Source organism: Mytilus trossulus, chromosome 3 (genome assembly GCF_036588685.1).
Source record: "Mytilus trossulus isolate FHL-02 chromosome 3, PNRI_Mtr1.1.1.hap1, whole genome shotgun sequence".
NCBI lineage: Eukaryota > Metazoa > Mollusca > Bivalvia > Mytilida > Mytilidae > Mytilus > Mytilus trossulus.
The window spans coordinates 14224372-14285319 of NC_086375.1; the positions used below are offsets into that span (position 1 = coordinate 14224372).

The 60948-nt window shown below is 33.2% G+C and overlaps 5 protein-coding genes across 8 annotated transcripts; 1 reads left to right on the top strand and 4 right to left on the bottom strand.

The window, feature by feature from the left end:
* Positions 1 to 7676: 7676 nt before the first annotated feature.
* LOC134710209 (ATP-binding cassette sub-family C member 10-like) lies at positions 7677 to 29085 on the bottom strand. Of its 2 annotated transcripts, none has more exons than XM_063570448.1 (19): positions 28977 to 29085; positions 27763 to 27825; positions 25259 to 26832; positions 24400 to 24627; positions 23378 to 23540; positions 22858 to 22976; positions 22320 to 22568; positions 21540 to 21638; positions 20861 to 21050; positions 19901 to 20125; positions 18697 to 18790; positions 16899 to 17085; positions 15953 to 16168; positions 14704 to 14831; positions 12903 to 13078; positions 11384 to 11544; positions 10630 to 10883; positions 9867 to 10110; positions 7677 to 7932 (listed from the first exon to the last, which is right to left on the bottom strand). In XM_063570448.1, exons 3-19 carry the CDS (start codon positions 26765 to 26767, stop codon positions 7693 to 7695), a joined length of 4482 nt encoding a protein of 1493 aa, XP_063426518.1. In that variant the 5' UTR covers positions 26768 to 26832; positions 27763 to 27825; positions 28977 to 29085; the 3' UTR covers positions 7677 to 7692. The 2 variants fall into 2 exon arrangements, with proteins under 2 accessions (XP_063426518.1, XP_063426519.1); XM_063570449.1 differs by lacking the exon at positions 28977 to 29085 and adding an exon at positions 28539 to 28557.
* Positions 29086 to 35120: 6035 nt separating this feature from the next.
* On the bottom strand, positions 35121 to 36979 carry LOC134710210 (uncharacterized). The gene is made up of 2 exons (XM_063570450.1): positions 36235 to 36979; positions 35121 to 35239 (listed from the first exon to the last, which is right to left on the bottom strand). Exons 1-2 carry the CDS (start codon positions 36869 to 36871, stop codon positions 35208 to 35210), a joined length of 669 nt encoding a protein of 222 aa, XP_063426520.1. The 5' UTR covers positions 36872 to 36979; the 3' UTR covers positions 35121 to 35207.
* A 4354-nt stretch (positions 36980 to 41333) lies between these two features.
* LOC134710211 (post-GPI attachment to proteins factor 4-like) lies at positions 41334 to 46728 on the bottom strand. 2 transcript variants are annotated; one of them, XM_063570453.1, is made up of 2 exons: positions 46344 to 46522; positions 41334 to 42691 (listed from the first exon to the last, which is right to left on the bottom strand). In XM_063570453.1, exon 2 carries the CDS (start codon positions 42607 to 42609, stop codon positions 41401 to 41403), a length of 1209 nt encoding a protein of 402 aa, XP_063426523.1. In that variant the 5' UTR covers positions 42610 to 42691; positions 46344 to 46522; the 3' UTR covers positions 41334 to 41400. The 2 variants fall into 2 exon arrangements, with proteins under 2 accessions (XP_063426523.1, XP_063426522.1); XM_063570452.1 differs by lacking the exon at positions 46344 to 46522 and adding an exon at positions 46648 to 46728 and having other exon boundaries at positions 41336 to 42691.
* Positions 46729 to 47391: 663 nt separating this feature from the next.
* LOC134710212 (serine/threonine-protein phosphatase 6 regulatory ankyrin repeat subunit A-like) lies at positions 47392 to 53868 on the bottom strand. 2 transcript variants are annotated; one of them, XM_063570454.1, is made up of 3 exons: positions 52513 to 52598; positions 50332 to 50577; positions 47392 to 49711 (listed from the first exon to the last, which is right to left on the bottom strand). In XM_063570454.1, the coding sequence occupies exons 1-3, from the start codon at positions 52583 to 52585 to the stop codon at positions 48240 to 48242; spliced, it is 1791 nt and encodes a 596-aa protein (XP_063426524.1). In that variant the 5' UTR covers positions 52586 to 52598; the 3' UTR covers positions 47392 to 48239. The 2 variants fall into 2 exon arrangements, with proteins under 2 accessions (XP_063426524.1, XP_063426525.1); XM_063570455.1 differs by lacking the exon at positions 52513 to 52598 and adding an exon at positions 53756 to 53868 and having other exon boundaries at positions 47397 to 49711.
* Positions 53869 to 54776: 908 nt separating this feature from the next.
* On the top strand, positions 54777 to 57351 carry LOC134709247 (uncharacterized). The gene is made up of 3 exons (XM_063569416.1): positions 54777 to 54889; positions 55547 to 55653; positions 56362 to 57351. Coding segments are annotated over exons 1-3 (543 nt in total). The 5' UTR covers positions 54777 to 54887; the 3' UTR covers positions 56796 to 57351.
* Positions 57352 to 60948: the final 3597 nt, after the last annotated feature.

The window sequence follows — 60948 nt, forward strand, 5'->3', positions numbered from 1 at the left end:
TACAGTATAGCAATTCTTCAAGATCATTTGCAGAAAACATGAGCTCTCAAAAGATAGGCAAGTGATTGTCAAACTGTCAGCAATAACGTCCAATACCTCTATCACGATGATCTGAAACGATTTAAACTCAATACTGTTAACAAAACACAAACATTATCTATAAATCATGTATAAATCATCTTAAACAAACATAAGATATCAGGATGAATGTGTGTTATCAAATCTTGTACATCATAACATTACAAATCTGGATTGATAAACATAAATCGTCAAAGGATAAAAGTAGCCTTGAAAAATGTGGTAAAATTCGGTCAAGATAAAGTAAAGCACATGTACGTTATAAGACTAGTTCCGATGTATCTAATATTTAACGATAAAGTTAAGTAACTTTGGAATCATCATGACAAATCTAAAAATTGTCAAAATAAAATGAAACGATTGTCAAAAGACCCAAACATCCCTTGTTTTATTTTCTTATACTGAACCAATCTGACTGCGAAAAACGTATTCTAGTTCACTATATCACTTTCTTTAATGACTGAACAAACAAAAAAGTCATTCTTTTCCCGTAGCTTATGCCCCTTTAAGTTTAAGGACAATATCTTACATATCTACTAGAATAATGCATGTTTTTGACAAAACCTTTTGTATCAAAATATACAGAAATGTGTATCATTTGTCAAAATATCCTTATCTAAACAATCTATTCGTAAATTGGTGAACCTGGACAACCAAAGACCAATAAAGAATTGAATAAATTACATTTGAAAATTAAAACAATCGTTCATGTTTTCACAGAACCTCGTGTCTCAACAAGAACTAAAAGACAATGATAAAAAAAAATAATCTCAAGATGCTATTTCGTCAAGTCTCATTTCGTCAGCATGAACATATGAGCAAGCTTCTGTCATAATTGTGTTTTTTTATTCAACACAAAACTCTTCTTATTCTAGAAGTTGTCTCTCATGATAAAAATTGTAATATTAAAAGTCATCAAATTTAAGGAATATTTGACCGCTGTTATCTGTGCCTAAACAATTTAGTACAAACTTTATCTTGATATTAATCTTTGATCCCAAATAGTTGACATGTGATTTACATGTGCACATTTCTTCCTGTCAAAATGTCGAAGTTAAGAAAGAAAGTAATAATGAAAAATAAAATCACAAAAATACTGAACTCAGACGAAAATCTAATCGGAAAGTCCACAATCACATGACAAAATCAAATGACAAAACACATCAAAAACGAATGTTCAAGAACTGTCATATTCCTGACTTGGTACAGGCATTTTCAAATGTATAAAATGGTGGATTAAACCTGGTTTTAAAGCGCCCAACCTCTCACTTTGATGACAGTCATGATTTTTTTTATATTTACAATGATGCGTGAACTAAACAGACAAAATAAATCAAATAGTCAGAATATGGGTACAGCAGTCATCATCGTGTAATAATTTTAAAAGGAACAATTTAACAGAACACAAAAACATCTTTCTACAAACACATTCATTGATTCGCGTGTCTGACGTCAGAAAATGTATACGTCACGTATATTTGCTGTTCATTGTATATACAAACAATTTGAAAATTTCACATGGGCAATCTTAGCATACAGGGTTAAAAAAAAATCCATTAATTAGATAACTGATGGAGTTAATTTTTTTAAATCCAACTTGCTTAATGGTACGATTTTAGGCATTAAATGCATCGAATAAAATTCTTAATTTTTCAAAAAAAGTAAAACACAGTAAGGTTCATAGTGGTTGAATATATCGGCTCTTGGACGTGTATTTTTTTTCATATATGTTATACCTGTATTTGATATTCATGAAAGAGAACAAAAAACTTATGGGCTAAACGGAATTATGTATTTGGACTGAGATTGCTGATGTGAGTGTCTAATGTGGAATTGTTAAAATGAGTCTATTTCTTAGTGAAATACAGAGTTTCCAAATATCAACAAAATTTTTATTTAGATGCTATTTCATGGACTAAGTTTCATAACAATAATGAACATTTACAAATTCATCATTTCAAAATCATTTTAATCCTAGAATTCTATAAAAATTTAAGACTTCAACCTCATACTCTATTTTCTTGTTAACTGTAAAAAAAAAAATCATTCAAAACACTTTTGAAAAAAAGCAGAATTATATAAATGTTCATGATAGATGCGTTCGATACAAGTTCAAATTCAAATTCCAGAATATAAGGTATTAGGCTCCATGTAGTAAAAATCATTTTAAATATTTGAATAACTAGAATGCCATTGATTGAGATTTACAATACAAGATCAATATTGGACACAGTAAACATCAAATTCACGTTATTTATATTTGTATTAAGTGCCAGTTACAACAGCTCTAAAACCGAAACATAAAAGTTATTAGGCTGCATGTTGTACAAATCATGTTAACTATTTTAATGTTTTAAAAATATAGAAGATGCGACGACAGCAACATTTATTTGGGCATTGTGTTCATTGTTTATGCTTCGTATTCTTTATATTACTGTATTTGTATTCTGTGTCCTTTATCGTTCAACTCTTTGTTCCATAACTTAGTTTTATCCTGTACCGATATATATTATATGGTATTATATTTGTTCTGTTAACCGGTTACTGTCGAGATAAGTATTTGAAAGGCTGAAATCTCAAAACACATGATAATAAATTTACTTTAAAGAGGGACGAAAGATACCAAAGGGACAGTCAAACTCGTAAATCTAAAACAAACTGACAACGCCATGGCTAAAAATGAAAAAGACAAACAGAAAAACCATAGTACACATGACACAACATAGAAAACTAAAGAATAAACAACACCAAAACCACCAAAAACCAGGGGTGATCTCAGGTGCTCCGGAAGGGTAAGCAGATCCTGCTCCACATGCGGCACCCGTCGTGTTGCTCATGTGATTACAAATCCGCTAAATAGTCTAATTCGGTAGGTCAAATTCATGAAAGGGAAGGGGATTGTAGTTACGACGTAAGGAACATATCCGATATCATTTGTGAAACGGTTATTCCATAACGGTCAACCAACTCGTGATGGCGTCCGTAAAATTTACGAAGGGATGATTTCAACTTCACCATTTGGAAACTCTTGGTTTAATAGCTTCTTTGTGAGCAGTAACCCTCTATCAAGAAATTCATGATAGGAAATGCAAGCAAGGGAATATCGTATCTATTGGGAGATATATACCCCGTATGCAGGTGCTGCTGGAATATTGCTACTTAGAAATGGAAAATTCACAATTGGAAAGCTGAAATCATCTCTTTTGTCGTAAAGTTTTGTCTTCAACCGACCCTCATTGTCAATTTCTTGATGTAAGTCAAGATATGAAGCCGACTTAACTGTATCTGTAGTATCCTTTATCTCCAATTCGACGGGATAGATGCGATCCACATAGTCACCAAATTTGGAATTGTTTACTGAAAGAACGTCATCTATATAGCGAAAAGTAGAGTTAAAGGATATTGCTAACTTCTTATCTTTCTTCCTAAGAAGTTCCTGCATGAAGTCAGCCTCATAATAATAAAGAAACAAGTCAGCAAGTAGAGGGGCACAGTTTGTTCCCATTGGGATGCCGACAGTCTGTTGAAAAACACGCCCTCCGAACGTAACAAATATGTTGTCAATCAAGAAATCAAGCATCTTGATAATATCGGTTTCAGGGAATTTTTAGTTTGAATCAGAATGATTCTTTACAAAGTAGGATTAATCCCTCCCTAAGACAAGATACTTGTATCTACGTTGGCCATTCTTTTTTATGAAGCAAAGTAATACCAACGCTTTTAATTTGTCTTTTAGTTTGGAATGTGGAATACTTGTGTAAAGAGTAGAAAAGTCAAATGTTTTTATACTGTTACAAGATGAAAGAGATATACCATTTAAGGATAATATTTTTCGGTTTTAGAGCTGTTGTAGCTGGTACTTAATTAATAATTAATACAAATATAATAAAGGTGAATTTGATGTTTACTGACTTCAATATTGATCGTATATTGTAAATCTCAATCAATGGTATATTCAATATACTAAAAAAAGGAATTTGAAATAAATCCATATGAACCTAAAAAAACAAGGCTTATTATTTTATCGTTCCTAACATTGCAATATTTTAGAGATGGAGTATTCCAATTAAGTGACGACAATTTCAGCCATTTACTACAGGTCCAGCACGTTTGAATGGCGTCACCGGAGCAGCAATTATGTACAATTTGCCTTGATGGTGGAATCACCAACTCAGCAGTCACGTGGTGCACAGAATGTGAAGTTTTCTTTTGCGGAGAATGCGAAAAACTTCACAGCAAGTCCAGACTTTTTACCAAACACAAAACCATGTCAGCTGAAAATTATCAAAATTTGCCTTCATTTATTCAAGAAATAAGTAGTCAATGCAAAGACCACAAGAAGACGTTTGAACTTTATTGCTCTTTCCATGCCTGTCCATGCTGTGCCCAGTGCACAACTGATAAACATCAGAAATGTCAAGAAATGAAACCACTATCAGATATCCTCAAAAAAGTTAAATCATCTGCCTCGGTCCAACTTCTCGAAAAAGATTTGAAAAATGTAAAAGAAAATTTAGATAAAACAATAACATACTTGAAAACAAGGATCAGTACAAACAACATTCAGAAAGCAAACGCCGTTGAGGAAATCCGACATATGAGAAAGTCAATTGATGACTTTTTAACCAAGTTAGAGCAAATTATTCTCGATGACTTAGAGTCTAAACATTCAAAGCTGAATTTAAACATGACCAGTCACGTACAACAAATTGAACAGCAAGCCAGTAAGATAAACCAAATGCAGAGCGAGTATACCAAAATGACGCAATGTGCAACTGAGCTACAAATGTATGTTGGCATGAGAGAAATCGAGAAAACGACATCCCAAGCAACAAAATATATAGACGATTTGGAACGAGACGACCACTTCATAGAAAAGACATTGAAAGTTAATATATCATCTGAACTTCAATCAATTTTACAAGTTGTCAAATCATTTGGAGATATCTATATCAATACCAGCCCTTCGACTCTCCAAATAAAGGCCGGAAGAACAGATCAAGCCCAGCACTTGATTAAAAACAATCCTGAATTTGAACATATCAAGCCATCATTTTTTGGAACTCTGACATTTCCAAAAGATTGGATCGCGACTGTGGAAGTTATAGCGTGTGTAGCATTACCAAATGGTCAAGTTATTATACTTGGTAGCAAATATAATGAACCACTGTTACCTAATTTACCAATTACGATATTTAATTACCAAAAAAGTCTGCTGCTGTTTGGTAATGATGGCATCTTTATTAGAAATGTAGTTTCGTTCTATGCGTTTCCAGGAGATACTTGTTTCGTCAGAAATTGTACATTGGCTGTTACATTCGGAGATAAAAATCAGACAGCGCTGGTAGATGTAGAAAAGAATGATGTATTTGAAAACATCAGATTTTCTCATTGTTGTGAAGGAGTAGCAAGTAATGGTCAAATGTTGATAGTCAGCTGTGATGAAAAAAGTACCATAGTGGATCTGAATGATATGTCTCATACAATCCTCAAAGGGGTGAAGGCAAATCGTGTTGCATTATTTCAAGGAAATATCTATGGTTCTATTTACAATGACAATAAAGTCATCTGCTACAACAGTACCGGAGAACTTCTCTGGACATTTATGCACGAAGACAAGAATTTTCCACGAGCACTTACATTAGACAAGAATGGGTTTATTTATTTAGTGTATGACGAAAACGACAGTATAGTAGTAGTATCACCAGATGCCAAAACCAGTAAGACAATACTGTCAAATGCTGATGGAATCAGTTGTCCTAGTGTGATAGACATTAACAGAGAAACAGGAATGATGATAGTGTCAAGTTTAAGTAGTGTAATAGATACTTTTAATCAGCTGTTGGTGTTTATATATAAAATCTAAAATATATACAATGAAATTAAAAAAGTAATTATAACGTAGAAATTGATTACAGAATGTTTTCATAATATGTTAACCTTTTTCTTTATTTTGTTTATAACGATTTAAAACAATCGATTTGAACAAAATTCGTGTGATTTTCATGTGAAATTCACGCGAGTTTCATATGAAATTCATGTACAACTCAAATAAACTGATTTCATGTGAGTTTCAAATATAAGCTTATTTGAGGTGAAATTAACTTGAATTTTATGCGAGATTGAAATGAATTCAAATTCACAGGAAATTGATGTAATTGAAATTTGCTTGTGTAGTAGAACCAAAAAACAAAGTTATTTCCTCATTAATCTCAACATTGTATAGAGCTGCAGAAAAGAGTAAAATATATGGCAAGAGGTTTTGTTATTTCTTCAAACTTCAAGTTTTATAAGATATCTTACTTAATCTGGTTTTTATAAGATAACAAATATACTTTATAATGTGTACTATTGTTTTTCTGTTTGTCTTTTTCATTTTTATCCATGGCGTTGTCAGTTTGTTTTAAATTTATGAGTTTGATTGTCCCTTTGGTATCTTTTGTCCCTCTTTTATAAGATATCTTATATATCTTATAAAATTTTAATTTTGAAATAATTATCAAAATAAAATTATATATCAAAAAGAGATCATTTTAGGACAATAATATACTAAGTGATTCGGACAATTTAGCCATGATGACTAGCTTGAAGATGTTATTTTGCTGATTTTTTTGATTTTTTAAAGTGTCTCTATCCACTTTAGTTCTTACCAAAGATGAATAAATGGGTAAAAAGTAATTCCTACATGGAGTAGGTTGACAATATGGCCATCCAGACTTATTTTTAAATCTTATTGTGTCAAACTTTCTTTCTTTTTAATGTTTATCTTTTTATCTATTCATTATATTTTGTGCAAAATGCCAGCTGCATTTCTTTCTAACCAAAATTTTGTAAACGATGTGTTGCCTTTGTTGTTGTTTTCTAAACGCCACAAAAGGAGAAACAAATACATCGTTTAATAAGTCCTGACAGACCCTGTTTGAACTTTCAATAATGCATGCACATGTTGTTGGTAAACAGAATTTTTACAAACATAGAAACAAATACTTTGTTTAATTAGGTTGAAGTTAGAAACAAGTGTAGCTTTTGTACTAACAAACGACAAACAACAAACTGCAGATGTATTTCTAGCATGTGCATAGTTTGTCAAAGTTTATGCAAACTTTGCAAATGTATGTTTGAAAGAAATTATCAAAACATGTGCATGCTTAGCCGTTTGCATCATTTGTGTTAGAAAGAAATGCACTCATAGTGAATGAATACTGAAAGTACAATGCAGAAATTGGGATATATTCCGTAGAAACATATGTACGTGACAAATCAAAACATAAGCTTTTACTGCATTACATGTAACACTACCAGTCTATACCAATTTTAAACAAATTAAGTTGTCTCGCAGGTCTCCAGATTTTTTGAAAATTTAGTGTTCACCCCAATAACCAGTTTGGACACAACATAATAATTTCAAGTTTATTTACAATTTTCACAGTGTGTATATGTTAAGTATGTTAAATATAATTATGTTCATATAATTTGGGACTTTAATATTTGTTATAGGTTGAAAAATAGGGGCAAAGTTTAGATGTTTATGAAGTGTCCTATATTTTGACTTTAGTGGAACCTTGATGAATGGCATTCATAAATACATAATAACTAAATGGAAAGAGACATAATTTATTTATGGACTAGTTTGAAGAAAAGAGATTCAGTTTTTTGTAATAAAATATTTGGCTGGTCAAACTCGGCCACACTGCCTTCACTCATCACTAACACACGATCACTGTTCAGTATAGTGTCGATTCTATGTGCTATAGTCAGCACTGTACTGTCATGGAATTCTTGTTTTATTGTTTCTTGAATAAGTTGATCAGTTTCAAAATCAATACTGGCAGTGGCTTCATCTATACACAAAACCTGAAATTATAACAATACTATCTATAGATTTTTTTTTTTTATCACATTGGTTGCAATGAATTATTTGATTTCCCAGTAAAATAAAAACCGATAATTTCACATAACATGGTTATTTCACTCTCAGACATCATACAACATTAGGCATTGTCAAGACGTCAATAACGTTGGATCAAAACATGCGTAGGAAAAACATATGATTCCTTACATTTTCTACATTAGTTTCATAAATAAAGGCAACAGTAGTATACCGCTGTTCATAAAAAAAAAAGGGCCATTTGCCAATGTAATAAAAAGAATAACTAATCAAAGAATTCAAATATCTAAAAATATTCAACTTGTGCCCAAACACCAATGATTATTAACTCTGGTGCTACGCGCATTTGAGAATAAATGTGTTGTTCAGTCACTCGTTCAATATCTTTCGATATTTGAATTCTTTGACTGATCATGATTGACTTTTATGTTGAAAGACCTTAAGATATAAGTTTAACTACAAGTATAACATAAAGCTAACTTTATCAATGATCCATGTAATTGATATCAAGGTCAGTTGCCTGCTGTAAGATGAAATGTACACCTCACAATTATTCCATACACCAAAAATAGTTAACCTCTTAATCATTGTATCTGATTTAACCAGAACAACCTAACATTGAACAAAGAACTATGAAAAACGAGGTCAAGGTCAGATGAACCCTGTTACACATATATATATACACTTTAACAATCATTCCATACAACAAATATCATTGGATTTTACTAATAGTATCTAATAAGAGACCAAACAAGGAAATCTGAACATGAACTTGACCAATGAACAGAAATTGAGGTTTAGGTCAGATGAGATCTGCCAGTGGAATTTGTACATCTTACAATCCTTGAAAACATCAAGTACAGTTGACCTATTTCTTAAGGTTACTGACAAATAGAGTTTGACCTTGATTAAGCTGAGGTTAGTTGAAAGCTGCCTGACAGACCCTGTAGACCTCTTTATGATCCATTGTACCAAAAAAAAATATCATATAACTCATAATAAGGGAAAAATTCACATGACAAAAAACCCAGTTTTTCCTAGGATCACATCCCTTCTTTTTTATAAAAAGAATGATTGCCAATGAGACAACTCTCCACATGAGACCAAAATGACACAGAAATTAACACCTATAGGTAACCGTACGGCCTTCAACAATGAGCAAAGTCCATACAGCATAGTCAGCCATAAAAGGCCCGAAAATGACAATGTAAAACAATTCAAACGAGAAAACTAACAGCCTTAACTGTTTAAGATACAGCCTAGAACCTGGGTATTGAACAGCATCTATTTTATATGGTCTAGAACAGGATCATTCCATGTGCACATTTTCTCTAAACATGTCTAGAACAGGGTATGTTTTTTAATATTGGTATGTTTTTTATTGTTTTCTGGTTAGACAAAGGGTATGATTTGGCAAGTGCTGTCAGCACAGTTATACCCAATAAAATAGTCAGTAACCCCCACCCCACCCATGTAGCATCCAGATATAATGCTTTCTGAAATTTAAAGATTACGAATAATTTATGCCACCATGGGATGAGCATATACTTATGTCAACCTTTCTGCAAATTTGGTTGCAAGCCAGACAACAAAAACCTGCTACTAATAGTGCTTCAGAGGGACAGCAATACCTGCTCAACTCTTCTATTCCAAAACAAAAAAAAGAAGAACACTTTAGGTGTCTCCTCACAGAAAAACCTAGCCAGTATACACAATATATATTGCCCAAGATTTAGTTAACATAGTAAAAGGCCAACTGCCTTTGCTCTACAAAGAACTGTCATATCTGACTGAATATAAACATGTACCATTGCTTTGGTTAACAATGCCTTAGTTAAACAGGCAAGGTAAGTTTGTCCTACAGAGAAATGTCATCCAAAATTATTTTTTTACTACTAACCTTTGCCCGAGTTAATAATGCCCTAGCTAGACAAACAAGTTGCCTTTGTCCTAGAGAGAAGTTTCTGCCCCGTTCTCCTACATCAGCCTCTAGGCCACCCAGTCTATCTACAGGTGCCTTCAGATGACATCTTTCTAATACATTATTCAGATCTGAATCTATATGGGATGACGTAGGATCAAGATTTTCTCTCACAGTTCCACTGAACAAAAATGGGTCTTGTGGAATAATGGCTAACCTTGACCTGAAAAAGTAGGTTTTTTTTTTTAACTTTAACCCTTAGTTAAATCATGAAAACATTTTCTTCTTTATTTTCAGTATAAGTTTCAATGGCTTATCAGCAAGAGGTGAAGGATCTGAAATTGGGTCATGTTGGAAGCACATTTTACACTTTATTGAATTCAATTTTTGTAAAACATGTAAAAGGACTTCAAAGTGTTGTTATTCCAGAATAATTTTAGGCTAGCACAAAATTTCATCATATTTGAATTATCACAGAAAATAAAATATTGTTTGTCCTAAGTGCTTTTCAGAATTTACCTTCATGAGTTCAGAAGGCCCAAGCCTAAACAATGCAGGTCACAAAAGTATAAATTTGCAAGAGTATTTCAATTAAACTGTAAGAGAATCTACAAACATCATATCTTTAACAAATGGTGGATATTCATAATCGATTGCTACTTCAAAGTCAGATCACAAAATTAGTCAACACAGACGGTCTGTTTTATCGATAAATTCAAAGTTATGAATATTTTTTTCCTACCTAATATCTTTGAGATCTATGTGCTGTAGATTTGTATTATCCAGAGTAATACTTCCTTTTTGTATTTCTACAATTCTAAACAGTACTAAAAATAGACTGGATTTTCCAGATCCAGTCCTTCCCACAATGCCGATCTTCTCCCCTGGATGTGTCTGGAATGTGACATCATGCAAAGCATCTTGTAATCCTTCACGGTACCTCATGAACACATTTTTAAAGAAGATTATTCCCGCTGTTGGCCAAACTGGTGATACCTAGTAAATACCAAAAATATTGTCATTTCTTAAAACAGCTCTCATAAAAAAAAAACAATTGTAAATTTTAAGCATCCTAAGCACTTTTCTTAGAGATACCTTCATCAAGAATGCCTCAAACCAAATATTTGAAAACCAAGGATGTAAAAGTACTGAAACAAGTGAAGAGTGAAAAGACAAATCTATCTATTAGTCTTAGCATAAAATTCTTCTTCATTGAAATTCTTTGATATTTTCTCTTAATTTAATCACATCTGTCCCAACTTTGGATAATGTGGAGATTGATTCCTTATTTTACTGAGATCTGTATTTAGACCAATGTTCTTTTTTTTCTAACAGCCAAATAATCCTTGGTGCAGTCAGGGTCTGGATGGGGTTGTTCTTTTCTGAGTTTTCTCTATTTTTTATTATTTTTCAACCCTTATTCTGCACATTTTGCCTTTTATTCTCTACTCTGTAAACCTCATCTACAGATAGTATATCTCCAAAGTTTGACTTACAATTAAAGACCCCTCCATATGCTCTGCAGGAATGTTGTCTATATAATGTTGTGTTCTTTCTATGCTGACCATCTGTTTTTCTGTCTCAGTGAAAAAGTTCACACCTCCACACAAAAGATTGGTTACAGATAAGGAGTAAGATAGAGCCAGACCTACCAGTCCTGAAAAAATAAGAAACAATTTCAGCATATAACAAGTAAATGTGTGAGCTACTGCTCAATAATGATACCCCACCCACAAACAATATAAGGTTAACAGGAAGTTATTGAGTGATGAATCTTGAACATTTCCCTTACACAGTATAGCTGAATAATATAAACCCTGAAATCAAATCTTAAAAATCCTTGTAATGTAGTTTCCAAGAAGGATGCATCAAAAGATATTCATTGGACAGACCGACTGACTAACAGATTCAAGGACAGACGAAGTAACAAAGGTATAACAGTATACCCCTATTTTTTTAAATAAATATTATTGTTCTAAAATTTCCTTTGATATTTCTGTATGATAATATTATATTGTCAAGTTATTCGACTTAAACAAATTCTGAGAGAACATGATGGTTCATAAGTCAACATTGAACTCATGTTGACATCGCCTACAAAGTGGAGATTATCAATGGTTTTATAACTTGAGAAAGTTTTGCCACTACATCTTATCTGAAAACTATTACCCTTTCAATAAGTTTAGAGCTATGAAACCCCCTTGACTTTACGAAACCATAAATAATCTATAAATTTCTACAGTTAACAATTTTTTTATCAATCACAACTATTGATATCAACTTTGAATAAACAAGAATGTGTCCCCAGTACACGAATGCCCCACTCGTACTATCATTTTCCATGTTCAGTGGACCGTGAAATTGGGGTAAAAAAATTAGCATTGAAATTAGAAAGATCATATCATAAGGACTTTGTGTACCAAGTTTGAAGTCGATTGGACTTCAACTTCATCAAAAACTACCTTGACCAAAAACTTTAACCTGAAGCAGGACAGACGGACGGACAGACGAACAGATGAACTGACAAACAGACGAACATAATGCCCCCTTCTATCGTAGGTGAGGCATAAAAATGAAACTGGAAGATGAGAACAATACTTGATTATCTAAATAAATGGGGAATGTGTCCAGATGCATGGACACAGATTATGACCAATTTGATAAAGGGCAAATACAGTAAAAGAAAGGAAATGAAAAATTCAGCAATTTTTCCATTTTTAAAGGGAAATAACTCTAGAGTAGTGAAAGTGATACAACCTAAATTCAAACTTGATCTGTGTTTTGTGCTAATAAGCATTGTGTATAAGTTAAATAACATTTGGTTAGGCAAAAAAAAAAATTAGTGAACGGAAACAAATTTAGGGGACGTACAGACAGATGGACATACAGATGAACAAGGATAAAACTAAATGTACCCTCAGCTACAACGTGGCATAAAATCATTCTACTCTATTGAATAAGAGCAACCAACCATAACAGAATTTACTCAAGCCACAATGATAAACAGCAGTGTACCTGGTGAGACAGTACTAGTATCTAGATGGTGTTGTATCACAGCTATGAATGCTATCCCTCCAACCATAATTACTCCAACCATTTGTAAATGAAAGTTTAACCAACTAGAAGCAGCTTGACCAGCAAACTGGGCTCTCTGGTTAATGTCTAGTCGTATTAAATTCTCTTTTCTAAATCTGTAATATAATTAATGCAATGGTTACACCATATGAGGCAACAGGTTATAAAAATTATTGTATAAAATTATGTTTGGTAGAATTATCTCCCTTTGATCTTTGATATCAAATTCTGATTACTGTGAATTCCTAAACATAATTATTTGTAGAATACCAATTTATTCAATGAAATGTCTTTGTAGGTATAGTTAAACCGCAATTTTAAATATCCAACGATGTACATATTTGCTCTCAAGGCTTGAGTATAGACAAAACAGTCATATTAGTACCAGTTTTTCTCAATCCATGAAAAATTGGAATCTACAAAATATAAATGAATCCAAAGTAGATATCTGTGAGTGATTGCTGTGAAATTTTATTTGCGTACCCTCTTTGGCCATTTACAAGGTTTATAATATATTGAAATCTTAACAAGAGAATATATACTGAGTACCAATGAAAACGCAACACTTGGTTTTTCAAAAATAAAATTTATATAAGAAATGATAATCTTTCAAAATAAATTGTTCTTGAAAATTGACAATTCTAACAATAGATCGATATCCAACAAAAATGTCTCATTGTCATCTTTAAGGCGCTATAGGTAAACGAAACATCTAATGTCGAATCATCAACTTGCAGTCCTAACAAAACATGTTACAACCCTGTTGTGCAGCGCAGTCTCGACAGCGCCGTAGAACTAATCATTACGGACGTTTAATGTGATCTCGATGAATGTTGTTCCACTTGTCCCGCATATCAAACTCAAGCAGACTTTACGATATTGGTGGTTGTTTTCATCGTCTAAACCATGTCCAATCTGATGCAAAATTTTCTCGATCGGACCAAAATCGGGCGAAACACATGACTTTTGCCCAAGATGGGTGCCAAATGTCTATGTAACCACCACTGACGTTTTTTGATGCACAATGAATGATTTTTGGTCTACAGAATTCGATATTTACGCCTAACGGCTGTTTAGATCTCACGGAAAGAATTTGGTGCTCTTTAACAATTTCTGCGCAAATGGTGCTTTACTGAAATTGCTCTAAAGGATGTACCGTGACCACCATTGAACTCTCGTGACCTTTGTACACCCATCACAGTCAATATCGAATATGTTTTTGACCAAATGTATCGGTCTGGCTGAGCGTTTCTTGCATTTTGTACCCCGGGATGTCGCTTATCATTAAATGATCCATTTTGGTTGAATTTGTTGATGCTTTGGGTTATTGTAGAGACTACAACTTCAGTCTTCTCGTAATTGTATGCAGTGAAAGGCTTCATTGGATCATGCCCAAAACTGCTTGTCGATGGTTGTCAGAAAGTCCTGGCATTTACTCAGATGTTTATTGCAGTTTCCTTACAATAAGGGCGGGAAAATTCATGACATTAGCCAAGCTTTAAATGACCAAATCGTGAAAATCGTGCGTAGGTTGAAAAGCGGTGAACTCAGTTTATGTCTGTTCAAAATAACCCTTACTTCGCATTTGTTCCGAAAATTACTCAACAGTAAAGTTGTCGTCAATTAGATTAAAAGTCATTTTACACCAACTATACAAAGTTCTAATATAAATAAAATAAAAGTTATAAGATTTTTTTGAAAAACAAAGGTGTTGCGTTTTCATTGGCACTCAGTATATTACCTTTCTGTGGCTCTAAAAGCTCTGATTGTAACTAAGCCTGTGATAGTTTCTGAGAAGTGAGCATATATAGGCGACAAAGTGACACTGGCAATTCTCTTCAGCTCTCGGGATGTATGCCTGTAATATTGCTGAAGAATATAAATAAGAAAGATTCAAATTAAACTTGAAATGAAATATTTCCTGTCAATAACTAAGTTATAAATAACCTACTACAATTTTTTTATTGTGTGAATTACATTCAATCTGGCAATTCTTTTCAGCTCTGAAAATATGCATGAAACTTCAGTCTTTATAATATATTAGTTTATCCTTCAGTTCAGCAAATTTTGTTCAAGTTCTTGAGTTTCATAACTTTAATGAAAATAGATATTAGAGTAGACATTTATCCTAACACTGAGACCCAACCCATTTGGGTTTTTTGCCCATTTATTTATCAAATTTTTAAACTTATATTTCCATACATCTTCTACATAACAAAATACATAAGACCCCTTTTTAGATAAAACGGTATACATAAAATATTGCAGAATTCACATGACTCATATTTATAGATTATCGTTGATCATCTCAACGAGATTGATTTTCTCAATTGACCTGGTACAGTGAAAGTGAGAAAAGTATTAAAGTTGAGATGAACAATGATAATCTGTTTATCGCTATATTACCTATGACGATGTTGTCAATTTCATTGACTTTCATATCTCTCGACTATATTGAATAAGAAAATTATCAGTCAGCATGATCAAAGGAAAATTTCGTAAAATAGCAATAAAACATGATATAAAAAATAAATCCTCCCACTTAGTCAATAATTTTTTACAAGTGAATGAAAATCAAATGCAACAAAATTAATTTGAAAAATATCCAGCATTTAAATGAATATTATGATTATACCAGTTCCCTGAAAAAGGTGATGTTTTTTTTTTATTTCTTATGTTTTATTTATTATTGTCACCCATCACCCATTACATTGGCTTTTTGCTTTCATCTTTTCTTTTTCCGACATAACTGTTCATATGATTTAATGTGGATTCATTTGTTATTGCGGGTACCAATTTTTGGGGATTAAGGAAAACTTGCTTTTTCACAATTGTTTTTTTTTTATGGCTTTGCCAAAGTCTGCAGATAGCCTCAAAGAAAATTTGTAATTTATTGAACATTTAAATTGTGGTTTCCCTGCACCTACCATATCTATGAAAATAGGTACCCAATCAATAATAATGAATCCACAGTAGTCCTCTATACTTACCTGAAGTTTTAGATAGATGAGTCCCAACGGAACCAGTAGAATAGCAAACCATGGTAACCCATAACACTGGACAGCAATGGTTCCCACAATTCCATAGACATTTGCCAGGAATATGTTCAGTATGAATGGTAGGGAATCATCAATGCTGTATAAATCTGATGAAAATCTGTTTATAATTCGTCCAATCGGTGTTGTTTGGAAGAAAGAAATCGGAGCCTGCAATAAATGTATAAGTGTATACTGGCATGTTAAAGAAAATCATTATTTACGATGGAAAAAAAGACAAATTCATTAACAATTCATGACTTTAAAATCACTACGCTCACAAGAAAAAGAATCCAAAAGCAAAATAACAGCACTTTTCTATTGTTCATCATCCTTAACTCGCAGTTGGGGCTTCAACATGGAGTATACACTCTCATCGTACTGAAGGTTCAAGACAACCTCTTACATGTTTATGAGCAGATTTGTGAGCTAAATGTTGATCAAGCTACAACTGGGCATTGAAAAAAACCGATGTGTTGTAATTTTCACAAAATTATCAGCAAAGAAATCTTATAAATACTGTCCTAAACTTGCACAAAAATTTCACTGTAAAAAAGGCATAAGTTTTCTTGTTTGAACAGTTTTTCATTTGTCATTTCGGGGCATAATATAACTGACTATGCAATATCGGTTTTGCTCATTGTTAGGAGTCATACATTGATATATAGTGGTTAATTTCTGGGTCATTTGGTCTCTTGTAGAGAGTTGTTTCATTGACAATTGTACCACACCTTTTTATTTTTACATTGCAATTTATGGGTACATAAAATAAAACTGAAGTATTATTGCTTCAGTCAGAATTTTTTTAAATAGTCAGACTTTAACTGATAAATATTAAAATAGTTTTCCATTATTTTTTCTTGAAAAAATAACTTAATAAAGTCAAGATAAAATAAATTACCTTTAAAATTGAATCGAGTATTTTTGTATGCATGATTCTAGCTGCACAAATCCCACCATAGGCAAACAAAAATGCCCTCATCAATGTAAACAAAGAATTGCCAGCAGCCAGACATCCATATACAGTCAGATAGAAATGCAAGTTATCTTCTGCTTGTGTTAAATTCTTCATTCCATCATGCAGAGATCTAAAATGTAATTTTCTTAGACTGAATATGTTACTGTAAATTCAGAAATTATTGTGTGCATTTATTATTGATATTTTGTTAATTTAGACTAAAATGCAATTTTAATTTTTGCGATATTGAGAAAAATCCTGTTTAATTTATATAAAATATTTCAAAATGTGAGTTTAAATTATTGCGATTATAACCCTGTCACATTTTTCGCAATAATTAAAACATTACAATAATTTACAGTAATATGTAAATATATAAATATGTTTATATATTAATACAAAAACTATTAAGAGGTATTTATGGAAACATTGCATCTGTTATTTGTACTATTGATAAAAAATGCCAGTTTGATATTCAAAATATATTGCAAAATATTTCCTAGTGTGGCTTAATAACAGTTAGACTTTCCTGATCTTTCAAAGTTATATATTTTCAGGTGAAAGTTCTTCATGTCCTTGTTGCATGCATGTTCATCATCTTCGCTAGCCAAGGGTTACGATCCACTCCCGCTCTCTTCACCCTTGGCGGATTGAGATAAAATTTCGGAGACACAAGGTAAGGATTTTTATTGGTTGCAGTCAAAACTCGCTGCATCCAATCAAAATGCGCCTGTAACATGATCACGTGTAAATGTAGAAAGTGTTTGTAAACAATTGCCACGTGTTTTTTGTGCAACAAGCCTTTACATCCCTAAACATACGACTATATTTAGTGAAAACTTGAATGTTTTTAATCAACAAATGGAAGTTCCTGTGTATGTTTCATGCACAAATGCATGAATGTTGACGTATGCTTTCATTTCCGGCTTTACCAAGTGTGTAGCATCTAGACGCTACCGTGTTTTTACCTCCAAGCTGAAGAGTTCAAGTGCTACCATTGGTCAAGGTTAATGTATTCGGAATTGGCGTGGTTTTTATCTTCCGATAGATGGCGCATCATTGTTATCACAAATGTTGGCTCAATCCGCCAAGGGTGAAGAGAGCGGGAGTGGATCGTAACCCTTGGCTAGCGAAGATGCATGTTCATATGATGAAATCATAATCTTTTAGTCAGTTTAACTGAAGTCTGGAGCTTGCATGTCAGTTAACTGCTAGAAGTCTGTTGTTATTTATGTATTATTGTCATTTTGTTTATTTTCTTTGGTTACATCTTCTGACATCAGACTCGGACTTCTCTTGAACTGAATTTTAATGTGCGTATTGTTATGCCTTAACTTTTCTACATTGGTTAGAGGTATAGGGGGAGGGTTGAGATCTCACAAACATGTTTAACCCCGCCGCATTTTTGCGCCTGTCCCAAGTCAGGAGCCTCTGGCCTTTGTTAGTCTTGTATTATTTTAATTTTAGTTTCTTGTGTACAATTTGGAAATTAGTATGGCGTTCATTATCAGTGAACTAGGATATATTTGTTTAGGGGCCAGCTGAAGGACACCTCCGGGTGCTGGAATTTCTCACTACATTGAAGACCTGTTGGTGACCTTCTGCTGTTGTTTTTTTTATTTGGTCGGGTTGTTGTCTCTTTGACACATTCCCCATTTCCATTCTCAATTTTATAAAATATGATGTAAATATGACATTGCAACTATTTCTTGACAATTGACCAAACATTTACAATACCTACCCAAATCCACTGAATACTTCTTCCACAGGACTATCCTGACTATGTGAATGTGTCACCCAATAGGACAACCACCAATCATTTATATTTCTGGATGCTGAAATAAAACGGAAATGTTTTAAATACTGTGGCAATATAATAATTGTTTAACAGAGACCAATACACCTTGTCGCTATTTGTCCGCCATTGCTGGATATCCCACAGGTTCCCGTAAAATGTTGACGTCATAAAACAAAATATCTGACGCCACAATGGAAAAGTGATTGTTGTTAACGTCAAAAGTTCAAGCGGCCGGGTCAGCTGGGATTAGTGATAAGGTGTATACAAACTTCTGAAGATATATTTTATATTTGTCTTCTATCACAGAACAACAAGTACTCATAATAGTTTTACATCATCAAGCTAAACAACATCATTTAGATGTTTTGTTAGCTTTTGCTTTCTAGTTATACTGTTCAACCACATATATATTAAAATTAACATATATCTGTTCACAAGATGTTTAGCAACTAACAATCAATCAACAATTGATACCACCAGTTTATGCATAATAGAAAACAGGAAACAAAACTTTGAAGGGTCTAAAAACATGTCACATGTTATGGCATAAACAGATGAAAATGTGTGCTATATATAAAGTCATTATTATTTTTATTGTTTTTGAAAAATCTATGCTAAATATTTCTAAACATGCATAACATTAAAAATGTTGGTCTTAAGCAATTTTAATGAACCTAAATTGTTCATAAGGTTTTTTGGGATATATCCATATATGAACCAGATGAAGAAAGGTCTCAACGGTTGACCAAAATCATAAACTATGAAACAAAAACTTCTACCAGTTTAATACAATGCATGATGTCTATATTTTGTAGATGCTTAGAAAAATGTTTTGAAAATGCTCTTTAGAGCCTGGGTATGATAAATGTAAGAGTATATGTTTGCACCAAAGTGCAAAAGTGGCTGTTGTATTCAGTTAAAATCTCAGACTAAAGGTCATTGAACCCTTTTGTGTAAATGTTAATTGATTTTCTTGAAGAGATCAAATATATTAGAAATTCTGCTGAAGTGTGAAACTAGACTGGGCAAAAGCATGATTCACCTCCGTTTAGCCTTTAAACTAAAACACAAAAACATTTCTCATGCCTGATAATGTACGATGTAGATGTAAACATGGTGATTTTTATTGATAATTTTACCACCATACCTTGCATAAGAAATAATGATATCAATACTAAAGGAGCTAGGCAAGTACCAACAGCAAACCAGTAGGATTTGTATACCAGTAATCTGACCACACCCTGTTCCTGTTCTTCTTCTTGGACCAAACCAGCGTCCTCTATCTCAGTTTCCTCTACCTCCTGGTTCTCTGTCTCTGTGGTTTCCTCTTCATCCTGAAGCTCAACAGTACCAAGAACCTCAGATGGAGTTCCTGAAAACAATCAGAAGTACATTTTTTGGGGATAGCAGTGTCAATTTTTTTTAACTTTTTTTATTTTTTTCAATTATTCTCAAATATTTACTCCATTGCCATTTTATGATATCATTCAATTTATAAATGTATTATTTAACAAGATTCAATCAAAGGTTTCAACCTCTTTATGAAAATTTGTTCTGCATCATTGTTTGTTCTGTTATATGACCATTTTAAGTACGATGCTTTTAAATGTTTTATAGATTTTGCTTTCAAAATTATCATTCTATTGCATAAGTAATTATAGATTATTGTTGGTCATCTCAATGAGATAATTTTCTCACTTAAGCTGGTATGGTGAAAGGGAGAAAAAGCAATCGATTGAGATAACCAATGATAATCTGTTAAATCATATGACATTGTTATTAATTTCAGTGACAAAAGCATGTGCACCCTTAGTTCCAAGCAATAACTTTTCATATCACTGTACTGTGCTGAGAAAGATAATTATCAGTCAGTAAGATCAACATTAATCAGAGGAAAATTTTGTAAAATAGCAATAACAGTGGTTATTTCAGAATTATCTGTTGAGTGCATTGTTATCCCACAATTATAAATTTCTTGTGTATACTTATACAAAATATCTTCTAAAAAGAGAGATACTCAAAAGCTCAACGTTGAATCTAGAAAACTCTAGGTATTTCAAAATATAGGATATAATTTCTCAACAAAAATCCTCTTTCTGTAGCTTACCAATTTGGACTATAGTACCATCCTTGATCTCCATGACAACATCTGCATTGCTGAGGTATTTGGTATGATGAGTACAAAGGATTCTGGTCTTATTCTTTAACAATCCCATAATGCATTTTGTATATAAATGCTTAGCAACATGAGCATCAACTGCAGCTAGTGGGTCATCCAGTAAGTAAACAGATTTGTCCTATAAAATAAGTGGAAATAAATGTTTCTATCCCTGTCTTGAGGCTCAATAAATTAAAAAGTCTGCTTCTAAAATGCAATTGCTTCTTGTGTAATAGATATTTCATTATAATAATATAAAGGCAGTTGCTAACCTGAGAGAATTTCAATTGACCTTGAATTCAAAGTTTTTAAAAAAAATAACAGATTCATGAATAAAACAAGACATAGGCTGTGCCCCAAAAGACAGCTCAGCTCCCAAACAAAAAAACAGGAATAAGGGCCAAGGTAATGATCCTTTGCTGCTTGTGCTCACTTGATAAATAGCCAAAGCCAATGAGTGTGTTTCTGTCCTCACCTAATATTAAGGTTTAGCCAATGAAAAATCTTTTTCTATCTTTTTGTCCTCACCTGATACAAAGCTCTGGCCAATGAAAGTCTTGCTTTCTTTTTGTCCTCACCTGATACAAAGCTCTGGCCAATGAAAGTCTTGCTTTCTTTTTGTCCTCACCTGATACAAAGCTCTGGCCAATGAAAGTCTTGCTTTCTGTCCACCACTTAAAGTAACTCCATTCTCCCCTACTTCTGTCCTATCTGCCGCTGGTAATATCTATAGAAAAAAACATGTATCCATATTAGCCTGTATGTCCCTTTTCAGTAAGAAGCTGTGCATCCTTCTACTTAATTTGCAGATTTATGAGCCATCTATATACGAAATATGAAAAACGAAATATTTTATTAAAGAAAGCTCAATTATGAACATAATCATTAATAGCAATGATACAAAAAAAATAACATTTAAACAATCTTAACTAAAATTAATACTACACAAGTATCAAAGTATATGTGTTCCAAGGGGAGTAACTCTAGTGTAAAAAGTAAAAAGTAATCATTTTACATATATAGAATTTTAATAAGCTAGTTCACAAGATTGTTGTTCACTCTATCAGACAAATATCTCTCACATACCTGCCAACTGTTGCTATTTACAGGGGACTTCTCCAATGGAGGCTCCCAAATTGAAATTTTGAAAGAGCAATTTTGTCCATAATTTTAAACATAACAATTAACTTACAATGACTTAAGCATGTTAAGGCGTGATAAAGTATGAAGAAGCCAAAAAAACCAACATCAAAATGTATTTGAAGGCCCCTTGAATGTTTTTCAAGACTATGACTGCCATCTTGCATGCAAAACCCCCATGGGCATTTTAAAAAGTTGGCAGGTTACATGATGCTCTGATTTGACTTAAGATCGATTCTACTCAAATTGATCCATAGACCAATCTTACCTTGAGGTCGTCTTGTAAAGCTACAGCATCAATAACAGCTTCATACTTTTGGTGATCAAACTCCAGGCCGAATAATATGTTATCCCTTATAGTAGCATGTTGTATCCATGGTTCCTGTGTTACTAAGGCAATATTGTCTAAATTTTCTACATGAATGTATCCACTGACATGTGACATCTCAGCTAGGATTGCACTAAATATTGAACTTTTACCAGATCCAACTTTACCCACAATTCCTACAAACTGTTCCTGAAAATAATGAAAAGAAAGTATTTTCTTAATTTTCTTTTCTTTAGTAAGACTTACTTTGTGTATTTCTTGTTAAAAAAACATAGAAATAAATTCATAATGTGATTATCGCCTACATTTTAAATAGGAATGGAACTTAATTTGATAGAAAAGCTTTAAACCTCCTCCCTTTCTGTAAGTACAATTAACTGATATGTCACTAAATTGATATAAAATTATCTCTGTATGAATTTAACAAAACAGGAGTACTATTTTTACAAAACAAGCACTTATCTATAAATAAAATTACCTCTTCAATAATGAAGTTAAGATTTCTCAGCATCAGTGTTCCAGGGTTTTCATTTGATGATTCAGTCCATGAAAAAACTCCATCCCTGACCTTGACTACTTCCTCTGGATTGTATATATCTATGAAAAACAAACAAAAAGAAAAAAAAACTTCTTAAAAGACAAAATTTTCATAATAAAACATGGAAACATAATGGATATCATATTGTTTTTATTTGGAATCAACAATTCTATGGTTAATCCTTATTCATTTAAAGAAAGAAAGAAAAATTTATGAGGTATCACCCACTTCTATAATTTTGTTAATGAAGTGAATTTTTTTAACTGATGATTTGTCCAATTTTAACATTTATCAATATAAATCCCAAAGCTGACTTTGCCTTTTGCTCCTGGAGAATTGTTTGCAGTTTAAAGTTGCACCTATAAAACAGTTTTCTTTCACACTTAAATCCAAATGACACAATCTTAATATAAACTTTATAATTTTTAACTATATTTATCATGTATATAGAAACAATTACTTGTATCGTTACTATAGTAACTGTCTAAGTTGAGATCTTTCACAGAAACAAAAGCCTGAACTCTCTTCAGTGATACCCACGATTCTACCAGACCATTTATTACCCAGGGAAAGGCATTCAACGGACTTATCAGCATTAAAAACAAAGACAAACTGGTGAAAACCTGTAAAAACAATAAAAAATAGAGTTACTTCCCATGTTACACTGTGATACAGATTTGTAGAAAGAATAGACATGAAGGGGCCAACTGAAGGACGCCTCCAGGTGCCGGAATTTCTCGCTACATTGAAGACCTGTTGGTGACCTTCTGCTGGTTTTTTTTTTTTATTTATTTGGTCGGGTTGTTGTCGCTTTTACACATTCCCCATTTCCATTCTCAATTTTATTTTTTATGATAGATGTATTTACATTTGAATTCAAATTTTTCCACATTTACTTAAATTAAAAAAAAGTTCCTGCAAAAATTTTTCAAATTTGACATCATAATCAAAATTGGTTGTTGTTTGCCATCAGAAGTTATTTGGAGACAAATTTAAGGCCATTCAGAGACAAAATTCAGTTAAATAGCAAAAGAATAAACAGGTATTCAATGTCAAGTCATTCAAGTTTTTTTGATATAAAAGTAAAATTTTACTAATGATTATCAAATTGTTATCAAACTGAATCACCTTATAAGTACTATGATTGATGTTTCTGTTGTTTGTGTTTGCAATAAATGGCAAGACCTACCACCTTACTGTTAATAGTAGTTGTCGTTTGTTTGTGTAATTTATACATGTTTCTTGTTTCTTGTTTTTTTTTATATAGATTAGACCGTTGGTTTTCCCGTTTGGATGGTTTTACACTTGTAACTTTGGGGCCCTTTATAGCTTGTTGTTCGGTTTGAACCAAGGCTCCATGTTGAAGGCCGTACATTGACCTATAATGGTTTACTTTTTTTTTAATTGTTATTTGAATGGAGAGTTGTCTCATTGGCACTCACACCACGTCTTTTTTTATCTATTAGGGTGTTATTTCCCTACCTTTGCTGCTGTTAGTTCATGTCCAAGTAGAGAGTATGTAGTAAATGTTATGATTGATATCAGCACAGGAGTTGTGGCCCAGAAATAAACACAAAGAGCATCTAAATATTTTCTTCCTTTCAAACTTTTCAATTCAGCATGTCTCAGCTCTTCTATCTTTGTTTTGAAATGGTCCTCCCAGGCATAAAACTTCACAACTTTTATTCCATAAAGTATTTCGTTCATCATCTGTTGAATATACAAATATTATGTTATGGTATGAATTTATAGTAAATTCAGATATTTTTGAATGCATTTAGTATTGCTATTGTTAAACAGTGGAATAAGAATTAGATATCAACTATTTCAATTTCGGAAAATGCTTTATCACTTACTGTCCTTGTTTCATTGGGTATTAAAATTATTATTCTTCTTGTTCATGTACATAAGACAATAATCCTGTAGAATAATTGGAATTTATCAATAAATTTAAAGAATATAGATTTATTTCTGTTGTTCATTCTGACAATTTTAAAAAAAATCTTTACCGGAAACCAGAATCTTTAGATCTCAGACTTTGCAGTAAGATAAAGCATGATAGGGGAAACTCACAAATTATATTTCTAGATGGACTCTACCTGGTACTTAACTTTACTCAACCCTGCCATAAGAATGGACAGTTCCTGTGACAAGTTTCACAAAAACTACAACTTTAAAATAAGATGAACATAGGTATACTGAGTTTTTTCATAACTTTGCGATCAACTTGAGTTGTAAGTTTTTGGTGAAACTTATCACAGGACACAGGTACATAACTTAAATTTTGACCGTGACCCTGTTGTCTGGCCTCAATATTGCCAGTATCTGGTACTTAACTTACCTTGACCCTGTTGTCTTTTTGTGCCATCATGTCTGTACTAAGCTCTCCAATCTTGTTAGCTATCCATCTATTTATAGGAATAAGTATCAGGGCAAATCCAAGTCCGGCTAGAAAAGCCAACCCCACTTGTTGATATAATAGAAACAATGATACACCAATCTGGAATGGTAAGCTCCATACCGCATGAAAACTTGGACAGAAATTGATTATCCGGTCACTGTCTGTACTCATGAAGTTTACGATTTCTCCAGAACTGAAGTTTGATGCCGATACACTGCTAACCGTCAGAGATTTTCGATAAATAGTGGTTATTATGGCAGTCCTGATTTTAAAGGCAACAACCTTAACATTATAATCAAACTGTGTTGATAAGAATGATCCAATTAGAGTTGCTATTAATAAACAAGATGCATAAATATATCCATAATATTGTGGGTCTTTTTTCTCCTCGATGAATGTGACCAGAAAATTTAGTAGTATAGGGCCAGCAAATCCTGCCCCATCAGCCAGCAGCTTAAGAATTCCTAATGAGTAATACTCAACACCAAATGCTTGATGCAAAGCTCTCACTAATGTCCGATTCTGTTTTGGCGAGTAAATCTGGACTTCTGGAACGTCTGATGAACTGCTTGATGAATTAACGGTCTCTTTTGATTTAAGACAAATATCAAATAAAGCATTCACTTTTACAGTATTTAACCTCCCTGGCAGTAAAAATATATCATCCGCTGACCTTATTTGTTGCTTTGAACCTTTCAACATTAATTTTCTAACCCAATAAAATGTAAGTCTAGATAAACATGAGGCCCCTCTCTCTGCTTGAGTAATCTCCCTTTCTTCAACTTGTATGGAACCATATGAATGATAATTCTGAGCAAAATTCATAGTTTCTGATGGTGAAACATTAATGGTACCATGTAATAATCCAGTTTCTAATTCTCTTTGCCCTCTACATGTTAAGGTCAGTAAGTACAAGATATGACCTCCAAATGTTACAAAAATACAGTAAGATTCCATCAAATGTCGTTTTTGCAATGTATTTAAAATTGCAGTATACAACTCAAAGCATACTGATACAAATAACATTAAATAAACAACAATATTTACAACATGTCCTCGATATGATTCCCAAAACATGTACTTCAATCTATAAATATACACAGATTGTAAACACCAACATAAAGTCAGAACGCACAAATCTAATATGTCGACAGCACTTAGCTTTACATGATTTACAAAGTAATTGACAGTCACTTGCACAATTGGCAGGATTGTGAGACATACTGTTATAAATAGACGTAATCTGACGTTATTTGGTAACGAGACAGAATCGTAAAATAATACCCTTCTGGTCTGAGCAATATGGAATGTTGTCACTAATATCAGTATCACATGGATTGGAAGGACTATCACAACATGCTCAAAACAATGACCAAAATCTCCATGACTCCATGCTGTCATGTTGTCATGGTGACCACAAAGTGATTTCCAATACGTTTCCTCTTCCATCTTGTATGGTGTTTGAACTTCACTTTGCGTTGAAACTGGTTAAGATGATTTTCAACATTATAAACCTACAAAAAAAATATCACTGAATGATGTTTATAGAAAAGGATCACTTTTAAGATAGCAACTAACAAAAAAATAATATTTTTTCAAATATAAACAGCTAATGATAAAATGTTCAATAAAAAAGCCTATCTGCTTATATCAACTGCAACTATAAATCAGAAGAAATAGTATATGTAAATCCTAAAGGTTTGGCAGAGGAACAAAATAAGTGAAAGTTTAACCCATAACAAATATGTATGCTACATATCAACAAATCTAAATAGATATGTGTAGTTTACTTTTAATTTTCTTTACCTAGGTTTTCCTTAACTACATGCTTATACATGTATTATCAGTATGTATTAGTTTTTTATGTGCATCTCTTGTTGACCCTATAATGGTTGCATACTAATATAAATATTTTGTATGTCTATTATCATCATTTCATTAATTCACACTAGTGAAGTGTATTATATGTGTCTATTATTTATATGTCAGAGTTGTTATGTGTATAATGCAATGACTTTATGATTAAAACTTTAATGCTTGTGCTTTAAGCTAAACTATTAAGCTTTATAACACACAATGCTCCTTGAAACAAAAATATAGTCTACATAATTTTGAGGGACTGATTGGTTGATGGTCTAAATAGTTCATCTAGCATATTGCTAGCCTGTGTTGTTTTACATTACCTATAGCAAGTGCATTTGATTCACATCCTTAATGACTAAGATTGTCAGTTTTCCTGCAGAGTTTGGTTTGGGCACTCTGGCTTCCTCTGCCAATAAAAAGTATCAGATGGCTACAAAATATCTAATAATGCTGAAAGTTGTGTTAAACACCATTGAAAAATCAATCAATCAATCAAGATGATTTCCATCATAATATAAAGTAACATACATGTAGAGGCTCTAAATGTTTCTAATTTTAAAATTTACAGAAAATCTACCTACTTTCAGACGGTTTATCTCCTGAGCTTCTTCATTTGTACCAATTTCTCACCATAGTTTATTTTCCTGTAAAAATGGGAACAAGAGTGTAAATAATTGTTTAGTTATATTATTTTTAGTGTCAAGATAATATGTTCTTATGCTTTAGATGCTTTATCAATTATTAAATTACATTTTTTTCAGTAAAGTCAGTACAATGCAGTATGGAAGTTTTAAAGTTGATATTTAACAATGTTTAGTTAAATAAGAAAGTGTACCATATATTAGCAAGAAAGTTATTTGTCATAAAACTACAAAAAAATCTGGATACTGCTAGCAAAGCCTAGAAAAAGATACTCTGCCCCTAGCAAGGCCAATGATTTCCTAATTAGGGAAACCCCCAAAATACTTCAGATGAAGAAATAAAAATGGAGGTTCAAAAGTAACATTCTGCAAGTAATATTCTGTGAAAGTTTAACAAAATTCTGACAAGTTGTTCAGGAGCAGTTGCAGATACATGAAATGAGATAAATCACTTAGATACACTAAGCTAGTCCAAATAATAATGACATCTTAGGAGGCTTTTTTCAAATTTTTACTTTGACACCTTCTGGCCACATCACAGAAAAAAATATAACAGCCTATCAAGACATAATGATTATTAGGACTAAGAGACAGCATGATCAAGAAACCAAGGGTTATTCTGAAATTAAAAAAAAAGTTATCATCTGTGAAATCAATAGTTAAATTGAGCATATACCATGTATACCTGGCATGCCATACAATACATAAAAACTGACCATCACAATATAGCCAATCCTTCACGTAAATGGCTGTGTATAGCTCAAATGAGCTATAGTTACTATAATGAGCTATGATTATCTCCCTTCAAGAGTTTGAAATGAATCATTGTAATTTTTTTTCTCAGTTACTGAATTGTATTTGAACCTAAGTACCTAGTTCAGATTAAAACTAAAAGTGTTGAGAAATAGATGATTTATCAATCAGTTCAAAAGAATTAAAATTTTATCTATTAATATTTTTTTAGAATGTTATTTCTTGGTACAATGTATGAATTTAATGCATAATTAATTATAATTTCAATTATATCTATAAATCTTCAGTACTGTGCGAGCAAAACCGAGTTAAATTGCATAACTTAAAACTCGGAATTTTTTAACGTAAACATTGTTAGAGAATGAGATTTGAATAAAACCAATGCAGCTCTTAAATATTACCGATCAAGAAACTAATAGCTGTTCTTGCTAAAAACTACTTTTTCTCAGTCGGTGTCAAGAATCAGGTCACATTGTGGAGAAAGTGAAAGTTGGACGTCATTGAAGCGCATTTATGACCACGATTAGGTTTAGCGGATATGACACAATGCTAACGTGACCCGAATACGGACTACAAAAAAACGCGGGTAATTTTGTGTCGCGCATTGTTTTATTTTTCTTTTGCCATGCGTTAGATGATCTACACAAATCCTTGGTTATATCAAAAGTTGTTGTATGATTCACAGTCAGCCAGGCAGAAAAAAATTGACACCTATTGCAAGCTATTTTTATATCGTATTATTCCATTTTTAATATATCGTAAATAAGATACTGATCTTATCAAATACGGCACTGTGACATATATATGATATGTCTCATAAAATAATTATCATGGATATGTCTCCCCCTATCTTCTAAACTGAAATTATCTGACAATTAGGAATCTGACAAATCAATCGAATATAAGATATGTTTTGGATCGATTATGAAATTTCTTATTAAAATTAAAAAGATATATAATACAGTAAAGATATATATCTTTAAAATTATTCGGCAAGATATCAGTTACTGTAAAAACGAAATCTTTGAAAAAAATATGTGATATCTGATAAACTATATGAGATATCTAATTTATTAAAAATGATATCTTATAAACTGTATAAGTTTGAAAAGATTTCTTATTAGATATAAGTTATTTAAGATATCTTGTATCTGGAATATTTTTATACCTTAGACCAAAAGATTTTACTATTCAAACTTTCAGACCACCCGATAAAACCGGCCTATTTCATATGAATGGTAATTTATAAAGCCAAAAAAAAGAGTATGTGCAACTGAGGTGTACTCAGTCATATTCAAGTGAAATAATTCGGCGACACTTTGAAGGGGGTAACAGATAATAATCATGATGCATATCTCCACGATAAAAAAAAAATTCGTAAGGCAGCAACCATTAGATTTTCGCGGGGGGGTGGGGCTATGGATTTTTTTCCTGGACAAAAACAATCTATCTTTTTGGCGACAAGTCGAAATCAATTTTTTTCTTTCAATTTTAGCATTACATATAGTGGCAGCTGAGGGTGTAACAAACACATTTTTTTTCTCAGGGTCAAAAACAAATTATTTTTTTCTCCAAAAATTGGAAACACTTTTTTTTCAAAAAAAATCCATAGCCCCGCTTACTATAGATGCTCAGTCATTTATACTTTAATCAAAATTATAAAAATATGATTGTACCCTTCCAAGAATGTTGCCGTTAAATGCAAAACAACCTTCAAGTTCCCATCATAGTGGGTCTCATTGGGGTCTAAGCGTGACGCGGGATTGCCGATTTTTCGTAGCGTGAAACGTGAAAGTCAAATTATTGTGTCGTGAAAACGGGAAATGAGGTCTTGCGGGACCCGGGAAATGACAAAAAAAATGAGAATTGGTTAGGTACATAGTGTTAGCGGGATACGGGAATCTGACAAAACAGTAAGCGGGATCCGGGATCGGAACCCCCCAATGAGACCCCCATCATATTGATTAAACAAAGCCTTAATAAGCAATCTGCTGATATCGAACAAACAAGGACACCCTCGTTCATTGGTCTCTGATAAATTTGCCTTACTAAAAATAGTTGCAAAGCTTCTTTTTCTTCTTCGTTTGGTTGATGGCTGTTGAATTTCCAATGTTCGCACATCCCTAATGGCATCTTTTACAAGACCTACATAATGTATTTATTGTTAAAGTGTTCTCGTCATAAACATGCAAGAACTTTTTGCCACTGGACGCTAAAAAACCAACTACCAATTTTATGTCCGCAAATATAACATGCATATTCAGAGCGATAACATAGCTTTGAACTGGACATGTACGCATAGAGTCTGTTTTTCTTGGATTAATCAAGGCGACTTATATTTCTTGTATATATACTTTTCAAAAAGTTTAAGGTATAATGTATAGCACAGAGAATGTTACACAAAACAGAATCCAATGCATGTGATTTTTGTTACATTTTAAGCCTTTTTCTTGCATACGCTAAATTATAAATATTGTCGAACGAAAATATATATGGTGAACAAAAATTACATGAAGTAGAGAAAAAGAAATCAACAGAAAATTAGCATGTAGCGTTGTGATAGTTCAAGGCCCAATTTTCGTTTTTAAATCATAGTGGCAACGACGGCATCAGACCCAACTTCACAAAATAGGCTCCCTTAATTTGGTGCATTTCGCCAAGAGGTTTCAGAAAAGGGACGAAAGAAACCAGAGGGACCGTCAAACTCATAGATTGAAAATAAACTGACAACGCCATGACTAAAAATAAAAAAGACCAACAAACAAACTAATAATAGCACATAGACACAACATATAGAAAACTAAAGACTAAGCAATACGAACACCACCAAAAAACTGGGGTGATCTTATGTGCTCCAGAACGGTAAGCGATCCTGCTCCACATGTGGCACCCGTCGTGTTGCTTATGTTATTAAAAATCTGGTAAATAGTCTGATTCGGTATATCACATTCGTGTAAAAGGAAGGGGATTACAGTTACGACATAAGGAACATATCCGATATCATCTATAAAACGGTTATTCCATAACGTTAAACCAACTCGTAATGGCGTCCGTAAAATTTACGAAGGGATGATTTCAACTTCACCAATTGGAACTCTGTTTAACAGCCTTCTTGTGAGCAGCAATCTTCTATAAAAGAGATACTGATAAAAAAAAATTCAAGCCCGGAAATATCGTACCAATTGGGAAATATATACTCCGTATGCAGGTGCTGCTGGAATGTTGCTACATTGCAATGGAAAGTTCACAATTGGGAGGCTGAAATTATCTCTATTGTAGTAAAGTTTTGTTTCCAACCGACCCTCATTGTCAATTTCTAGATTTAAGTCAAGATATGAGGCAGACTTAACTATATATGTAGTATCCTTTATCTCTAGTTCGATGGGATAGGTTCGTTAAACATAGTCACCAAATTTAGTATTATATAGTGAGAGAACATCATCTATATAGCGGAACTTAAAGTTAAAGGACATTACTAACTTTTTATCTTTCTTCCTAAGAAGTTCCTGTATGAAGTCAGCCTCATGATACAAGTCGACAAAAAGAGGGGCACAATTGGTTCCCATTGGTATTCCGACTGTCTGTTGAAAAACACGTCTTCCAAACATAACAAATATGTTGTCAATCAAGAAATCAAGCATCTTGATAATGTCAGTTTCAATTCAGAAGTCCAGGTTTTTAAAAGTAGTTTTAAACGGAGAACGAACGACAGACTATGAAATGCTTATATATAGCAATGGCAACACTTATAACATAGTAAAAAAGACATTAAAATCTACCTATGTATACAAGGATATATTAAGGATAAGACAAGATGTTATATAAACATTTTTACTTTAACAAAACTACAAGACTTAAAAACTGTAAAACTTAATATTTTATATCAAATCAAATGTAGCTATACATGTATAATAATGTTTTAAAATGACAGGGCTTCGTAAGCCTATAAGGCTGGCTGAAAATAACAATGTTCATATCTTCAAATATGTATATCAGTGCCTTGTACTTATATGATATTTGTCTTTATTTATTCATTAAAATATGAAATGTTTATATCCAATTTGTCATCTCTAATAAGACATTTTTTTTTACAAAATATAACACACAAGTAAAAAAAAAAACCCACTTTCAGGAAAAAAACCGCAACTTTAAAAAGTGGGACACCAAAAATGAAAAAAAATCTTTCTTATAAAAAGTATTTCATGGTAGAATTTGACATCAAAATAACAAATATCAACTAATTGCAATACAAACAAAACATAACTTAATTTTATTGTTTATAAAAGCTCCCATTTCGCCTTAGTTAATTCTTGTATACCTGAAAATTTGTACTAAGGCAAACTGGGATTAATTTTATATATAAATTTTGACAGCTAAGGCGAAATGAGAATAAGCCCTCTTAATTACCCATACGTCTTTTTGGCAATTTACTTGAAGTTCACACCTCTTTTCATGAGAAGTTAGCTGTGTATATTAATATACGTTTGATTCTAATTCATATAAATAATTTTTGTAGGAATTCAGTTCATGTTGTATCCTAGAATATATTACACAGTCACCTTTGTGCAAACATTGAATGTTTATGGACGTGTTTGTTGGTCTGAATAGGGTTTACAAAATAGAGAATAATAGGCTAGAAAATGGAAAATGGAAAAAAATCTAGAGGAGAAAAAAATTGACAAAACAAAAAGAGAATTTTAAAGAGAAATCAACATGTCAAATAATTAAAAATACAAAGAAATTTTAAAACTCTGATGTTATAAAGCGTAATTAGATCAGAGTTCTATATTCTAATTAGATTGTAAACAAGAGAGTGTGGGCCAAGATAAGAAATACAGAAATTAAACCAGTCAGACCCTCATGCATTGGCATATCAGATGTTTCTAAAGTCAAGTTGTATTAATGACCGACTTGCATGGTCGAAGACAATTTTGTTCGAAAAACTATACATTTTTTTTCAATCGTTAAAGTTGCTATTTTTTTTTTAAATATCCTACTTTATTTATCCTTTCTATTGTATTTCATCAGAAATGCATTACTTGAATTCATCATTTTTTGTATGGAAAATAAATAACTACTTATTTTGTCGTTACTGGTTTTGAAAGTTCGTCACAGTATTACGATCTTCTGTCTAATTTAGCGGAACAGAAAGACTCCACCCACACAAGAATTACTATCAGTTGTTATATATAATTGTTCACAAACATGATCCGGAAATTCCGCCTCAATGAATCACCTCAGCGTATAGCCATCACAATCGGTCTGCAAGGCAACACAAAATGAATTTTACTTCTTTAGATTCAATGCTCTAATTTAATTTATTATTAGATCGTAGAAGTTTCGTTTATAACGAATATATTAACATAACATTATGTGTATTACTTTAAGCACACACGAGTGTATATCGAATATTGTTTTACATGTGAAAATAAACTTACTATCTAAAACATTTATCGCAGATGCATATACTTAAAGAGAATAATTAAGATACCCTTTTACTACTCAAACGCAAATATGCTTAAAATATGGAGAGCTGAATTCATTTTCTGAAATCTTTACTTATATTTCTTACCTTCAGAAGCTTCCATGCAACTCCCCTTTTTTGCTAACCAAGGGCCTAAGAGGGGAGAGGATAGCTATCCTTGGCTAGCGAAGAGACTTCCCCCTTGTCGGATCCGACACAGTAAGAAATAATTATCATTGATAACAAATAATCTTGTAATGACAAGTTTGAATAAATAAAACTGATCTCGATAGTAACCGTCTCATTTATTCAAAACGTTTAAGACTCTGGACAATTTAGAGTTTGAAATATTGTATAGAAACTATACCAATTGTTGAAGACTGCAGTTGTCCTCTGGATGTCTTCTCAAGTTTGTTATTTGTGTCGGTATGCTGCTCTCCCATTAACAATAACATTAACTCAGTATCTCATTTGAATTCTGATTTAAACATCGCAATAATTTCCGACTTGCACTTGCTCATGTTGCTGTACTATTTTTGAAATTTTTACCTATTATGTCTGTTTGTTTTGATCATACATCGTTGTCAATATAATGGATTTTTATGCGACTGTAATACAAGTTAGGGGTCTACCTATCTATAAAACCAAGTTTAATTCATAAATTTCTACATAAGAACATGCCTGTACCAAGTCAGGAATATGACAGTTGTTATCATTTCGTTTGGTGTATTTTCACTTTTGAGTTTGCCCTTTGATTACGGATCTTCCTTTTTGATATTTCCTTAAAGATCGGTATTTTTGTTATTTTACTTATAAATAATGACTGGCTTTTCTGACAGCTTTATTTTTAAATGAATAAATGACTAGGCGTATAAACTATGTTACAACGTTCAAAGCAAAACAAACTTTCAGTCATCTTTGTTAATCACAGTCAAACTGTTACCACGACAGTCACATTCCTTATTAGGAAAAGTATATAAAAACCTAGCACCCTCACTAATTAGTCCGCTTGAATCCAGCAGGATTATAAGAAAGCGTTAAGCACATATAATGTAGACGAATGCATGCGTATATATTAACGTCCAATACACATGAAGTTCTCACGAATCTGTGTTCATGGATTCTTGATGATTATATTCATATGTCCTTCATCTGTACACGTGGTGACCTATTTAGACTTCTTGGCAGCTGTTGGACCATCTAAAAAAAGAAAGGTACCTTACTGAATGTAAATTTATTAGAACAAATGACCTGTGTTCCTTAAAAAAACCTGTACTGTATATCATGAACAATGGTATAATTTGCTAGACACTATTATTGACAAAAGTGAAAATAGGACCCCAAAATAAAAAATAAAGAATAATGGGGTAGTAAAAAATAATAGAATAGAATACAAAGAAATGGGTAAGAAAAAGAATGGAGAAAATGGCAAAAAAAAATAAGACTCCCTCCCCAAACCCAGATTTGCCTGTCTGACATGATCAGTCTATAGTGCATTTTATGTCTCAGTGCGTTTTATGGCTGGTTGGCAAGTTGGCTGGTCAAAATGAAAACACATATGTGTCCATAGTACACGGATGACCCGATCGCACTTTCATTTTCTTCGTTCAGTGGACCATGAAATTGGGATCAAAACTCTAATTTGGCATTAAAATTAGGAAGATAACATCATAGGGATCATGTGCTCAAGTGGATTGCACTTCAACTTCATCATAAACTACCTTGACCAAAAACTTTTACCTGAAGCGGGACGGACGGACGACCAGACCAGAAAACACAATGCCAATAAAAGGGCATACAAAACCTGCCACTGGTTATATTCAGAAGTTTCGTGACAGTGTTATCATAGTATAAATGGATGTAGTTATATTATGACTTTGTTGTTTAAAAGCAACTTCGTCATTACTAAAACTACATTGTAATAAAATGGGCACACTATGTAAATAAAGACATGAAAGATGTCATCGGCTTAATTAGAAGTTTTCTTATTTAGAGTACACGAAATACATTTTCATGTATATATATTATAGACGATTTCGAGTTGGTGGCGAAGGATGTAAGCTCTACTACTATATTGTATTTATGGGATATTGAAGGAGCTTGAAGATCCCCCTTTTTTTAAAACTTGTTGGAAATATAAGTTAGTCCATCTCAAACTCGCTCTTGTTTGCTACATATTCTAAATGACAATTTACCTTTAGAAGCGTCCGATTTTCTTTTCTCTGCTGGTGGTTTACTACAATGCTTCAACAAGTCAGCTTCAAGTTTATCTTGGTCTTCATCCTGCAGATCGGAATATCCTTTAATTATCTTCTCCGCAGCTTTTGAGCCATCAATTGACTTTAAATTTTCATTGTCCTTCCAAATACAGTCATAATGGTACCATGCTGTGGCACCAAAGTTAGCTTTTCCTGTGAATCCTACACGGAGTGCTCCTTTGTCGATACCTTTTGAACAACCTTTGCATGAAGATTTGGCAGACTTAGCATATTCTGTAGCCATGGGTAATGGTCCTTCTTTAGCTGCCGCGGCTGCCTTAGCAGCGGCTTCTTTGCAATATTTTGGCAAGTCCGCGTCGAGTTTCTTTTTCTCATCTTCCTTCAAATCTGAATATCCCAGCACGATGCTTTTTGTTGTTTTAGAGCTGTCGATTGATTTGAGATTTTCGTAGTTCTTCCAAATGCAATCATAATGGTACCACGCAGTTGTGCCGAAATTAGCCTTGCCGACGAATCCAATGCGGAGTTCTCCTTTCGCTATATTCTTCATACAGCCTTTACATGCAGACTTCGCTGATTTCGCATATTCGGCGCTCATAGGTTCTGAAGCCATCTTTTCAAAATAAACAAACAAAGGCGATGCAACATGTGTTGGGTAATACACAATGCATATACGATTATGATAAGGATTTTTGCAGAAAACTACACATGTGAAAGATCAATACATAATACTTTACGGTTGGTTACGACACACATTATTTATCGGCCTTACAGGTGTACATACTTATCTTAATAAATTACATATCATATTATATATATACTTACTACATAACATCTTTTAAAAAAGAATGAAAAATTATAATTGTTATTATTTAATTGATTAAAATTCAAATTTACAAACTAACAAAATTAAGAAATTAAAGTTTTAAAACGGTTTCCCTGGAGTGGCCAAAGATACGGAGCCCCGCTAGGGACATGCAAAGAAAAAAAAATATATTGTGCGCACAAAATAATATATTGTGCGCACAACTTAAATATATTGTGCGCACAAAATAATATAGTGTGCGCACAAAATAATATATTGTGCGCACAGTTTAAATATATTGTGCGCACAACTTAAATATATTGTGCGCACAACTTAAATATATTGTGCGCACAAAATAAATATATTGTGCGAACAAATTAAATATATCGTGCGCACGAAATCCTTTCACCTTACACATGGTACGGGTCTTCAATGTCTCCTTTTTGAAGTGACAGAATGGAGAAATGCATAAGGTTTCTTTTAAAATGGGGCTAGAATACATGGAAATATTCATCACTGCATTTGTATCAACTCCTGACAGGAATACTTAAGAAGTTACGTTTATTTCGTCTGACACTTGGTTTAACAACACTTTATATCAGAGTTTATTGGAATGGTTTGAAACAGACTTGGCAAAAGAGCGAGGAAACTATCGAACTTATGTAGACTTTGATACTATGGTTTTACCTGTTTTCTTGTAACAAATATAAGAAAAGTACTTTTTGCACTGATGCATTATACTTTATGTCTAATAATCTCAAGATTTTGTTTATGTTGATTGACCCTGAGTCTCAAGACTGACATGTAACTCAATTCACGACTTTGATTTTGTTACCCTGATGGTCGTTATATTTAAAAGTCTTTACGTCCATTCATCCGTCCGTCTCTGTTTATTGTAAATGTTTTGGTTGTAGTTTCTGATGAAGTTTTAGTGTCACCATTTTCAATGAAGTATGTGGTTTCTTAAAAGGTATCTTTGTAAAAGCGTAGAGTAAGTCAAATCCACTGAAAACTGAATACACGTACACGTTATTTTGTTGGTTTTTTTTATATTTTTTTTTATTAAAGATGACTATGTTTGATCATGATTAAGTACGGTTCTCACCCAAGATGTACTGTTCGTTATTGAAATATGACGGTGTGTTCAGTCTACGAAATTCACCATGAAGTTGTGATCAAATAAAGATAAAACTGGGTACATATAAAGCAAAAGAATCAATATGAGTGCCAATGAGACAGCTCTCCACCCAAGTCATAATTTATTAAAAGACTTTTAAGTTAACAATCATTGCTTATATTACGGTCCTTATCACGGAGCGGTGACTCACACCAAACAGCAAACTATACGGCCCAAAATGACTATAACAAAACGATAAACAGATATGAACCACACCAATAAACAACAATCACTGAATAACAAGCTCCCGACATAGAACAGTATGTTTATTATGATTTAAATTTTTAAGCGTTGTATACAAATGTTTCAGGTCAAGTTATAGTTTCATTCTGATTAATAGAAGAGGACAGGAGGTCACTTAAAGTATCTATTTTTGATCGATTTCATTATAAAATTTTACAGTATGTTGTTCGTACTCATTATGAAATTGAAACGTTACGAAACAATTTAGGAATAGTCAATGAAATTCCTCAGTGAAATATTTTGAAAACAATCGAAACAATTATGATTAATTTTTTTCCAAATATGGTCCGTTTAGGGGTATCATTTATTCAAAACCTTTTGGCCCGATTGATCGCGATCGATCGATCGAAAGAGACAACTACATTATATACATATACACCATAGCTCATACAAATAAGGGTTATATTCTTCTCATATATTTTTATGATGGTATGATACTAAACCCCTAAGGGGAAGGATTGTGCTTGATATTCATATGATTAAAACATAATCTTTCAATCAGTTTAATTGAGGTGTGGAGTTAGCATATCAGTAACTGCTAGTAGTCCTTGTTTTTTAGTGTATCATTGTCATTTTGTTAAGTTTCATTTGTTACCTATTCTGACAACGGACACGGGCTTCTTCACTGTCAGTATTGATGTGTGTGTGTGTTTTTTTAATCTGCATTGACTAAAGGTATAAAAGGAGGGTTGAGATCTCACAAAACATGTTTTACTCCGCCGCATTTTTGTGCCTGCCTAAGGTCAGGAGCCACTGGCCTTTGTTGGTCTTGTAGGATTTTCATTTTGTTTCTTGTATATACTTTGGATAGATAAAGGAAGAGGTGGTATGAGTGCAAATGAGACAACTCTCCATCTATAAGTCACAATTTATAAAAGTAAACCATTATAGGTCAAGGTACGGTCTTCAGCACATAGCTTAGGCTCACAACGAACAGAAAGCTATAAAGGGTTCCCAAAATTACTAGTGTAAAACCTTTCAAACGGGAAAACCAACGGTCTAATCTATATAAAAAACGAGAAACGAGAAACAACTGTTAAGTTTAGTATGACGTCCATTATCACTGAACTAGTCCATATTTTTGTTTATAGGCCAACTGAAGCATGCATTTGGGTGCGGGATTTTTTCTTGCTGTATTGAAGAACCAAATGTATTTGAGAAACACATGCACCATATATGATTTGCCTGCCTTATAATTATTTTGTACATTAAATAAAGTTTAATTATACCTTTATCATCGTATCTGAAAAACAGACCAATTCTGAGATATTTAACATTAACCAATAAACCATGAAACCAAAGTCGTCAGATGATACCGACCAGCCAAATATATATACATAACAATCATTCCATAAAAAAATATTGTTAATTTATTCCTTATAGTATCTGAAAAAAATACCAAACAAGAATCAAATAACATGGACCAATGAACCATGAATATAAAATCAAGGTCAGATTAATATAATTGCAAGATAGACAATTTCACCATACAAACATTCCATACCCCAAACATATATCTAACTAAATGCTTATAGTATCCGAGAAATACACCAAAACACAAACATTTTACTTTGCCGGACCACTTACACCCTAAAAATGGAGTATGTCAAAGTCAGATGACACCTGTGAAGTGAACATTTAGCCATTAAAATCGTTCAATACAACCAAATATAGAAGAACTATTGAATTTGGTATCTGAGATTTTGTCTAAACCACGAGCATGCACTTTACACGTAAAATGAGGTCATGGTCAAGTGAAAACTGTTTTCCGAATTTTGGGAGCACACCATATTATTTTAGTGCGCACAGTATATCTAAGTTGTGCGCACAACATATTTAAGTTGTGCGCATAATATATTATTGTGTGCGCACAATATATTTAAGTTGTGCGCACAATATATTATTTTGTGCGCACAATATATTTTTTTTTTCTTTGCATGTCCCTAGCGGGGCTCCGTAGTATCTCATATAGCCTACTTGGCTTAAGAAAAAAAAATCATTTAAATTGTCATTTAAAAACATGAAATTTTCTAAGAATATGAAATTAAACAATTATTGTTTTTTCCACGCCAAATAAGTTGTTAATTTGAACTTTGAAAAACTGATATTCACTTTGGCATCTGACCTCAGAACGTGATCAAATTAGTTTTAATTTATTCAGATGTTCTGCATATAGGAAGGGCGGATGACGGACAAGATATTTGCTGACACCAGGGGCGGATCCATCCATTTTAAATAGGGGGGTTCCCAACCCAAGACAAAAAGGGGGGTTCAACTATATGTCCCCATCCAAATGCATTGATCGGCCAAAAACAAGTCCCAACCCCCGGAACCCCCATACCCACCCACCCTGCATGGATCCGCCAATGGACACTATACCTTAAGGGTATGTTGGATGGGACATACATTTTGCATGCAACAGGCAACCCACCGTACGGACATTCGATGAGTTGCTGTGACAGTTCGTTTACCTGTAGCGAGCGTAAAACTATCTTCATCCGTTCTCTAGATACAAGAGCCGTCTTAGTAATCAACCCCATGCAGACAGGGCGTGTACATATCAACAAACCAAGCAGATATCCGACTTTAGCAAGGGTTTCACGGGAATCGAATTTCTTAAACGTTCTTGCTAAAACGAAAGAATCAACGGGAAGGTTAGTTATCCTATCCGGAAATATCATTCTGATTTTAACTATGATCGCAAGACTTGAAAGTACTGACTACTATACAAAAGCAGTGTGTTTGAGGGAGAAGCGTCAAATAACAATTTCAAAGTCTGAAGCTTGTACCAATCTTTGAACGAACAAACTTCCTACCACACGTGATGTAAGCCCGATGCACTATTTATATTAATATTAGAGTAAAAACAATTTTATTCTTAAAAAATAACAAATAAATATATATTATTGCATATAAATCATGGATCGAAGATAAATTCTTCTGCGTTTTTGTGCTTATCGGATGATGACAAAGAGGTATACATTCCAACATGGTAGAACAGGTTAGGTTCGATCTGGTACGCTGGGATACCAGTCACATTTGTAAAGTTATATATGGCCAAGTCCGTATGTAATGCCTTGTGTTTCACTGATAAAAAATCAATTAATGCCGGAATGAATTGCCTTGTATACAACATTGCTTGCGTACAGCACCCAGGTGACTTCCTCAAAGAATATAAATATTTAGAAATTCTATGAAATTCAAACACGTTTTGTCTTCCAATAATAAGAGCAGCTGTAACAAACAGCCAAGCACCACACGAAAAATACATCACTTGTAAAAATTTTGACTTCGTTCTACATGTAATAAATTGGATAGCGACTGCCAATCCCGCACCAACACACCCTACACTTATAATCTCTAGTATCCGGCTAGATTCATACGCATATCCTTGCCATCTTTGAGGATAGTACAACTTAATGAAAGAGTAACGTCCCTTATTTTTACTCTTCAGATAGAGTATTTTGTTTTTGATAACTTCTAATGTATCTTCCCGCGGAAGAGCATCGTCTTCTATTAACAGCACGTAATTAGCACCAAGTGAATAAGCCGATTCTAAACAGTACATATAGTCTACAGTCTCTTTATCATATTTACTATTATATCTTCTTTTTGCATACATACTAATTCTACTTCCGTTTATTGTTATTGGTAAAGATGATGCTCCATATCGCTCCACTACCGGAATAAACGGTTTTAAGTTGACAATTTCTGTATAGTTTTCAGGATGTAAATCTACATTGCATATCATCATGGTTTTCTTTGGGAAGACAAGATCATTTACAAAAAGTTTATGCGTGGCTGATATAGACTGTAATACGTATCCAAGGCTACTAGCATCATACGCTTTTCTTTTGACGGTTACTATGACAATTGCAAGTTCTGGTTGGCTGTCGTAGTTTGGCTGCTGAGTTTTACTTAATCCATCTAAATATTGATGGGCCTTGAACAAACGTTCACTATTTAATTGCTTTGCAAGTTTGAAAACATCATTTTTAGAATTAAATAAACGGTAAACTTTCGAAAAAGGTGTGTTGCTTCCGTAAAAGATAGACAGCAGTATGCAGACTGACGTTGCTGTGAGTATTAGAACAATATTGCGCATGATCTGTGGCAGTTGAACCATCCTGACAATCCACCATCAGTGTTTTTTCATTAGTCAATAAACTTTTGATACGTTCCATTACTCGGTGGTCTAATTCAAAGCCCTGGAAAATACAAGGTTTAAATTCTGTTATACTCGTTCTAACAAAGAAACGCATTTTAAAATTGTGTCATTACATAAACCAAAGCCATGCCAAATGAAATAAATGTAGCCAATTTACGATATTACAGTCAGTTCAGATACTGTGCAACTATAAGCCTAGTTTTTTTTATACTTAAAAGTGCCTTATAAGACAACTATATCCACCAGAGGCTAATGAATGCGGATGCATATATCTATAAGGCATTGCTCGGCCTTCGACAATGGTTGACAGAAAATAATCTAGCGCACATGTTCCAATCAGTATTAAAAAATCCACTAGGTTCAACTTGTTTGTGGAATTGTAATTAAATAACTGCATGGTATTCCTATGTAACTAGTGTGGCCAAAATGACCAGTGTGAATGTACGGAACACTGGACTTTAGATTATCAATGTTTGACTTTAATCTTACGCGCCAAAGGCCTTACATCTTCAGTGCTAAACTCTAATCAAAGTTCTTTTTAGCATTGAAGGGTCAGGAGTGAAGCTTTCGTTTTCTTATTCAAAACCTGAATCGTCTTGATCATACACGTGAAATATTTGCAACTGGGCGTTTTAAAGCAACCACCCATCAATCAACCATTGAAATATTGAATTACATCACAGCAGAATGCATTGAGTGTGTAGGTAGAGGTAATAAATGTTGTTAGCTTGCTTGCTACCTGAACCGTGAAGTCATTATTATGTTAGGTAAATTACCCTCCTGAGTAGACTAGTCCAACAGATAGCCAATCTATATGTCTCTATGACTAGACTACCGTCCGAAAAGAGGTAGAATAGTATACCTTACCTAATAATGACTTCGCGGTTCAGCTAACAAGCAAGATAACATAAGATCATACCTTTACCTTCACACGCAATGCATGCAGCTGTAAATAGCAGGACAAATTATAAATTTGAGTTGGAGTTGTCTACTTTTGTTGATGATTGTCATGTTCAGTGTAACCAAGAATTTGTAGTCATAATACAAATACTTAGTCACAGTAACCTTCTGTTGATTCGTTTGTTTTCGTGGGTATCAATTTTCGTGGATAGAGGACAACCAGCATTTTCATTTGGTTTTTGCCAATCTCGGCATACAAAGCCTATAGAAAATGTGTAATTGGTTGAACATTTGAATTCGTAGGTGACCTGTACCCAGGGATCGAATTACTTTACTGGCCAGCCGGACCAGTGGACTGAAAATGTACTGGTCCGATTCCAAATCTACTGGTCCTGCAAAAATTACTTTCATTTGACATACAATAATATAAATGATAGATGTTTACTTTTATTTTACTCTCATTTATTCCCTTTCATCTCATTTATTCCAGTAGATTATATTGTTCATGAGCAGGTACAGAATCTAGCTTAAAATTTGAAGATCACTTTACCAAGATAACATTTAATTGTTATTCAATTCCATTACATAGCGATCGATAATATAATTTGACCCCCACGTTTTTCATGTTTACGTTCCCTCAGTTTGGTCAGTTTCATAAACTTTATTCCGTTCTCCCTTTTGAATGTCACTTGAAAGTTTTTTTTTATGTTTTGATAAATGAGAATATACACTTTAAAAATTTAATTGATATAGATAAAATTATTTATTTTACATATCTTGCAACAGTACTCAACCCAAGATCACACATTCAGGTATATAAGCTATATAAGCTAGGATCCTTTTTAAAACAGTATTTATAACTGAGGACAGGAGGCTCTTGAAATATTAACATTTAGTATGTATATTCACGATCTTGTTGATATTGTTTATTTTTATTGTGTCACATGCCATAAACATATAGTGTTAATACAAAAAGATTTGAATGAATTGAATTGAATTAATATTTAGTAGTCATTTACTTTATTGTAATTTGCCAGAATTAAATTTCAGGAAACAATGGACCAGTTAAATCTGGGACATGATATATTGAGTTAGTAGAATAGTCCGAAGTTAAATAACAATTTAACCAAATTATTCTAGATTTTCTTATTTCAAAAATGATATCCTTTTAAACTGCCAAACAAGTATAACAGGCAAATTTTATCCTGTATGGGTTAATGTTTTCCTTAACTTTAGACCCAGTGGCAAGCACTTCAGGCAATTGCTAGACGAATTTAATAAAGTATAAAAGTGAAACACGAAAAGTCAGAGAAAAGCCTAGGAAAATGAGGGAAAATTAAGATTTTTACTGGAAAAGAAGAGTGTTTTTAAGAGTAAATTGATTTTTTTTTATTTGCATCAGAAAATCTATGAAAGCCTTGCTGATCCAGTGTAAACAGGACTCTACCTGTCTGATACCTCAAGGCTTTTGGTCATAAAACTTTACAAAATGTGTACTTTAAACACCAAATCAGTACTAGAATTGACTGAATTGTGAGTCTGAGTACGACATTTTATAACCCAAAGGCCCTTTGTTTTAGTCAGAAATTATTTCCAGACAAATTGTGTATTGCAGACAGTGTGGACTCAAAAACAGTTCAAATTTATTTTTGGCAAGTTGGTGGTTTAATTGACATAGCACAATGATTTCTTGGTTTGTTTTTTTTTCTTGTTTTTTTTTTTATCAGAACTTATTTTTTTCTGTAATGGTTGCATATCCAACTTAATATGACTTCACCTGACATTGTTTATATGTATGATCTACTTGGAAGTAAATTGACCATTTCACATCTGACTTTCTATTGGTACACATTTCTGAGTGTCTGACTCAGTGGTTGATGACCTGATTTTTGTTTTAGTAGATTGATAATTAATGGTTGCTTTAGTAACTACTCAACTGTATTTTTTTGTACATGTTTCTGTATTTTATCATTATAAAAGCTATGTTATTAAATAAATTCCTTTTTTTTTTAAGAGATTTTTATGGTACAATCTTTAAGATTCCAGTGGCAGATCCAGAAATCATAGTTCCATAAGCCTGTATGCTCCAGTCATTCCTTAAATAATCAAGCTAATTTTCTCCACTGAGATGTAAACCAGTTGATACAATTGTCCATGCTGTCTGTTATTAAAGTCAGTAAGACATACAACACATTTGTTTAATTTACATTTTCAATTATAACTGCTGACTGCTTGCTGAATAGTACCTCCCCATAGTGTTTGTCAAATTCCAGCTAACTAACCATTTAAATGGCCCCTATTTATTTATCTAATTATACATGTATATTACTGTATTCCATGTACTTGCTGCTTTGCTGATTACAATACCATTGAGTAGAACTTTATCAACATACCAGAATTTATTTAAATAATTGTATTACTTTAATACATGTACTTGCCGCTTTCTGCTGATTACAACACCCAGAGATCACTGGTGTCCCCTCCAACAAGGCAACCAATAAATCAAAAGAATGCCTTTAAAAATTTATCAACATACCAGAGATCAAGGAATAATATATACATCATTGAACTTGTATTGATGTTTGTTATCACAAATTCTTGCCAGTGTTGTGTGCATATATGTTGATAAACTGAATTGTGAGTGTATCCTTGTCACCACCCCTTGAAGGACCTTAATTAGAATAAATTCTAGGTGTATTTTTTTGGTCAATAATTTGAACTGTTGTGTTATTGATTACATACACCATCGAAAATGGTTTTCTCAAATACTCAAAACAAAAACTGTACTTTACCATGTTTACAAAATTACATGCAGGTGTTCGCAACCACTGAAACTAATGTGTGAAATTAGAGATTTGACCGGACTCTTGGGCAGCTAACAAATATAACAGGACTTGCTCTCGGATACATCACACCAGAGAAATATGAACAGATGTATCATCGGCCTAAGGATGGGGTGGTGTCAATGATTTGTGACGTAAACATGGTCATAAAATAACACAAGTTTCCATATTTGATTAAATGTAAGACACATATTTGTACCAGTCCGCTAAATGAGTCTACTTGCTTCCATAAATGTATTTAAAAGGAACTTACATTGGCTACAAAAGCCTACATTTTTAACTGGCAAAAGTTGTTTTCGTGATTAGAACGTCCTATATTCTGACCTCTTTCGTCACTAAATTATAAACGTAGAATTGGATTGGATCTAATATTCCGTGTACAAAATATGAAAAGAGCCTCATTTTTTCAACATTGTAAAGTGATCTAAAGTAAAACTCCTGAGACTACCTACTGGTATATACACCGGTAACCGTATTGATTCCAGTTTCTCTGCTCATCTGCAATTAGAGTTACGGTTTGACTCTTTGTGGGTTCATGTCTCTGTAATGTTTTATTCACACAAAAGTTCCAGACAACCGTTGTCCATGTTTAGAAAGACAAAATCTATAGGTTTTGTCACATGCTTCATTGGATTCATTGGGTGTAATGACGAGCAAGATTTTAATTCAAATGTCTCTTCATACAGTGAGTACTTTAAAAAAAAAATAGAAGCTGTTTTACCAATTTTAAAAATCTTGTATTTGCGAATTCGGTTATACTGTTTTTTTCTCACAAACCCGAGGCTGAAATGGCCTTGACTGGCTATACAGCCCTTGCACGGTCGGTATTTTTTTGTGTCATTTTTTGTTTATAATATATATATATATATATATATGAGAGAGATAACATAAGATAAGATATATTTGATTTCAAAATAAAGGGCTCTCAATATATGCATAGCAATATAATATTTCCCACAGAAAGTAACCAAAAGTTAGCGTGCAATAAATTCCAATATTGCACTAGTGTAATAAATCTTCAAAATAAATGACGCCATCAACGACAAAATCTTAGTTGAAACCAATTTTTACATTCTATTGCTAAACAATAAAAGGGTTATTGCGTGAATATTGGGGAATACAGTCCCTCTTAAAACATATATTGCACTCGCAAGCTCGTGCAATATAAAATTCTACTCGGGACAATGTTCCCCAATATGCATGCAATAACCCTATAATATATATATAAGCTCTTCATATATTAAGAAAACTTTGGGTTTTCAAAAATTTTGGCCACGAGCATTATCGAAGGAACATTTATTGTCGAAATAAGTATCTGGTGCAGAAAAAATGAAATTATTTGAGATAAAGTTTAATACAGATTATCAACGATCAAGTTTATTACACGATCGGGAAAGCAGAAACAAAAACCTGCGAAAAGGAAACTTACACGTTTAGCCAATACCAGATTCCATCTGCAGACTTGCTGCCACGAATATGCATGTTGGCGTTCAATTTTATTCCTCAATCTCACCCGTTGTTAATTAAAGGCTCTCGATATTTCATGTTTGTATGGATTCAATGTGAACCGAATCGAAATGAAATTTCGTATATTTTTTATTTTTGTTTTATATTGTATTTTATTTACCCTTTTATATCACCTGTATTTGCTTTTGGAATAAAACGTATTATCGTATTATATTTTTTCAAATACAAATTTTTAATGATAAACAGCTAAGAAAAAACTACAAAACTTAACGATTTTTTTTTGTTCGCCTTGAAAACTCGCAACAAGTCGCATGAAATGAATAAAAGAATGGCTACAACCATTGTCATGAGATCGGTTAATTCTGTCTGATTGGCTTCTCAGAATTTTTTAAACTGAGAATCCACATCATCATACCCGGCAGCGGTTTCATTGGTAGCACTGTACATGCGGTACACAACAGGAATTCCCATGAATACCTTTTTCTTTGTGTGCGGCCACAAGAAAACGTATGCCACAATCAGAGGTCGTTCACCACTTCCATCTTGAAGTTCAGGACTGGCTTTCCATAACCTCTCCTTGTGAACTTTGGCAAAAGCCTCGCATGTCATACGGAGGAGTATTTTTACAATGTTAGTGGTTTCTCTAGATTCAAAGTCATAAGGATACGTCCTATCGCTGGCTATGATTGCATCTGTGTATTTATCCAGAAGGCGGTTCCATACAACCTGTCCAAGATAATCGTTGTTATATCGTATAGCTACTTCGAGAATTCTTCGGTAAACATTTTTTGTTTTAGATGATTTGAGTTCGTGTTGGGCCAGCAGATACATAAGATCAGTATCCTTTGTTTCGGCAGCATAATGTAGAGGACTTTTGGCACTGTTGTCTATCATATCGACCGAGGCGCCACACTTTAGGAGTGTGTCCACCATACTAATCTCTCGTTGTTCTACGGCATAGAATAAGGGCGACTTTCCTTCATCATCCTGGACATCTAGGCGAGAACCTTTCTTAATTAGATCATTAGCAGTTGCAACAAAACCTTTACAAGCTGCGACATGGAGAGGAGTCTGTCGATTTCTGTCTGCAGTTTTGACTGAGGCTCCATAATTCATCAGAGCATGAACTATAAAATCATGACCATGATCAATGGCTAAGAACATTGGTGTTCGAAGATTACAATCTAAGGCGTCTAAAGTTGCACCTCGTTGGACTAAGAAGTCGATTATTGAGATATAGCCGAGTTCAGCAGCGTAGTGGAGAGGTTTGCGCTGTTTTCCGTCACTCTGATTAACAGGTGCGCCATGCATGACAAGAGATTGAGTAATCTGCAGGTAATTTTTTTCCACTGCATAGTGGATCGGCGCCTTCATATCGGAGTCCATAGAATACACCGAAGCTCCAGTTCGCAGGAGAAGGTCCACCATCATTTTCCTCCCGTCTTCAGAGGCACAATGTAGTGGCATCTTTTTACGTTTATCCGCGCAATTAACAGACGCACCTCTATCAATAAGCTCTTTGGCAGCGGCTACGTAGCCATGTTCCACTGCATAAAATAGTGGAGCCTTAATTCGGTTGTCGATCATGTTAACAATAGATCCAGATTTGAGAAGAACCCGCAATGCCGGAAGTTGACCATATTCCGCGGCGTAATGGAGCGGTATTTTCCCGTTGCTATCTTGCGAATTTACCCTCGCTCCAACTTTCAGTAACTGCCCCATAAGAATTGTGTCCCCACATATTGCTGCGCCGTGAAGTGTCGTCTTTTTCGTATCGAGGTCAAATTCATCATCGTCGTCCAGGGGTAGGTTGTCATTCACACGTTTATCAACTTCTGCAGGTGCAGTTTCTAGAAAGAAAAGCTATTTAAATATTTTTTTAAAACTATGTACCAAGAAACATCAGAACATTTCATTTATCAGTCAAAATATTCTTTTGTAAAAACTGATATTTTTTGGTATAAATTTGCATGGTAAGTAGTTGTATTCGAATTTAGACTAGTATTTCGCATATGATTTGCTACTGTAGAGATAAAAGTAGTATTCATTTTGTCTGGATTTATGTTGGCCTTTTGCATACCCAAAGGCATTGGAGAGCTGTGCCTAGATGTAAGGGTATAATTTGATGTAAAATGACGATGGCCATAGATAATATAAACACACTTCGTTTGAAGGACATACCATAATTTGACTTCAATTTTCAAAACATATAATAAATTAGATATATCACACATAACTGTTTTGTCCAAGTTCTGATAAAAAAAAAGTGGTAAATTAAATTTAGAACGTATGTTATCATCACATATCTATAGACAAAAAAAATACTAGCGGTGTTCGATTCCAAAAGTTTATTAAAGAAATTAAGGGGTCGATTTGGTTCTATTTTGTGTGTTACTGAATTGGTATACTAGTAGTTGTCGGTATATCATTAAAAATTTTGAACTACACTTTTGGGTAAAAATATTCATACTTGGTCTAGGTGACGACCATCTTCCTCTGGTGCTTGTAAAAATGTCTCCTCCTTTGGTACCATTCGAATGGAGAACCCGTTCAATGGTCTCATGTGCTTCTTGGCACTTAACATTGGTTTCTTGTGCTTCAAGTAACGAATCTTCACATCTTTTTAATTCGTAATCAATATTCATTTTTCTCTCTAATCTTGACGAATTCTGAGAATCAAATGACAAATCGGCCATTTCAAGATTCCCGATGTCCCCTGTAAAAAAACATAAAACTTTTATCACCTGATATCACACTCAGTTATTGTGTTGTCAACGTTTATTTTTTCTGCCTATAACGGAAGTTGCTCTGGAAACTTTGTTATTAACACTGCCATAATACCCAGATATTATTACCCATAATTCCGTTAGGTACAAAACTTATGTTCCATTGTAAAAGAAGAGAAAAGAGGGACGAAAGATACCAAAGGGACAGTCAAACTCGTAAATCTAAAACAAACTGACAACGCCATGGCTAAAAATGAAAAAGACAAACAGAAAAACAATAGTACACATGACACAACATAGAAAACTAAAGAATAAACAACACGAACCCCACCAAAAACTAGGGGTGATCATAGGTGCTCTGGAAGGGTAAGCAGATCCTGCTCAACATGCGGCACCCGTCGTGTTGCTTATGTGATTACAAATCCGGTAAATAGTCTAATTCGGTAGGTCAAATTCATGAAAGGGATGGGGATTGTAGACTAGTTACGACGTAAGGAACATATCCGATATCATTTGTGAAAGGGTTATTCCATAACGGTCAACCAACTCGTGATGGCGTCCGTAAAATTTACGAAGGGATGATTTCAACTTCACCATTTGGAACTCTTGGTTTAATAGCTTCCTTGTGAGCAGTAACCCTCTATCAAGAAAATCATGATAGGAAACGCAAGCACGGGAATATCGTATCAATTGGGAGATATATACCCCGTATGCAGGTGCTGCTGGAATGTTGCTACTTAGAAATGGAAAGTTCACAATTGGAAAGCTGAAATCATCTCTTTTGTCGTAAAGTTTTGTCTTCAACCGACCCTCATTGTCAATTTCTAGATATGAAGCCGACTTAACTGTCGTGTAAATTATACTACAGAATATTCCTTTTATGAAGGAACTTTAATATGTTTTAAAATCGTGTTTTGTTTTGCTCTGTTTCAAGTTTGTATGAAGTGTTCTATAGATAGGTATTTGTGTTTTCGTCGGTTTTTTTTTAATGATTTGGTCAGCTTTTCTTCGTCTTATGAGCTCAGATTTTCTAATTGATATTTTCCGACTTTTTTTAAAATACAGTATTTTGTTATAAATAACTGTAAATTCAGAAATATTTACTTTGATTTGTATGATCGTTGAACAATGGACAAATTTGTGAGATTATAATGCGTTTTGGAATTGCTATACACTGCAAATAATGATTTAAAAATTTAAAATGTATTTCTATAAAACCTATTTCTCGTCACAACGTACTCTTGCAGTAATTAAAGCAGGTCTAAAATTTACTGAATTCAGTTATTTTCATTGGCTTTTGTGTTATTTTTATGATGAACGGAACTTTTATCAATATCGCAGATAGTTTTGACATATTTTTGGTATTTTGAGTTTTCAATGCTCGTCAGTCTTACATTTGCATTGACCCTTTGTTTTGATTCTAGCTTCATTGGCGAGTATTTTCTACTCTTGTTGTCTTGTACTCAAAAATTTTGGTTAAGATTTTTAAAAGTAAGGGAGGGGCACGAGTTGATTGAGATATAAAAAGGAAGAGCAGATCAGAGTACCAAAATATATATTAAAACCATCAGAAACATAGTCGAAGTTGAAATATAAAAAAAAATAAGGTGGTGTAATTTCCAATGAGACAACTATCTATACCAGAGTTGAATTGACGAAGATAAAAGTTTGTATTTATTGTGTTGTTCATTTGCTGTATTAAGATTGACATAATCACGCGTAAGCTAGGAGCCATGCATAAGAACATTTTTATATCATGCAGTAATTATGAACGTTTGAAAAATGCGGTTGGCCGTGCAATATTAGTAAGCCATGCTGTGAGATGCTATACGATTTTCAAATGACATGACACCAAACGGACAGACGTTCTTCAATACAGAAATGTATGATTCAATTCTGAATGTTAGTAAAATGAAACAATATACCTGTACTAATACTGCTGATGGATCCGGATGATGAATCGAGAAACCCAAAAGGTGCACTTTTTCTGGATGCCATGACCTATAGATTTCAAATGAAGAATGTGTGCACTATGTGAATAGCATGAAAATGAGTGAAATGTTGAATGCTACCTTTCACCAATATTATATAAAAAAAAATCAAAAATATCTGAGTAAAACTGAAAAGGCCCTCTGACTAAGATGAGTCAATGAGACCTAGACAAAAAATTAGAAAGATTAATGATGAAAAGATTCTTTATTTTGTAGGCGAGTCCCTTGTTCAATAAGACGCTTTGATCTCAGTCTAGAAATAACTATTTCATAAATTGGTTTTTTTTGTATGTTTTGCAAATAAAGATATTATTATAAACATTATGAAGTGGTATTTTTTTTTATAAACCGCTTACCCCCGAACCCTCACTAATAACTTTTAATCATGCAGAAGACTTGAATGATCCTTCAATACAGACTTTTTTAGAACTGGATTCGCAATGGCCACAAACGACGAGCCCTAAACTTATATGAAACAACATGTGTTCGCGCCCGTAAAAATGTACCCATCAAACTATTTTAATTTTGGTTTCACATTGGTGAAATATACAATGAAAACAAATCGTTCGAATATGGGACACTGTCTGTTATGTCGGAAATATATATTACAGTTGGAGTCTGAATATTTAGAAATGTTATGGTCAGTATATAATAAGCGCATGTTAAGCTTTATTTCCCCTAAAACATACATCTGAGGTTATTATTATACCTATGAATTAGAATGGTTGCCTGGATGCTGTTTGCTTATACATTAAGACCAGTGTTATGAATGAAGGTTTTTGTAAACTGAATGACAAGTGTAATGTATTATTGTGAAAGGAGAGAATAGCTGGTGCATAGTGATTTCGTCCATATTTTTTTTATGAATAGTATAGATATATTTTGAAGACGTATTTAAGTACATATATAGTATATGCTTTGCGGAGATATGTCTATGTACATGAAAATCCACAATGAAAAACTAACTATAGTTTATATGTATCACTTTTATGGAAGAACTAAATTGTGATATGTTGCAGAAATGTATATGTACGCGATGTGTCATGATTGAGAGATATGTTCGAAAATGGTACACGAAAAGTCCTAAATATATATGAGAAGTGAAAAACTGTTTTGAATGACGTGCACTTTTAAAGTAAACAATTTAAAAACAAACAGCTTAAAGTAAACAACTCACCTTTTAATTTTGTTTAAGATCTAGTATTCATTATGATATTATAACATAAAATATTTATTGCTGACTACGTTATTATTTAGAATATTCCTCAGTTAAGGGGTTTTGGGTTCCGGTTTTATACTTTGTGACTATGTAAAGAAACTATTGTTAAATAATCAAATTTATCGTTGATTAGTGTCATAATTCCATTGTTTTAAGATATATGTTTATGGCTACTATCCAGGTTGTTTGTCTATCTTTTATTGTATAAATCCACAACGTTTGTAAGATCATTGTGTCTTATTTCTGTATTATGATGTGCTTTCAACCAATTTAACAGTACCTAGAACGGATAAAACATTTGTGCCGGGGCGGGGGAAAAAGGGGGGCCGGCGGGTTACTTTAAATCAAACTTTTTCTGTCACTTTTCTTTGAATCGCTTTGTAATGATAATCGTTGTTAATTTTTTTTATGTTATGATCAGCACGGAGCACATGAGATATTTCGAATATTTTCAGAACACTTGGGATGCCTTCTATAGTCGCTATTGTCATGATTGCATTGCTTCTTTTCACTATTGCATTGTAAAACTTAATGGTGATACTTTTTTTTAAATATAATTTGTGAAAAAAATTGTTAAAGCATTTCGTTTTTGGATCATCAAAGTGATAAATTTTGTTACAAAACAAAAAAGTAGGTTTAACCGGATCCCGCGTATTCCAGAAATGTCTCAAAATAAATTTTACGATGATGATGATTTCTGTTGAAAGGTGAATTTCTGTCTACATATTAAATTCAGAGAAAATTTTGATTTGTTTGAAATCAGACAAGATTTTATTGATTTCAGAATAAGAATGACATTTTCTTGAATAAATGTATGGGCTCTGGATAGCCATATACGCATGCGCTTTTAAAATTCCATATATTGTGTATTTGTTATTGATTTTTAGTTTAAATGTAAACAAAACGCTTCAATTGGTTTACATTTTTAAATTTCCTTTAACTTTTGGTCTTGATCTTGATAGGAAGATTTTTATAAACATTCAATTTTGAACAAGACTTGAATCACATTGGTATATATAAGTTTATCGACTATTTACTGCAAATAATTGGAAAAAGGTTAGCGTCCATAGCAACAACCTATTCCAACAATATGTAAGTAATGTATTTGTTCATTTTATTTCCGTGATTAAAAATAGCATGACTATCATGTTAGATATTTAAAACTTCCATTTAGACTTATTCAGAAAATCTTATTTAATGTAAGTTGTGTTCGTGATAATGGCAGTATGATCACACAGCAAGTGTTTTTGGACAATCGGTTGGATAAGTAAATTCTATATATCATGCATGTATTTGGTCGCTGGGGAAGAGTTGGCTTATTGGCAATCATACCACATCTTCTTTTATTATATGTATTTTTTTTGTTAATTATTCAAAAAGACCTGCATGTTCTCAACGTATATATGTTCCACCTAACAGAAGTTCCACTGGAAATTTTGTTATAACAATTTCATTTACCTATTCCTGTTGGAACAAATATTTTATACTATTTATTCGTACGAACGTCAACCATAGTTTTTGTACCAAAATTGTCGGACCTACAAATTGAAATATATTGGTAACTTATTAGTTGGGATATGGACTGGATCTGACACCAATCGGAGAGCTGAAACCTCTCCGGCAAAATAATATTTGAGTTGAAGGTTTTATTATGAAACATATGAATTGTTTGGGTTCTGAACAGTTTCAGCATGCAGCGTTACACGTTGAATTATAAATTAGCAACGGCATCTTCTATTTTCTTTTCAGGGAATTCACAGAAATTGAAACTAACTCACGTAAGAGGAGTTTTATCGAACAGAGACATGATCCGTCTTCAACTAAATATCGCCGAACGTACGACTCACTGTGCCTTAGTAAGTGTAAAATAGTGTTTTTATTTTTAATAATGTGTGTATACTTATTATTTGTTTACTTAATATATTTTGTATATTACGTTTAAAAATCAGGAATTGCTTTTGTTGCACTAGTATTTACTTAATGTTATTTTTTTTCTTGACAGCCACCATTTTCTGATTAAACTCTAGCATCTATTAACTGCAACTCTGAGCAATTCCAAAAAGACCTTTATCTTTGCCATTATAAGCACACATACGTTCTATGGTGATCTACAAAAGTCTAATTGGTTGTTGATTGCTTAACGTCCAGTGACAAATAGTTCATGCTTGATGTTCAGGAGTCTGTCTCCTTGATCTGAAAATTTCCATAATTTTTTTTTGTGGTGGTGGGGGGGGGGGGGGGGGGGGGGTGAAGTTCGTACTGTATCGAAACTTTTGTGGTGGTGGTGGGTGGGGGGGGGGGGGGTGAAGTTCGTACTGTATCGAAACGACAAAGAAGACCAACAAATACACACAGATAATCTTGAGGGCATATATTCATCAACTAGAACCATATGGGATGAACTGAAAAGCTTCCAATTAAGTGAGGTTAATAAAACATAAGGTCTAAATAGAGTAAGATGTGCATTTTAAATATGTTTACATTAAAAAAAATAGAGCATGTTAAACAATATATCTGATTGAAAGAACGTACACAATTTATTATTTTCAAATAACATTTTGTAGGTATACAAAGTTCCTGTATATTTCTAGACTTTAACCAAGCATACGACAATGTGTGTTTCCAATGTACAGAGACTACAGACCAGTACAGACCTGGAATGCCATACAAACTCCTACATTATCCAATGAGAAGTAACGTGGAAATTATATTTAGCATCATAGATTTGGACTTTTTACAAGAAATACATTTAGGACTCAACGGTTGCACAGGACAACATTATCATGGTCTTATTGATATACTTGTAAACAATATTCCTGTATTAATAGACTTTGCAGGATTAAGCAATGATATGGCATTTAGAGAACAATCCTTTTCTATTCCTAAACATATATGTGCTCATGGAGAAAACAAGGTGATAGTTCAACTTAGTAACAATAGTCCTGGTATATTCTGGTTGTCAGATGCTCGAATTACCGGTATTTATCATGTACACTAATACATGACAATTTTAGTGCACTGAATGTATATTTATACCCCAACGTCTCATTTTCTTCTTCTGAGAAATGAATAAAAAAATATTTTAGAGAGAACTATAGAGATTGTCAATGTTGTCAGAAAGAGAAAGGGAAATAAAAAATCATGCGAATAAAGACAATACAACGTTCATATAAGTATCAGTACATTTTTTTCATTGTTCCGCCATTAAAACGAAGGTTACATGGTGTTTTGCCTTTTAAAGGACTGAAATGTCAAACACACTTATTTACTTTCTTTTTGTTATTTATACTATAGCGGTATGGGCTTTGCTCATTGTTGAAGGTTGTACGGTGACCTATATAGTTGTTAATTTCTATGTCAAATTGGTCTCTTGTGGAGAGTTGTCTCACTAACCATCATACCACATATTCTTATTGTTTTCAAACTCACAAATCGAAAATAAACTGACATCGCTATCACTATAAAAGGCTAAACAGACAAATAATAGTACACAAGAAACAACATAGAAAACATAACGAAATCCACAAAAAAAGAATATCTTATAGGACCGTTTCGATAAACAGGCCCCAGTTCTCAAAATATTATTATGTAAAAAATATATTTTTATTTAAATGAATAAATGTCTTTTATTTACAGTCATTTATATTTAAGGCATTTAGCATAATGCCTGCACACATTTTTCAGGATTTAAGATTTAAGACTAATACCTACATGTAACATCATTTAGGCAATAGACTTACTGCCTAGGCGTTAAACTTAATGCCTAATTTCAATTATTGCCGCTAACATATATATGAAGCGGGTTTTGAATGTTTTGATTCTCTTACACATGTATGGTCAAAGAAGAATGAAATAATTGAAATCCACGAAACACTAGGTTTTTTGGCAACATTATTCCATTGAAAGGAAGACAAATTATACTAGGGGGAATTAAAAATCGTATTTTTAAAAACTCAAATGCGTATCGATGATTCTAATTTATGCTTTTTTGTCGAGCCTGCGACTTTTGTCGCAGAAAGCTCGACATAGGGATAGTGATCCGGCGGCGGCGGTGTTAGCTCACTTCTTAAAAGCTTATTATTTTAGAAGGTGGGAGACCTGGATGCTTCATACTTTGTATATGGATGCCTCATGTTACGAAGTTTCCGTCAGTCACATGTTCAATTGACCTCATTTTCATGGTTCAGTGACTACTTGAAAAAAAAGTTAAGATTTTTTTGTAATGTTAAATTCTCTATTATTATAAGGAATAGGATAACTATATTTGGTATGTGCGTACCTTGCAAGGTCCTCTTGCCCGTCAGACAGTTTTCACTTGACCTCGACCACATTTCATGGATCAGTGAACAAGGTTAAGTTTTGGTGGTCAAGTCCACATCTGAGATACTATAAGCAATAGGTCTAGTATATTCGGTGTATGGAAGCACTGTACGGTGTATATGTCCAACTGGCAGGTGTCATCTGACCTTGACCTCATTTTCATGGTTCAGTGGTTATAGTTAAGTTTTTGTGTTTTGGTCTGTTTTTCTAATACTGTATGCAATAGGTCAACTATATTTGGTGAATGGAAATATTTCATGATCTACATGTCAGTCGCGCAGGTTTTATTTGACCTTGACCTCATTTTTTACGGTTCATTGCTCAGTGTTAAGCTTTTGTGTTTTGGTCTGGGGTTTTTAAACTATAAGCAATAAGTCAATTTCATTTGTTGTATGGAAGAATTGTTAGCTGTACACGCCTACCTGGCATGGTTCGTCTGACCTTGACCTCATTTTCATGGTTTAAAGGTCAATGTTTAGTTTTCTTGGTTTATGTTAAGTTTATGTGACAGTTGTAAAAAAACTTTATTATTAGGACTATCAACATAATATCAATGATAAGTAAAGAACGCGAGACATTTCAGTGTGTGCACTCTTGTCTTTTTATAAAGTTTGTGAGTTTGTCTCAAGAACGAATACAAACGAAAATCCAAAGCTTTGCAATTGTATTCAAATACAAATTGAAATACCTGGTTTTGATTATCCCAAATTGCAAAATTTCAAAATGCGCAAAGGTTCAGTGGAACACTGTGTCTCGCCTTCCGTTGTTGCTGTAATGCAATGTAAAAATGTTATATGACTGCCACATATAGCACTGTCCTTTTCTCATAGAAACTTTTATATCTAGATATAAGAAGATGTGGTATGAGTGTCAATAAGACAACTCTCCATCCAAGTCACAATTTATAAAAATAAACCATTATAATTTATAGGTCGAAGTCTGGACTTCAACACATAGCCTTGGCTCACACCTAACAGTAAGCAAAAAACGGCCCAAAATAATCAATTAGGATTGTTTTACACAATTGTTCTCTAGATGTTTTCTCGTGTCATAAGTAAAAGAGTGTGTAGCCAAAGGTAACATATTTGGTTAGCTTCCTTGTTAGCTGAACCGTGAAGTCATTGTTAGGTAAGGTAAGCTACCCTACTTTAAGAATAGACTAGTCCGACAGAAGACCAATCTAGCTGTCTGTTGGACTATGCTACTTTTAAAGGAGGGTAGTATATCTGACCAAATAATGACATCTCGGTTCAGCTAACAAGCAAGCTAACCAAAGATATCACCTTTTGCTACGTACTCAATGGAATCCGCTGTAAATGTCACGAATGATTTTAAAACATTGACGGAAGTAGAATACAACCAACAGCAGTAGTACCGAGTACATCTTGACCAAGCTTTCTGCATTATGTAAAGTCTTTAAGTTAATTTCTTTATGAAGTTATATTGGTTGTCCTGTGATAGCTAAACTTTGTCGGATTTTTTTAATTTTAAGCCTTGAATTAACCTTAGAGGTCGTTTATTATGAATTCACTTTTAAGAAATCCGTCATAGCGAGACAAGACAGACAAAATACAAATACACATTGTGATCTTAAAGACATTTGGTATAAATTGAAGTATCAGAGGCGGAATTTTCAGAGGGGCCAGGGTGCCACCCTCTTTTTATGACAAAATTTGATTGATGATGTAAGGAATTACCGAAGCAGGACTAAAGCGGGCAGTGGCGTAGCTGGGTCATTTTTACGTGTACGCCCGAACCCTGGCGAGAGGTCTGAGAGGTTGCCAACCGCCCAATGTCAAAGCACCTGCTGGTAGTGGGATCAAGGGGACAAAGTCCCCGAAAGCTATCGAGTTATCGAGAATGAGATCTACAATTCCAGTCAGTAAAAAATCATCATACTTTTGAATCTTATTGGCTAATTTTTTATGTATGATTTTGAAATATGTTTAACTTATTCATCGTGTTGAACTGGAAGCTAGTGGTCATTGGTTTTTAGAGAAAACGTCCAAACCAATAATACTTTCAAACATTCTTAAAGGGAGCCGTGTCAGAGTGGCCATACAATCGACAAAAGAATCTTTTAATGGACATGAAAATTTATTTCTAACAGGTGCAATATATTTATTCCCTGGAACACCTATATGATTTCTTTCCACAAAAAGTGAATCAATTTTAAAATATAAAAAGAAAATGAAAAATATTCTTTTTTTTATTTTTTCTTGATCTAGAATATTAAAGTGTGCCAATATTTCATGACAATCTATGAAGTTTTATAAATTGATCATGAAAAAACAATTAATTGCGAAAAGAAATTCCGGCTATGAGTAAAGATCAGAAAAATGCACGAAAACAAATGCTTTCAAAATTTTGCTAATTTGATAAAGGTTTGACAAAGGAGTTGATGTAATTGAGAATTAACAAACTTTAAGCCCAAACTGTGACCACTTATTAATTGCGGAAAGAATACCTTTTATCCGTTAAATGAAGAAAATTAAAGCATTATTATATTGCTCTGAATACTCTTTTGATCATAAATCTTTTTTTTTCAACTTTCATAAAATTTCACGGAGAGCCATTCAAAACACTTTATCCATTTGGAACCTTAATATTGAAGCCGCCGACGACGCTTTGACTCACTTTTGAGACATACATTACAGGTTCGACAAAAAATGCAAACCGCATATCGAATCTCAGCAGACAATGGATTATTTGCATTAAATATGAGAAACGTATGCAGAATTCAAAGTAGATTCAGAATTTTACAGAAAATTGGAAGAAATCTATAATAGGATCTATTTGATTAAAGTAAATTCAGTCCCTTTTTATTCACA

Excerpts from the sequence above, each read along its gene's own strand:
- LOC134710209 (XM_063570448.1), bottom strand. The coding sequence starts at position 26,767 with ATGGAAGAGGAAACGTATTGGAAATCACTTTGTGGTCACCATGACAAC. Across the intron at positions 22,977-23,377 it reads TTACTATAGTAACGATACAA|ATATATACAATCCAGAGGAA; the intron begins GTAATTGTTTCT and ends TGTTTTTCATAG. Across the intron at positions 17,086-18,696 it reads GAAGTATTCAGTGGATTTGG|ATCTCTGCATGATGGAATGA; the intron begins GTAGGTATTGTA and ends ATTACATTTTAG.
- LOC134710210 (XM_063570450.1), bottom strand. The coding sequence starts at position 36,871 with ATGGCTTCAGAACCTATGAGCGCCGAATATGCGAAATCAGCGAAGTCT. Across the intron at positions 35,240-36,234 it reads AAAATCGGACGCTTCTAAAG|ATGGTCCAACAGCTGCCAAG; the intron begins GTAAATTGTCAT and ends TTCTTTTTTTAG.
- LOC134710211 (XM_063570453.1), bottom strand. The coding sequence starts at position 42,609 with ATGGTTCAACTGCCACAGATCATGCGCAATATTGTTCTAATACTCACA.
- LOC134710212 (XM_063570454.1), bottom strand. The coding sequence starts at position 52,585 with ATGGCATCCAGAAAAAGTGCACCTTTTGGGTTTCTCGATTCATCATCC. Across the intron at positions 50,578-52,512 it reads CATCAGCAGTATTAGTACAG|GGGACATCGGGAATCTTGAA; the intron begins GTATATTGTTTC and ends GTTTTTTTACAG. Across the intron at positions 49,712-50,331 it reads ATGGTCGTCACCTAGACCAA|AAACTGCACCTGCAGAAGTT; the intron begins GTATGAATATTT and ends TTTTCTTTCTAG.
- LOC134709247 (XM_063569416.1), top strand. Across the intron at positions 55,654-56,361 it reads GTACGACTCACTGTGCCTTA|GTATACAAAGTTCCTGTATA; the intron begins GTAAGTGTAAAA and ends AACATTTTGTAG.